This window comes from Phodopus roborovskii, unplaced genomic scaffold (assembly GCF_943737965.1).
Source record: "Phodopus roborovskii unplaced genomic scaffold, PHOROB, whole genome shotgun sequence".
Lineage (NCBI taxonomy): Eukaryota > Metazoa > Chordata > Mammalia > Rodentia > Cricetidae > Phodopus > Phodopus roborovskii.
The window spans coordinates 12822295-12875429 of NW_026126407.1; the positions used below are offsets into that span (position 1 = coordinate 12822295).

At 47.5% G+C, this 53135-nt stretch overlaps 2 protein-coding genes across 6 annotated transcripts; both read right to left on the reverse strand.

The window, feature by feature from the left end:
- Positions 1-3723: 3723 nt before the first annotated feature.
- On the reverse strand, positions 3724-5794 carry Mfsd6l (major facilitator superfamily domain containing 6 like). The gene has a single exon (XM_051180335.1). It carries the CDS (start codon positions 5690-5692, stop codon positions 3902-3904), a length of 1791 nt encoding a protein of 596 aa, XP_051036292.1. The 5' UTR covers positions 5693-5794; the 3' UTR covers positions 3724-3901.
- A 3453-nt stretch (positions 5795-9247) lies between these two features.
- Positions 9248-41578, reverse strand: Pik3r6 (phosphoinositide-3-kinase regulatory subunit 6). 5 transcript variants are annotated; one of them, XM_051180340.1, is made up of 19 exons: positions 41486-41578; positions 34590-34673; positions 33745-33836; positions 32721-32769; positions 31007-31142; positions 30771-30840; positions 29602-29785; positions 28032-28194; positions 25897-25983; positions 24497-24911; positions 24132-24210; positions 22803-22925; positions 19860-19970; positions 18853-18940; positions 18518-18588; positions 17858-17948; positions 15065-15177; positions 10539-10651; positions 9248-10026 (listed from the first exon to the last, which is right to left on the reverse strand). In XM_051180340.1, exons 2-19 carry the CDS (start codon positions 34671-34673, stop codon positions 9873-9875), a joined length of 2223 nt encoding a protein of 740 aa, XP_051036297.1. In that variant the 5' UTR covers positions 41486-41578; the 3' UTR covers positions 9248-9872. The 5 variants fall into 5 exon arrangements, with proteins under 5 accessions (XP_051036297.1, XP_051036296.1, XP_051036295.1 ...); XM_051180339.1 differs by having other exon boundaries at positions 31007-31139; positions 32705-32773; XM_051180338.1 differs by having other exon boundaries at positions 32705-32773.
- Positions 41579-53135: the final 11557 nt, after the last annotated feature.

Consider the following 53135-nt stretch of genomic DNA (forward strand, 5'->3'; position numbering starts at 1 on the left):
ACCATGTGTGTGCCTGGTATCTCAAGAAGCCAGAAGAGGGTGTCAGGGCCTCTATAACTGTCATGTGGGTGCAGGGGATCAAACCCAGTTCCTTTTAAGAGCAGCCAGTGCTCTTAATGGCTGCACCATCTCTCCAGCCCCCACCCTGAAGATTTAAAATCAATCCGTTCATTCAGTTGTTTCGGGGGTCAAATGGTTGACATCGTTTCTATGGGGAGGCTGGCTTGCTGAGCTGAACAGAGCAAAGACTTCAGAAAGGCAGGGATCTGAATGCCTGCAGAAGACAATCTGACTCGCTGGGACCATACCAGCCCCATCTTCTTCCTACCACTGTGCCAGGATGAAAGAACTCCAGCTCCAGGCCAGGGAGATGGCCACCAGAATCCACGGTGATTGAGAGAGCTGATGCTGGAAAGTTATCCCCTGACATCTATCCACGCCCCGTGGCACATGTGTGCCTGCATTCCATATATATCACACATGCTTAGTGATAAATAACAATTTCAAATACTCAGCTTCCCAGACTTCCTACAGTTGGGCTGGCCATATGCACAGTTTATACAAGAGTCAGTTAAGGGGTGCAGGGAAGGTTTTGAGGGGCCTGGCCAGGAGGCAGCTGTCTTCTCGTCATGGGTGGGAACAAGCTAAGTGTGGCGGGCCCCTAGGCTTTTTCTGCCATCACTAAGCAGCTGTCAGCTCTGGGTTGCTGTCTCCTGGATATTTGATGTGAGACAAATGAGTCTGCCTAAAGCAGGGGAGAGTTTGTGTCAGTTATCTGTACCACAGGCCTCACAGAAAGAACTGGAAAAAGACAAATCCTAGGAAATGGCCCCACAGTGGACATTCATGTGTTGCCTCCCTTTCTCCAACTGTGAATCACTCTACATTTGTACAGCCAGGCTCCTGAATCCAACTTCCTTCTTTAAAACAAAACAAAACAAAAACCAAAAACATAAAACAGAATTGAATTTAATGCACATGTCTGTGATTAATAAAAAATCAACAAAATACAATATATAATACACAATTAACACCAGCCAGGACAAGATTTAACAATTATACAAGCTACAAAACCCCAGTTCTGAACGGTACAATGTTAACCTCTTGAGGAAGCCTGCACACGAGGGCTTGGTAGAACTCTGTCCAATATGATCAACAAGAAAATCACCTGTTCCCAGTCACTAGGTTCCCAGGACCTAGAAATCTCAGCTCTTATTCACATGGTCTCCCATTGAAAGTGGAACATTAATAGCCAAATATTAGCAATGGCTGGGCAAGAGCCTTGAAAGCAGTCAATAACCACATGAAGGAGGTTAGAAGCTGGTGGATTAAGAAACATGAACCAAAACCAGGACTTCACTTGGGAATCCTCAGGACTAAACAGGTACTAGTTCCACAACCACTCCTGTAAGATAGAGAAATGTCCTGGGCCCCACCTTTTTACAATGCTACCTCTAATTTTTCCTTCTCGAGGACCAAATAGTCCCTAGAAATAATCTGAATGAGTAGCGCTGGACTCAGTAACAGTACACTTGGGAAACAATACATTGTCTAGGGAGATGTTGATTCTCTAGAGAACATAAACCAAGAAATGGTCAGGAAATTCAAGTGTGCTGTGAGCATCATCTCTGTGTAGGGCTGCAGCTGTGGCTGCAGCATGCACCTTTGGTGGTAGTTTGATCTACAGCTGAATCTATAAGGGGGAGAGGTCCTAGAGTTTTGGTTGGGACTGGATTTTATCACTGGAGCTGACTCTTATGTCTTGAAATGCTACTTGAAATAGGTCTATGGCTTTTCTTGATAGAAATGGGCCAGTGGTTCCTGAAGCCGGGTCTTGGCCAACCAGCCCCCATACCCTGAGTTTCCCCCCAAACATGACCAAGGTGAGAGAAAGTCTGAGTCAATATTAGAGGGGCTGGCTTCAGAAAGATAACTAACATCTGATAGGCCTGATCACTCATGACCACCAGTGTCAGGGTCATTGATAGAGACATGAACACCTGTTCTGATGCTCTGACAGCTGGTTTCTCCTCCTTGATTCCCTGGCATTTATAGATGTTCTTGTGGATGTTCCTAAACCACACTATGGGAATAGTTGACCCAGAAGCAGCTTGAGAGTTTCTCTGGCAGTCCTTCTTGAACATTCTGGGGATTCTTCAGTTTGTACTTAGCACATTGGCTGGTTCATTTTGTTTTGTTTTGTTTTTCGAGGCTGGGGTTCTCTGTGTTGCTTTTGGAACCTCTCTTGGAACTAGCTCTGTAGACCTGGCTGTCTTCAAACTCCCAGAGATCCGCCTGCCTCTGCCTCCCAAGTGCTGGGACTAAAGGCGTGCACCACCAATGCCCAGCTTAGCATGTTGGCTCTTAAACCAGATCTTGGAATCAGTAGGTTCCTGTGTCTTTGCACACTCTGTTTTGGCGTTTAGGATTCTGTCAGAGGACCTGGGCTTGAGTCACCTCTGGTTATTAGACCCTCCTTTCACACACACACTCCCTAGTTCCCCACCCTGCAGTCCTCACATCCTACATTTTAACTTCCAGAAAAATGTTGTGTTTGTTTTGTTTCTTGAGAGTCACATGCATGCAATCCCTACAGAGGCCGGAAGAGGACATCAGGCCCCTGTACTGGAGTTACAGATGGTTGTGATCCCACATGCTGATGCAGGGAATTGAACTCAGGTCACTGAGCCATCTCTCTGGTACCCATTTTCTTGATTATAAAGTGGAAGAATAAAGAACTTCAGTCTGGGGCCAGGCATGGTGGCTCACATCTTTAATCCCAGCGCTTGGGAGGCAGAGGCAGAGGCAGAGGCAGGCAGATTTCTGTGAATTTGAGGCCAGTCTGGTCTACATAGTGAACCCTGGGACAGCCTGGGACAGCCAAAGCTATCTGTCTCAGAAAAAAGAAAAACAAAAACTGGCCTCTGGGATAAAGGAGTCAGAACTAAGTTCAGTAATATTACATCCTAATCAAAGCAGATGTTAAAATCTCCATGTGCCTCTGTAGGGAGGAGCATGGATTCTCAGTGTCCTTTTCCTGGAGGCCCACACATTTGGGAGTGGGGCTCAGTGTTGGGTGCCATTCTTATCTGCCCTCAGCATGGATTTTATCAGATTAGGCTAGTGACTCCTGTACCTCCAGGAAGGCCCATGCTTCCCTCCCTAGACACTGTTTCCTACAGGTCCCGTTGTCTTCCTTGCACAGCCAGTTTAATGCATTACTTCTCATTACACCATTGCCGGGTCCAGTTGCATCAGAGTCCTACACTGAAAGCCCAGGGAAATCTCCCAGGTCAAAATTCGCAAGCACAATAGCAAATACTAAGGAACTTTTCTGCAAAGACAAATATGTTCTCCCATATTCTAAAAAGTTTATATAAATAGAGTAAAAATGAAATAAAATTTTGGGCTGGGGAGATTGTCTAGATGGTAAAGCAGTCTTTGCAAACCTAAGAAACTGAATTTGATCTCTAAGAACTATGCAAAAATGGAAGGCATGGTGGTATTGTGTGTAATCCCAGAGATGGGGGAGTGGATGCTGGAGGAGGATTCTGGGGTGTGCTGGCCAGCCAGTTCTCACCTAAATGGTAAACTTTAGATCACTGAGAGACTCTGTCTCAAAAGAGATGGGCGGCGTTCCTGAGGGCGACACCTGAGGTTGTCCTCAGGCCTGCGCGCGCGCGCGTGCGCGCACACATACACACACACACATACACAAACACATAAAAATAAAAAAGTAAAATCTCCTTTTACTACAAAGTGAAAAGTGAAATCACACAATGAGTAGACCCTGTCGTGCTTCTGGCATAGACACGGCTCTCTCCCTTAAGGCTTCCTGAGTCCAGAGCAGGAGTCTTCTCCCATCCATGAGTGCTTTTCTCCTTCAGTGTGCTGTGACCTCTCAGCCCTTCCAGTCCACATGGTCCTCCCTCATGGCCTTCACAAGCCAGTCCCGTTCTGACCCCTGCTCAGAGTCGCTGCTGTCACTCCCCTCCATAGCTAGCAGCTTTGAGTAGTTGATCCTCTGCTCTTGGGGCAACCTGGGCTGGGTGGCCAGGAACAAGGCCAGCCAAAGCAGTAGGACCACACAACAGGCTTGGTAGAGCACTGCTATGCCAAAGTGCATTACTACGAAGCCCCCCACAAAGCTGCCTAGGCTACAACCACTCTCATAGAAGTGACCTCGGAACATGGTACTGAGAGACCTCTCCACACCAGAGGTGGCCAGGTCCTGGATGGAGGTCCCCACAGCCCACCACAGAGCCCCACTGCTGATGACACTCAGAATCTGAACAGGGAGGACAGACCACCAGCTCCAGATGAAAGAGTAGTAAAGCAGCTGCAGGGCCAGGCAGCTCAGCCCCAGTCCCAGCATACCCACCCTAGACAGTTTCCTAAGCAACGAAGTTCTGAACGGATGAAAGAGAATTTCTCCTAGTAAGCCGAGAGCCACCGAGAAACCCATCACCAGCTCGCTGCTGCCATGGTCCTTCATGTGCCAGAACAGGAAGTTCTGCACCGTACTGCCAGTGGCTCCTATCCAAAAGACAGTGAAGGCGAGGAGGACGAGGCGGGAGTCACCCCGAATGAGGGACAGTGCTTTGATGGGTTTGTAGCTGGGTCCCTGCTGCTGGTCGATGGGGACAGGAAAAGCAGTGCTCACCGCTAAGGCCAGAGTACTGACCAGTGCGTAGCTGTAGAAATGGATCACGCCCCGAGGACCATTGGTCACGAGGAAGCATTCCAGATGCCCCACCAAGGCTGCGATGCCACATACACCTGCTGACATCCCCAACAATCTCCACATCCACAAGTTCCTGTTCCGGTCAGTGGCGTCTACAAAATCCAGGTATTCGTAAAGACTGTCATCTGCCACCTGCTCCAGAGGGGCTGTCAGCAGTTCCCAGAATGCCACGAACCCCAAGGAGAGAATGAAGGTCCACCGCGGCCCTTTGGAGGAGTGGCCAAGGGCCTGGTCCTCCCCCTGGGCCTTTGACAAGTTGCCTGGACTTCCAAGAGCTGCACTTCCAGGAAGTGTTCCCAGGGTAGTATTGTCCACCTCAAAAGTCCCTTCCTGGGAATTAGCTCTCAACCCAGAAATGACAGGATGGAGAGCTTGGGTAGTGGTCCTGGCTCCTTCAACAGAACCAGCTAAATAGGCCTGCAGACTGCGAAGTATTCGTTCTTGATTTTTACCAGATCCGTTTGGAAAGGCAGACGTATCCAGGGCTCTGGTGTGTCTGCTACCAGGAAGGCTGGGTGCTCCTGCCCAGTGGTTTGGGACTGACCCCTGGGCGGAGGCCATGGTCACAGTCCGTGTGACCGCCAGAGGTAGGACAGTGGTGGCCACTTTGTTGCTTCCATTACAAAAGTGGTTGCCCAGATTTCTGTCCACCGGTGGGACGAGGACCATCAGGAGGCTGGCTCCTGCAGAGCCCAGCAATGAGCCAGTCAGAAACATTCGCCTTCTCTGGTAGCGTTTGGCCAGGAAGGCACAGAAGGGAGTCCAGCAGGCTGCGACCAGATGCTTGGTTCCCATGAGGATGCCCACCCAGGGTGCGGCCACACCCAGATGCCTCAAGTAGAGGGTCAGGAATGGGGTCACACAGGCATCCCGGACCCCGCACACCAAGTGGAAGAGCTTGGCTACCCCCAGTGCCCTGGGGACGTCCCACTGCGGGTTGGGGCTCATGGCTGCGGGATTCCGTCAGACCCGGAAGGGCACAGGACCGAGCTGGACACAGGGCGCGCGAGACTCCATGTCCCGGGGAGGAAGGATCACGGGCTCAGGGTTCTGAGCAACACGGACGGCGTCTCCAGCCCTGGCGTCGCCTCCGGTCGCCTAGCCAACGGCTGCTTCCCCCCCCCCCACGTCCGGCCACTGGCCCGGAAGTGACCCCGCCCCAGGAGTGAGGCCCGGCGGGGCGGAGCCGGCGCACCTGTGGGCCTCAGTGCTGCATCTGCGCCCCACCTGTGAGTAGCGTCCTGTGATCCCCTGGCGCCTTTGGAGCTTGGCATGATAAAAGGTCAGGGCCAGGACAAGGAGAAGGCTGGGAGAAGGTTGGGAGAAGGCTGGGAGAAGGGTGGGGTGAACGACATCCACACACCTCTCGCCCTCAGGTCTGTATTCAGAGGCCCACTGGTCAACGGCCATCCACAGAGTTGGTCCTGTCCATTGTAAGTGAAATCGCAATCCCACCCGGCCATCACCGAGACTCACACCTCCCTTCTGCTTTGCTATTATCAAGTGCACTTTTGTCCATACTCCTTTTATTCACCTTATTGTTTTTCATCAGCACCAAAACTCCCAGGGAGGCAGGTATTTTGGCTCCCAGACCATAGAACTATTTCACCATAAGCAAACAGCTCCTAGAAGAGGTGTGACCTTGGATCATACTACATGTATGTTTGTTTACTCCCCCCCCCCCCCGAGGCATTTCCTATCTCACATGAACAAAGATTCTAGCAGTTCAAATCATTTGGGATTGTGTCATAGGCTTTCCTCCCAAATGAATGGCCAATCATCTAACTACTGATTTAATAATTTATTTTTTTTATTCTCACACCCAGGGCTTTCATGTATGCTCGGCAAGCACACTACCACTGACTTTTCCTTCAAAGCTTCCTCAATAAACCTAATTTGGCTGTGGATTGGAGAGTGCGGGTGTTTGCTGACTGGTATGTATGTATGTGTAGCTGAGTTTGACTCAATAATGGCTTTCACCGTAAGCAGTAGAGAGCTAAGATCCCCAGCACTTTCACTTAACCTTTCTGGCTGACAGACTTATAATGGTTACTTAAAAACTAAGGATTGAGCCGAGCGGTGGTGGCATAAGCCTTTATTCCCAGCACTCAGAAGGCAGAAGCAGACAGATCTTTATGAGTTCAAGGCCAGCCTGGGCTACAGAATGAGTGCCAGAATAGGCTCCAAAGCCACACAAGAGAAACCTTGTCTCAAAAAACCAAAAGATTGCTCGATGGGTATTAGGTGGGTATAGTGATGGTGATGCATGTGTGTGAGTCAACACTTGAGGGCTGGAGGCAGGAGAGCAGAGCTTACCATCAGCCTCAGCTATGTGAGACCTTATTTACAAAACTAAGCAAAAACAAAACAAAACCCCAAATGATCATGGTGTGTGGTTGCTTAGTCACATAATCCCATCATTTGGAGCTGTAAGCAGGAAAATAGGGGTTCAAAAATAGACTTAGTTACATGAGACTCTGTCTGCAAATATAAACCAATAATTAACCACACACACACACACACACACACACACACACACACACACACACCTAATTATTGTCAATGTTCAAACTGGTATGAGGCAGTTCACATCACCTCAGTGCAGAAAAGACAAACTCCCAGCTCAAACTCAAACTCAGTGAGATTGCAATCATTACCAGTTTCAAAACAGAGACTGCCCCCAGCCCCGTCTCCTTCAGCAGTCAGGCGTTACCCTCACTTGCCAGACTCCACACTCTTTCCCACAGCTGCATTCCTTTTTCTTGAGACCCCTTGGACTTGTCTGACTCTGCATACCTGAGAAAACATTCCCTGCTCCCTATGTCCATGGGGGAGCAGAGGCTTTCTGTAAGCCTAGACTGTCTTTGGGCCCGTGTATTAAGCTAATCCCAGAGCCCTACTTAATATCATTCTTGTTTTGCGAATGGGTCGTGGGACTTTGCCCTATTCCTGGGATAATGAGTTCAGAGGTAAAATGCCAGTGCCAACCCCCCCCACCCGTATTGATTTGAATGAGACTGTTCCTTGTACACTCAGATATTTGAACACTTGGTCCTCGGTTGGTGGCACTGTTTGGGGAGGGTTAGCAGGTTTTGCTGGAGGAAGTTTGTCACTGGGTCAAGCTTTGAGAGTTGTTTGTTTGTTTGTTTGAAGACAGGATCTTGTGGCCAGGCAGTGCTGGCCATGCCTTTAATCCCAGTGGTCAGGAGGCAGAGGTAGGGGTATCTCTGCGAGTTCAAGACAGAGATACTCTGTCTCCAAAAATAAATAGATAAATAAATAAATAAATAAGCAAGCAAGCAAGCAAGCAAGCCAGCCCTATTGGGCCCCTTAACTGCCACAGGCATGAGAAACTCTGTGTGTGTGTGTGGGGGGGGGGTGTGGACCAAAAAAACCAAGCTAACTCTGAAAGACCAAAACAAAGAAAGAAACAAACAAAAGACAGGATCTCATTACACACCCCTGGCAGGCCCTCAAACTCTCAATGTAGACCCAGCTGACCTACCGAGACCACCTGCCTCTGCCCCAAGTGCTGGGATTAAAGGCGTGCGCCACCACATATGACATGGAATTTGAGAATGTAAAGCTGTTTCCGGTTTTCTCCCTCTGCTTCATGCTTGTGTTTGAAGGTATGAGCTCTCTGCTTCCTGCTGCCATGGCCAGCTGCCTGTTGCCATTCCTTCTTAACATGATGGACTCATATTCCCCTGGAACCACAAGCAGTAAACTATTTCTTTCTCCGGTAGCTTTTAGGCCACGATGTTTTATCGTCACTCCCACCATCCTCTGGGGCTCAGGCTAGCTGACAGGAGGGAGGGGCTCAAGTCTAACTCCCTGGACTTAGTTGCTTTCTTTCTTGTCCACTCTGCCACTGGGGATGGGCCCAGGACACCACAGCTTTGTTTCTCCTTGATCTTTTGTACCTAAATTTTTTTTTTTCACTTGAAACAGCTTTTTTTTTTGTTTTTTTTTTTTTTTAATTCTTTAATCTCTGGTTTCTCTGAAGCTACCCTGCATTCCTGCCCCTTCAGGGGGAGTCCTGAAGTTCAGAAAGATGAGGTGAAGAAAGAGTAGGGGAACAGACCACGGCAGTGAATATGACACGAAACGACTAAGTGAACGCACTTGGTTACAATAAGCTCTGTCCTCTGACCTCTTTTGCAGTATAAACAGGGTCATGGGGATGCTTGCTGCCAAGCCTGACCACCTGAGTTCTGTTCTAGGACCCATACCATGGAAAGAAAAAACAAATGTCTACAAATTGTTCTCTTACCTACATACATGTACTGTGGCACACCACACTCACACACAGATACACACATACACACACACTCACACATAGACATACACACATTCACGCAGACATACATACACATACACACACATATACTCACACATGCACACACTTAAACATAGACACATACATTCACACACTTACACACAGATATACACACACATACACTCATACATGCACACATACACTTACACACACACACATACAGAAACACTTTAGTGTGCTTTTATTAATGCTGACATTCTCTTCTCTACTGAGACAGACCCACCTCAGCACCAGTGAACCATGTATGGCCTGAGAGCTGGAAAGGATGGTACAGACTCAGCTAAAGAAGGTACAGTTTCTTCTTGAGCAATAACACTGTATAAAAATGGTACCCATCAGCTCTGACCCCCTTTCTATGGTGCTGGAGTCAAACCCAAGGCCTTTCATAAACTAGGCATGTGCTCTACCACTGAACCACCCAGCTATACCAGCAGCCATTTGGACTCCATAGGGAGCTTGAATTGGTGATGAAGACAGTTTGAGAACTGGGAGATGAACATCAACACAAGAATGAAGTTTCTGGAAGAAGCTGGGTTGTGTGTGCTTGTGTTCATTCCACCCCAGCCTTGTCCAGCAATCCATCAGCCTTGGAATGAGTCCTTCTTCATCTCATGCCCCCTTCTTCATCACAATTTAGGCTCTCTCAACTCCCAGGCATTCTCTGGATCCTGGTCCAAGCAGAGCTACCCAGTGAGGCTGTCAGTGTGAGTGATATGGGTGGGTAGGTAGTGTTTCCTTCTTCTTGGGTCTGCTGCCCTTGGATCCTGATCTTCTACTGTCCTGGCAGGCTCACTGGATGATGCCAGAGAATGTGTTGATGGGCATCAGAAGGGGATTGAGCTTGGCCATATTCTTTTCTGCCTCCTGCCCGTGTGAATTGAGGCCCGACATCTTGGATTTCTGGGCCCGTGAACATGGCTCTGGGCAGGGGCTAACCTCAAATCTGCAGTGGGGAGAGACCAGCTTAGAAGACTAACCTCAGGGACCAGATTCTTCCAGCACATTTAAAAGGCAGACCAAATGTTGTAGGGTACAGAGGAGGGATTACAAAGAAGACAGAGGACAACTCAGAGAAGAAGGTCAGCGTACACCAATGTTCTCTGATAGTGGGGGAGATGTTTGGATCTAGGTCACTGTGTCTTTGTGTCTACCTCCCTGGGGAAAACTGCCAAAAGTCACAAAATGAGGGTACAGGTTCCCCAAAAGGGGATCCTTTAAGGAAGGGTCAGTGCCAACAGAAGGGCTGGAACAGGAGGGCTTGCAGGCTGTGTGTGTCCTTAGGAATCCTAGGAACATTTAGCACTAGCCTTAAGTCATAGGGCAGTGGTCTAAAACCTGCCTGGCTACAGATCTGACTCTGGTTAGTACCCTGGGCCAAAGAGAAGAGACTGGGAGTTTAGATTCCCCCCCCCACCCGTGGGGATTGGAATCCTAAGGGTAGAAAGGGTCACTTACCTGACCACATTCCTGAAAGTTCGCCGGCTGTCCTTGTCCAGCCACAGTGTCAGCAGCCTCTGGTCTTGGCTCTGGACTTGGATACTGGATGTCCGGAAGGTGTTTGCCACTGTCTGCATCCGAGAAACAGTTTATGCAAATGTCACCTTTGCTCAGCAGCTAGCTCTGCCAACACTTACTACCTTGGGATCTGGTGTGTTTCTTCCATCTATCCCAAGGGGTCCCTGCTCTTTTCCTGCTGGTGACTGAGCAGTGAGTGTATAAACTGCCTCCACGTTCCCTCGCTCTGGAATGCTCCTTTAGTTATATTCTTGACCTGTTATGCTTCATTATGAATACAAAATAGAACACTGTGGGCAGTGCATGCCCGATTATCAAGTTAGAGTGTCCACATGTATCTTGAGCATCTCCTATGGCAACCAAATTGGGAGGTGGCCCTAGTTCTCAGCATTAAATCATATGCACAGTTCTTTGCCTGGGCCAAACATAACCAGTGTGTCTAGGAAACAGTCAAATAAAACTCTAAGCCAGTGGGGAGCAAGCCCTAGGCATCCTTCTGATTCCAGACACAGGGGACTTCAGAGAGGCTTCCCCATGGAACAGAGAACTCTGGACCCTGGGGTGGCAGGAGGGCCTTGCAGAGTCCCCCACACATCGACAGGAGCTTTTCATTGTATGCAGTCAGCCCCAGTGTGTCAGAAAGCCTCAGCATGTATTTCTCCTAAGTGTTTTCAGCCTGGATGCTTACAAGAATCACAGGAGCGGCAGACAAGGGTGTAAACGCCAGGGGTCAGGGAGAATAGGAACGTGACAGGACAGGTGTTCTCACAGCAGCTGTGGCTGCCTGCACAAGAGCTGCATAAGAGCAAGCCATTCAGCATTCTAGCATGGAAGCAGAAGGGGTTCAGGAGCCCTGTGCTCCTTAAGGTTTGCAACTGGACACAAACTAGAATCCTAGGAAGAGGGAAATCAAGAAAGTGCTGCTGTCAGTTGGCCAATAGGCAACTGTGGGGCATTTTGTTGTTGTTGTTAATGATTGATGTGGGAGGGCCCAGTCCACTGTGGGCAGCTGGTCCTGGGTAGTATAAGAAAGCAGGCTGAGCTGGGGCTGGCCCCCCCACCCTGGTTCTTGCTCAGGTTAAGTCCTTGGCTTCCTGCAATGATGGATAAACTGAAATAAACCCTTTCCTCCCCAGGTTGTTTTTGGTCAGTATTTTATCACAGCAAAAGAAATGCAAATTAGGACATGTTCCCACTCCCAGGAGGAGCTGTGGACAGGTGTGACTTATGGGGGGGTGGAGAGTCAGTCTAATTGAAGGGTGTGACCCCTGGTAGGGGTAGGTCCACAAGTCTCCAGTGGGTGGCCCCACACCCAGGAGAACGGGAGGCAGGGGTGACCTGCTGAGTACAGGACTCAGCCAACTGATTCTGATTGCATGTTCTTTCCCCTGGCACACACAGAGGGCTTCAGGTGTGGCAGGACCCAGACTCACACTCCAGACCACCAGAGGCCATCTCCCAGCCTCCTCCCACACACCAGTTTGCTGCAGTTGCCTCTGGGGTCTACATGCCAAAGCACACCCCCATCTCCTGGGCTGTGGGTTATGAAGACAACATACATCTATCTATAATGCAGCCTTGGGGGGGGGGCAGCTACAGGCTTTGGAAAGGATGTCACGCTGCAAGATGAGAGAGCGGGCAAAACGCCCCTCTTCCCTGTTGGCATTGTCTTTATTTCACGCCCCAAGCATCCTTTCTTCTGTCCTTGTCTTGCAGGTGTCACTCTCAGCTGTCAAGCATCCAACCCAGCCCAAGGCAAGTCCACCAAGCAAGCCCAGGGGCTCTTGCTGTTCCCAGCTGGGAGCACCTCCCCTCCTGCTCACCAAGGACTTCCCCCCTGTGGCTTGGTGTTTACCATCTGATAAAACATGGGGTTTGGGGGAGGTTCCAGGAGAGGAAACACAGCTACTGGAATCTCACTCAGCAGGTCAGCAAGAGATAAAAAAGGGAACTTGCTGTTTTGATTGGCTTGGATAAGCAAAAGCCCCTGGCCAGGTTATTTAATGAGGTCAAATGAGCAGAGGCTGGTAGAAGGAACTGACTTCAAAAGAGAAGTAGCAGTCAAGGGTAACCAGGCCCACCTTAAACACCGAACTGTCCTACTCTAAGGCGGATTGGAGCAATCAGAGCTCTCCAGCTGCGGATAGCTTGCTGCAGAGAAGTGAGCCTTAGGTCAGGGTTGAGATGCTGGAGCTGTGTGCCAGATGCACTGAGTGCTGGAAACCCCAAGATAACCGGTCCCAGAGCCCCAGCCCCCTCTACCATGCCATTTACAGAGCTGCAGTGTTTCCATAGCTGTGTCCCCAGATTCTGGGAGAGCAGAAGGGTGGGGTACCCAGCTCACCAGGGAGTGGGGGTAGGGAAGATTTGAGGCAAAGGGAGGAGTATCAGGACAGTCCCCCCAGGTAGATAGCCCCCCACCCTGAGTCCTCTGTCAGGATGTAGAGGTGAAAAAGATGAGGGACAAGGACAATACACCAAGGCCAAAGGGTGACTTCTAGAGCTCCCAGACAGGAAATTGATATATAAGGTTAAAAAAAGGAAGGAAGGAAGGAAGGAACTGGGAAAATATTTCAAAAACATGAGACAAATAAAAGGATGTTGTCCTCATATAAAACAAGGATATCATGGTGACCGTATGAGTGGGAACATAAACAGGAAACAAAGAAATAAAGATTGTTGGTAAATATGAGAAGAGTCAGCTTCACTAATTTTGAGTGATAGAAATCCAGATTAAAACAATGGACATTTTTATGATCAGATTCCCAAAGATGTAAAAAAGTCAACTAGTGTACTGACAGCCTTCCCAAACTGGTGACTGCACTTGGTAGGAGTGGGACTTGGAGACCAGTGTGGTAAAATGTCCAGATGTGCTGATGGCAGCTCACTAGGGGAGGTTTTCAAAGGCATAGTCATGAGTTTTAGCATCTGTTTAAGCCTAAGTGTGTTCCCTCCAGTATGCTTATAATAGTGAAAGAAGATCATTTAATCTTACAAAAAACATTTCAGTAATCATATAGGTATGTGCAACCATTATGAAATACTATTTACTGACATAAACAAGGTCCCATCAGGACATTTGCACAAATTTTTCATGTATATTAAATATATATGTTATATTTTTTTTAATTTTGATTTCTTGAGACAGGGTTTCTCTATGTATCTTTGGCTGTCCTGGAACTCACTCTGTAGATCAAGCTGGCCTTGAACTCACAGATATCCACCTGCCTCTGCCTCCCGACTGCTGGGATTAAAGGCATATACCACCACACCCGGCTTATTTTATTTTTAAAACAGAGTCTTACTATATACCTTTAGTTGGCCTAAAACTCACTAAGTAGACCAGGCTGGCCTTGAACTCACAGAGATCCATCTGCCTCTGACTCCAGAGTGCTGGTTAAGGCATGCACCACCATTCCCAGACTACTTCCACATATTTTTGAGCAAAAGTATTGCTTTGGACCATTATCCACTGTGTTTATCAATTATATAAAAATATACATAATGAAAAATGAAACAAAGCATTAATACTAAAAAAAAAAAAAAAAAAAAAAGTCACCAGTCATTCTAACCATGCACTGACCTTTTTGACTCAAACAAACTTTTCATCTAGAGATGAAAACATTACCTTGCAATCAAGAAATGGAAGGACTGAAGGGGACCATCGGCTTTGCAACATGGAGGTGACTTTGCTGCAGTGGGGTAAGCCCACACAGCAATAGCCTGGAAGCAAGGGAGTCATGGATACAGGCCTCAGACTCCTACAAGTGTCTTTTTGAATGCTTGACTAGACAGGAGAAAGGAACTGCAGAAGCCAGGGAGAAAACATGGCCAGGGTAGAGTTCCTTGTCTTTTTCTAAGCTGGAGAGGAGACCTGAGCCTGTCTGGGGAGGGAGCTGCAGGGAAGAGGGAGAGGTCACAGGGAGAGAAAGAGAAAGAGACTCCAAGGATCATCAGGAGAGGGACTGAATGACATCAAGGCTCTGGCTGAGCAGGAGTTTGCTGGGGCCTGGTCGGTGTGGGTGCAGGATTTATTTCAGATGATATCGACACACAGCCTGTCTGGTGGGTGGTTCATGTCAGCAAGTGCACAGTTCAGGTGGGACCACGGGGCTCTGTGTGAGGTCAAGTTAAATGTAAGTGAAGTTGAGAGAAGCCATCAGAGGGAGAACACAGGAGAGTCTCATACCTTGATCACTACATATCAAAGCCAAGGGGAGGGGGAGTCTGGTTGCAGGGCAGTGGCTGGGATGACACAGGTGGGCACATGTGGTTGTCAGGGGATGCCTTAGTGCTCAGATGGGCTGTAGATGGAAGGCGGTCAGTGCCTCCTCCTTTCACACACTGACTGGAAGGCCCCACAGCAGGAGTGAAGGGGCACTGGTCAGCTCCCTTTTTCTGAACACCTTCCTCCCTGTGCTCCCTCATGAGCTACCTGTCCCCCTCCCTAGTCCACCCGAACTCACAGTGAACGACCTTCCTGCCAGGTTGGAGGACTTGACAACCTCAGTCACACTGACACGCAGGCACATGCAGCCTGTAGCAGAAGCAGCATTTGGGGAGGTGCAGTGGGAGAACCCTGGAACCAAAGAAATGGGGGAGGGGAATGAGTGAGTGGGGGCTGGAGATTCCGGGCTCCAAGGAGCCCGCCACAATCCCTGTCTTCCCCTTCTGCTTCCTTTGCCCCGCCCAGTGGCACCCCACTTCAGGGTTCCATGTTGGCCCTAACCACACTTCTTTCTTCCTCTCTCTGGAGAAACAACCAAGTTTCTGAACCTCCGGTGATCACCACACCAAACCCCGGGGCTACATATTGAAAAAACAGTCTCATTGTATAGCTTCTGGCTGGCCTGGAACTCAGAGGTCTGCCTGCCTCTGCTTCCCGAGTGCCAGGATCAAAGGTGTGCGCCACCACACTGAACTCTCCTTTCTTAGTAAGGTTTTTTTTTTTTTTTTTTTTTTTTGTTTTGTTTTTGTTTTTTTTTTTTTTTTAAATTCATTCAGTAGTGTTGGGAATTGAATCTGGGACCTCAAATGTACCAGACAAACATTTTATCAGCAAGCCCCATCCATCCCTAGTCCCCACTCTAATCCCACTTCTTTAAAAAAAAAAAAAAAAGTGTATATACATATACAGTGTTCTGTGTGCATATCTACCTGCACACCAGAAGAAGGCACCAGATCTCATGATAGATGGTTGTGAGGCACCATGTGGTTGCTGGGGATTGAACTCAGGACCTCTGGAAGAGCAGCCAGCACTCTTAACCTCTGAGCCATCTCTCCAGCCCCCAATCCACTTCTTTAAAAAAAATATTTATTTTTATGTACAAGTGTTCTGTCTGCACATATGCCTGCATTACAGAAGAGGGCATCAGATCCCATTACACTTGGTGCTAAGCCAAGTAGGCTGGGTTGCTAGGAATTGGACTCAGGACCTCTGGAAGAGCAGCTAGTGCTCTTAACCTCTGAGCCATCTCTCCAGCCCCCAATCCACTTCTTTAGAGAATACACTGTATCAAACAGTCACCATGTGTGACTATCCTTAGGCTGAAACTCCCCCTGCCAACTAAAGATGGTGCTTGGAGGAGTCTGTGCTTCTTGGGTGGCGCTGGTCTCACCTGCTGTGATTGGCTCAGGGTTGGGATATATGTGAGAGTCTTAAGAAGGAAAAAGAAGGGCTACAATACCTCACTGCCTTCTCTCTCTCTCCCCCTCCCACTTTTCTTCTCCGGCAGGGTCTCCTATAGTCCTATCTGGCCTCAACCTTTCTGTGTAACCAAGGATGACCTGACCCAATCCCCTTTCTCCCTCTCCACCCCCTCACCCCCACCATCCTGAGCTTGCTTGGGTTACAAGTGTGTACCACCAGGGCTCACCATGGGCAAAGCTAGCGCGTTTGTAGTTTACTATGTGCACATAAACTAGTGTCTATTACCTGAATTTTCTGTTTAAGAGTATAAAAGTGATACATCACTTGCCCAAAGCTACACAGATAGCAAGCAGCAAAAAAGGGGTTTGGGCTCTGCCTACCCAGCTCTGCCCTGCTCTCCGGGTCTTCACAGCCTCCTCTAGATCATGATCTACTGGCAGAACTACGAGTCTCCTTCATGTGCTAACATACTAGAAGGAAAGAACGTCTTTCTAGAATATGAATGAGTGTCACATGTCACCTAAAAGTTCAATTGCCTGGAAGTGGCCTTATCTGAAAGGGCTATTATTTCTGGAGTTTCTTCTTTTTGTGCCAGATGCCTCCATAAGAACACTGATGCAGGAGGCTAGGCAAGAGTATGCCAAGTTCGAGACCAGCCTGGCCTACATTGCAAGATACCATCTCATTTTAAGACAAATCTGTGGGTATAAAACACTATTTCATTTACTCAGCAAATGTTTATTGAATGCTTGTTTGTTTGTGACAAGGAATCTCGATGAAACCCAGGCTTTGGATTCATAATCTTTCTGCCTCAGTCTCCCAAACACTGGAATTATAGGCCTGGACCACTGTACTAGCTTCCCGAGCAGCTGCTGTATGCCTAGGTATGTTCTAGGTACTGTGGGGAGAGTGAACGGTTATACTTCTGCCTAGGTGAATTTCCTTGTATGCCCGGAAACGATCTCTCCCAGGTTTGTGTGGGCCACTGCCCTGAACTGTGGGATTTAGCAGTTCTCAGAGACACTGTGGGACTGCAGAGAGGAGTGTTCAGTGAGGGTGCCTGGCTCTAAACCACTGCAGAGGTGACCCCGAGGAAGCGATTTTCTTGCTTCTGTTTCCTCTGAGGAAGGAGTTAGGAATACTGATAATATCTATCTCAGAGAGTTCACATGTTCAGAAGTGAGGTCCTGCATCTAACAGGATGCTGTTAGGCTCCTTGGAGGTGTTGCCATCTTTTCATCCTTCCATGGAACCAGGAAGCTCTTGGTGAAAGCTCATGTGCTCTGTCTATATGAGCTGGTTTCTTTACTGGCATTCCATTTCATTCATTCATTTATTTTTATTTTGGAATAATATGCAAAATCCAATTATTTCCCAGCAGAAAGATGCCAGCTCTGTAGGCCTAATTCAGAGTAGAGAGACCTTCTGCTCCCATCCCTAGGTCCCTCTACCTTCCAACTATGGCTGAGATAGTCTGGGTTCTTGGACAGCAGGGAAGAGACCCCCCCCCCCCCCGTCCTCAGCTTCTATCAGCCATCCTGTTTCCTCTGGTCTCCCTGATTGCTCCTCATCCCTCACATCTCTTCACTCTGCATCCTCAGCTCCTCACCTTCAGTGTCACCAGCTGGAAGGGCCTTCAGGACCAGCCCGGTGGCCCTCAGAGAAACAGTGACTTCTCGGGGCCTGTGGCTAAGCAGGGCCTGGGGATTGGAATTGAGGAGTAAAGAGGGGGTCCTGAGGACATGCCCTCCCCCACATCATCAAGCTCACTTCTCTCTGCCCTGGGAGTCTCCCTGGGGTGTACAGCTACCAATACGGGGACCGTGGGCAGAGGCTTGGATGTTCCTAGCCCCTAAGGATCCTATACAACTCCTAGATGGGTAGCTCATAAGGAAGAAGTTTTTGAGCAAGAAACCAGCTTCCTTTCCTTTTTTTTTTTAAAGACAAGGTCTCACTGTGTAGTCCTAACTGGCCTCAAGCTCACAGATTTCCACCTGGCTGTGCTTCCCAAATGCTAGGCTTAACTACATGTATAGTGATGCCCACCCAACTGTTTAATTCCTTAGAGAACATTGCCTGTCTGTGTGTAAGGTCAACTTCACCCCTACTCTATCCTTGCAGAATGTTCTGGAGTCTGAAAGAGTCTGAGGCTATCTTGAAGAAAGGGGCGGGGCTTCTTTTGGCTCTGTCTACAACACCCATATCCCAGAGGCTGGCTTTCATTCGCTATGTGGCCTGGGTCCCAGTTGACTACGCCGATGACACTGACCTTCTGGTAGCACACAGACAGCTCAGCTCCTGTGCCCTCAGCTGCCCCTTTCCTTCGTGGAGAAGAGCCCTCTGAGGAGAGATAAGAGGAGGTCATAAGGGGAGATCCCCTCCCCTGTGTCACTGAGGCATAGCTGCTGGATGGAGAGGTAGCACCTTGGGAAGACTGCCTTTCAGCCTGGGAGTGCTCTGAGGTAGAGGTAAGTGTGGGCCTGGCATTCAGCAGAGAGGCCCATGATACATCAGGGCGACCTGACATCTGGTGAGGGGCAAGAGAGTGAGTATGGGGTAAGCTGAGCCAGGCTGAGCTCTGGGGAAGGGTGGACAGAAACTCACCTTTGGGGGACTTGGAGTCTTGGATCTTCACCTTCAGCTCAGTGAGGAAAATGTCCTCTGTAGGGTCATGACTCAGGTTGGTGAAGATCTAGAGACAAGAAGGGGCAAGGAGGGAGAGGGAGGGGGATTTAGAAAAAGGTTCTGAGCTACACAGAGCGACGGCCACATCAGTCCTGACCTTTCCAGCAATGTAAGCTGGAAATAGATGCCCCCAGTCCTAAGCCGATTTGAAAAGTTCTTGTCACTTGCATCTGAGTCCTCCCCGAAACCAAAGCACGGAGAGGAAGAATCAGGAGATACTGATTCTGGTCAGACCTTTTTTTTGTTTTGATAGGTAAAAACCTATCTTTTACCATATACTTGTAAAAGCTCCAGCTACACAGGAGGAGCAAGGTCAGCCGAGCAACTGTACAGTGTGGTGAGTGTAGTGCCTAACAACTCACACTCTAACTAAAAGCTATAAGGAGGTTGTGAGTGTTTGTTCCATGAACTGTAAGGGGGAAGTGATGTGCACTTGAACTAGCCCAATTAACATAGTTTCACAATGTGTACATATCATAAAAAGACAGGTTACAACCGCATGTGTAACCAGGGGATGGAAGACAGTCCACAGCAACCTGTGCCTGACTCCAAACCCAAGTGTAACCAGGGGATGGAAGACAGTCCACAGCAACCAAGCCCTGACTCCAAACCCAAGTGTAACCAGGGGATGGAAGACAGTCCACAGCAACCAAGCCCTGACTCCAAACCCAAGTGTAACCAGGGGATGGAAGACAGTCCAGAGCAACCTACCCCTGACTCCCAATCTTCTGCTTGAATTTGAGATCTTTGAAGTTAATAATGAATTTGTTGGTCCAGACAAAATGAAGACAAAGTTGTTAGAGCAGCCAGGAACTGAATTTCAGCCTAGTGACCGGTATCTCCCCAGAGCCAGAGGATTTACATGGTGGTGAACAGGGTCCTGCAGGCTGGCATGGCATCCTGGGAACCCCAGGGGAAAAACTTACCTTAACCTTGTAGAGCTGGAAATAGATGGGTTGGGTGCCCATGCGAACATAGTAAGTGATTACATCCAGGATAAAGGGGTCCACAGTCTGGGACATGTCAAAGCAGGGAGGCTGTGAGGAACAAGGGCAGTGTGTTCAGCAGCCACTCACCTCCAGGCTGCTAGAGGAGGCACCATTGTCTCCAAAACCGCCACACTCCCTGTGATGACCAAATCTGGCTAATCCTTCAACAAGCTCCTGGCCATCTGGTTTTTACTTCCAACCAAAATGTAAACCACTTTTTTTTTTTTTTTTTTCCAAGACAGGGTTTCTCTGTGTAGCCTTGACTGTCCTGACTCACTCTGTAGACCAGGCTGGCCTCTGCCTGCTGAGTCTTGGGATTAAAGGCGTGTGCCATCATCGCCAAGCTACAGATGAGACTCCATCTCCTCAGGCGAGCTGGTTAATTTCGTGTGGGTAGACTTAGTGAGCAGTGAGGCAGTGTGCTAGCCGCTTGAGGATGTAAGCGATGAAGAAACCAACCATACAGAAGTTTAGGCTTGGATTGGATACACACTATCTAGAAACCTGGGGCAAAACTTTTCAAGGCCTGAGTAATCTTGAAGGGAGAAATAAGAGGATAAACTACATGATGAGATGATGTCCCTTTTGACTCTGGCCACTCCTGAATCTGTTAGTAAACTCACTAATAAACCAAGTGTGATTGCATGTGCCTGTAATCCCTGCTCATTGAGTGGCTGAGGAAGAAGAATGTTGAGTTCAACTACACAGTGAGGCTCTGTCTCAAAATAAATACAGCAGTGGAAGTTCCTCGTTGCTGGGAATGTGGCTTGCTTAGCCCCATGACAGTAAAGAGAATGATCTTCAGGTGCACAGACTAGAATATCTATATAACATGGGACACAGGCTGAGTGCCCCGTACCAGAAATGCTTGGGGTCCAGGGGTCTTTCTAACTCCACGACTTTTACCCATCAGATTTTGAAATATTTATATGTAGATGATGAGATATCAAATTATTTAATCTCATATGCACCTCATCCTCTAAGCCTAAAGACAATTCCACACATTTTTGGTGTGCCTGTGTTTTGACCATGATCTACCACATGAGGACAAGTGTGGAATTTCCCCCTTGTAGCATCATGATTTTGCTCACAAATTCGTGTGTTAGAGCATTTCGAGCTTTGACTTTCCAGGTTAGGACTGCTCAAGCTGTGACATCAGAGTTGGCAAGAGGCTCAGATTTGTTTTAAGCATTGCGTGTCTGACCCCAAATCCCACTGACCCCAACGTATGGATCACTGAAATGTTCCTTCAAAAAGGTCATGCTTGGTCAGGCATGGTGGTACACACCTTTACTCCCAATGTTCAAGAGGCAGAGGTAGGTGAATTTCTATGAGTTCAAGGCCAGCCTCATCACTTTGTGAGTTCCAGGTCAGACAGGGCTACACAATGAAACCCTGTCTCAATGTCCCACCCCCAGATATTATGCTGATAATACATCATTGCCCACGGTGTCTCCTGGTCTTTCACATTGGAAAGGCCAAACAACTGATTAATTATAAGAGAGAGCAGAAGGAGAAATCAAGACGAGTAATTTGATAAATAAAATCTATAAATCAGTAGCTTCCTGCTATATTGGCAATATAGTCTTTCTAACTGGAATGAGAAAAAGATGCTCTCACCATGACAAGAAAAGCACTACAAGATGTGAGGAGTAAACTGAGCAAGAAATGGGTAAAAGCTGTACAAGAAAACTGCACAATCCCCATAGAATAATAGCAAACTCTTATGAAATTGTATTATGCCCCCAGAGAGGGACACATAATATTTGGAAGAGGCTGATTCTTTCTCTTTAATCAAAGCGCCAATAGATTTAAAAAAAAAACAAAATCAGATCCGGTGAGATGGCTCAGTGATTAAGTGCACTTGCTGTTTCTTTTGGAGACCAGAGATAGGTTCCCAGCATCTCTGTAGGAAGCTCACAACTGGCTGTAACTTGAACTCCAGAGAATCTGATGCCCTCTTCTGGCCTCCACAGGTACCTGCACACATGTGTGCATGCATATATACACAAAAAATTTTAAAAATATTTAATATAGATTAATTTAAAAAAATAACATGCAAATTCTAAAGTTTATCAGGAAAGATGAACTGGTATAGTCTAAAAAGTTCTGTAAAAGAAAAATAATGCTGTAGGCTTACTCTTCCAGATATCAAAATAGAATCATATTTATTTATACAGAACTGCATAAATCCATGAAAACACAGGTCTCCAGAAATATCATCACACAGATATAAGAGCTCAGTCAGGGCTATAAGCAGAACATTAAATGGATGAGGTGCGATGGTTTATACAACTAACCATCTGGGATGACCAGCTAAATCTTTGGAAAAAGCAGAATTACACGCACACTTCAGATAAAAGATGAAAGTTATTTTTGTGGGGACTTGTTATTTAAATATAAAAATCCAGACTGTAACAGTGTTTGAGTATTTCAATCCCAGGCCTTAAGAGGTTAAGACTCAGGCCTGATGAGATGGCCTAGGGGCAAAGTGAGTAGTACAAGCCTGGAGACCCAAGTTTGATTCCCAGAAGCCATGTAAAGTTACAAAGTTGTCCTCTGACCTCCACATGAGGTATGTATGACCCCATCCCCCAAACACACATACACAGACAAGAGGAGGAGGAGGGGGGGGAGGAAGAAGACACTTTCAAAGGCAGAAGTCACAAAGAATAAAAGTTCTAACAACAGAAAACATTAAACTGTAACTAAAACACCTGATGGGAAAATGACAAAGTGTGAAAACAAACCTAACTGGGGTCTCCTTCTGACTCTACCTTCTTCCTCATCGGAGCTTTTAGAACTTCTCCATCTCCATTCATCCGATCACACTCCTCCCACGCTCTCCCCGTCCCTCCCTGCCCTTCCCACTGTTCCTACCATCTCGGCCAGCTTGAGGATGGCAGGACACAGGGTGTTGACAGTGCTTTCATACCACGGGTCTGCTTGACCCAGGAAGGAAGCGAGCTCTCCCAGCTCAGGCTTTCCGGATACCTCTGGATCCTGGGGATTTGGGGAATAAGGGGTCAGACACACCTCTCAGGCCCTCCCCTCCAAGTCTGGGTGCCCCGATACCAAACAAAGCCCAGTGTTCTGTGGCCGTGATCAAGTCTCCTAACCTCTCGGGCTCGGTTTCTCTACTGTGGGAAACACACACCAGTGTTCTTTATCATAAACTCGAGTGGAAGAGTTTTTGCCGAGGGTCACTTGCCGTGACGCTGCAAAAACTCTGTTGACCTTTAAAGGTCAGGTTCTTGCTCTGGGTAAGGATGAGCATGGATTCATTCCCCTCCCCAACCCACCACCAACACCGACGAACTATGGTCATCTGCCCCAAACTGTCTCTCCTGTGGAGGGAGAACGAGAGGGAAGGGAAAGTCTCTCATAAGCTGAAAACAAAGAATTTCAGTACAGCTAACAAGAACTGTGAAGATAATAGATTATCTAAGGAGAAAATATTCCCTTTTCTAAAAAAGTACCTCAAGCAAAGATGTTAAAGTAACAAATGGGCATGCTTGCTTAGGGAGGAATGGGTGTGGCTTTGAGTTTTAGCTGCATCTGTGCCTGTGTTGAGTGCGTCTCTCAACTCTCAACTCTGCCTCTGAACTGAGCAGCTTGGAAAGCCAGCTTAGTGTCTCGCGTACTACAGGAAATTCTCTGAAGGATAAATAAAACCACTCGGAATTTTTTTCTTACTTTTTAAAACTTTGTGTAATTGTTTGCTTCATGTTTAAAACAACACCCTCTGAGCAAGAAAGCAACACCAATACTGACGTGGTTAGGGCGGGTGATGGTCTTGAGAAGCCTGAACCTAAGCCCCCGCGGTATGTGACAACCTTTAGTTCTCACTCTCTTAAAGCACGCACCTTCTCATCTCTACCTAATAAACTCACTATTCCTGTTTCACTCAGGCTCATCCTGTGGTGTCGACAGGGTCTGGCTCCACACAGTGGAGGTCCCCAAGGGGGAAGTGCCTCAGTTTACTGATCAGCACTGATAATCAGTTACAACGACAAGAGGGAGCCCAGCAGAGGGGAGGCTGCTGTGGCAAAACCTGTGTCTTAGCTTCTGATCTGGAAGACCCCTCCAAGCCTCTCTTAGCTCCACATTCCAAGGTTCTGGTCCCCTGAGCCAGGCTGCCAGTGGTCCCTACCCCTCCCTCTGTTCTCTGACGAGACCTCTGCTCCTGACCCTCCCCTGTCCGGTCACCTGAGGCGTCAGCACAGGGATGTAGTAGAGCTGCAGGCTGAGTCTAGGAGTGAGGCAGAACTTCTTGGTTTCCCGTTTCCTGGCAACAGGCAGTAAGGTAGAGTGACCTCAGGGTTGGGTGATGGCATCAAATAGTCTCATTTGCCGTTATCATGTATTGACTTTGGGAAACTTATACTATCTTTATGAGCCTCTGTTTACCCATTCATGAAATGGGAACAGTTGTCATTTCCTGTCAAGCTGAAGGATGGGCACTGGGCCCCGGCCTTTCCTCCTGTCCCTCTAATACCTGTTTGGATCTTTTACAAGCTCATTCCAGACCCACCCATATTCCTGACAACCCCAATCCCTCCTCAGGGCCCTACCTGAGTCTGTAGTAAGCCTGGGCCAAGCGTCCGAGCATCCTATCATCTCCCAGCACGAGCACGCGGGCTGTGTGCACCCTGGAGACGCCAGGCAGCAGCTCCCCGTCCCCGCTGGGCCTGCCAGTCCTCCGATGCAACCCTGGGGGCCCATCCCAGCTGCCAGGCATGGAGAAGGCAGGGGGCCCCACCCGCTTCTTGATGCCCCCCCTGCGCTGTAGTGCAGCCCGCTCCATCTCAGAGCTGCTGGGTTCCGGGAGCTCGTCACTTCCCAAAGGAAGGTCTCGCTCAATCCCACTGTCGGTGGACACTCGGGCCAAGTCCCAGTCTGTCCTAAATCCTTGTAGATCCAAGGCCTCCAAGTCAGTACTGAGGCGCAGCTGGGAGTGTGGACGAAGGAAGAGCACCAGTTCCTTCCCTGAGACATGAGAACAGGGGGGCGTCAGGACGGCAAGAACAACTGAAGTTGACAGGACCACTCCCCAGAAATCTGGGACCCCTGTTTCTCAAACACTGTCCCCTGAACAGAAGCCCCATGGGACACTCCACAAAGGGCAGCAGTCTTGTGGTCAACAACGGTCCAGGGTTCTAAGCACTCCTGCTTCCTTCCACTGAGGCTGACCAGTAAACACATTCCTTTTTCTCTCTCTGTCTCTCTGAAACAGGTTCTCTCTGTGCAGCCCTCGCATTCCTAGAACTCACCATGTAGACCAAGATGGCCTGAACTCAGGAGATCTGCCTGCCATTGCCTCCTGAGTAGAGGGATTAAAGGCTTGCACCACCACACCCAGCCAATCAGTGAATGGATTAAAAGCTCAGAGAACCCCAGCATTAAAGAAACCAGTTTAGCCCAGAACCTCCCACATTTAGCAGACCCTCCTGGAACCCTCCCAACTTCCTACTTCCTGTAGCTTCCACTGGAACACAGATTCAAGACCACCAGCCCCAGAGAAGAGTTGTATGTCTTTCTAGCCCATTTCTAGGTCCAGAACGTATCTAACATGACCCAGCATTCAAAAGGAAGTGTCAAGACCCAGTCACCCAGCCTAGTACTTCCTACCATCATTGGTGTCCTTGTCCTCACTCTCTAGAAGAGCCAGGAAGATTAGAATAGGACACAAGAGTAGAGGGAAATGTCTGCTCTGTAAGGATCCTCCAGGTCTGGGTACCATAAGGGGTTCTGCTTGCCTCCCTTGCGGGGACATCGATGGCATTAACATGAGCATGACCAATGGCTAATGCACTGGGCTATTCCGAACTGGAGAAGTGAAGCTCTTTGTCCAGACACGTCAAACGACTCAGAGAACAAAACTTGGACAGACAGGAGCCCAGACAGTGGACACACAGACACACACCACTGCTCTCAGCCATTTCTATGGGAGCTCAGAGGCTCAGGCACATACAGAGCTGCTCCTGGTCCGTCCACAGGTGGAAGGTGATGTAGGGGCTGGGCAGGGGGATGCTTGCTGGTCCATCTTGGAGAAGGTCACCTGGAGAAAGGAGCAGACTGTGGGGACTGTGGTGAGGAGGGCTGTAGGAAAAATTTTAAAAAGCCTAGGGAGACTGAGGGGAGGGATGTCAACACAGGGCTACCCTGCCCACTTTCTCCAGCTTTAGTGTACCAAAACTTTAGCTACCAAGTTCAAGCTTTCCTGTGCTCTGCTATGGTTTCTAGCCAGTTTCCCTTGCACTTTGTAACTGTTATGGCAAAAGAAGCTACATTTTTTTAAAATTCTAATTTAAAAATTCATTTTATGTAGCAATCACAGTACCCCCTCCTTCCCTTCCTCCTTCTCCCCCTCCCACCTACCCCCACCCCACCATCTGCTCCTCAGAAAGGGTAGGGCCTCCCTACCTGGCACTTTCAGTTGAGGCTGGACCAAGCCCCCCTCCCCCATCAAGGTTGAGCAAGGCATCCCACCATAGGGAACGGGCTCCAAAAAGCCAGCTCATGCACAAGGTATAGATCCTGGTTTCACTGCCAGGGCCCCCACAATCAGACCAAGCCATACAACTGTTGCCCACATGCAGAGGGCCTAGTCCAGTCCCGTGCAGGTTCCCAGCTGTTGGTCTAGAGTCCATGAGCTCCCATGAGCTTGGGTCAGCTGTCTCTTTGGATTTCCCCCATCATGATCTTGACTCCCTTCCACCTCCCTTGCTCAAATTATCACCCCTCTCTCTTTTCTACCCGACTCCTGGAGTGTGGCCTGGTGCTTGGCTGTGGATCTCTGCATCTGAAAAAAACCTCCATTTTATGCTAGGCATCCATCTTGGTACCCATCAGCTATTGTCTCTGACTCTAGTCCCAGTAACCCGGACTCAGTGGCCCCTACCCAAAAATGTACAGCTGTGACTATCTACTTGTTATGGCGTGACTGGCTGCTTTTGTTGGTGTTCTGCTTCAGTAATTTGCAGATACCCAAAGATTGTTTTGAGTTATGTTAATCATTTAACTTGGCAGAACAGAACAGTTTTTACTTGCCTGCATGGATATGGAAGGTCTTCCTGTGGTTTTCCCCTTTAAAAGTCCTTCCCCACACCCCTCCTTCACGGCAATGTCAAGTTTGTCTCAGAGACTGTTGGTCCTGATAGCAGGTAATCAATCAGCCTTTTAACTATAATTGGATTGAGTCTATGGTCTTTCCCCAGGGGTCACAAACTCCATAACAGTAACTACTATGGCGCACTCAGTAACCACATGCTCTGACACACGAAGGCTGACACCTTCCACGGAAGCTCTGAGTGACTGGACACACACCAGAATCGTCCCACCACAATCAGGACCCACACGTGCTAGGTTGTTGAAGCCCACTTAGGGAACATGCTCCTGCAGGGTTTGGCTTTGCTTTATCAACGTTCAAATAGAAAGGAGGTGTGCAGAGTACAAATGGACCCAAGGGATAAGTAATTCAGACATCTAGTACTTCCCATTCTGTGGAGGTGTTCTGGGGATCAAATCTGTTGATCTGTTGGTAATACTATGCCAGAACAAGACTCAAATCCCAGCTCTGACACTCACTAGCTGAGTGACAGTCTGCAGATAGATAGATATTTTCATCTTTTTTTTTTTTTTTCTTCTTCTTCTTTTTCTTTCTTTCAGACAGGGTTTCTCTGTATTGCTTTGGAGCCTGTCATAGAACTAAATCTGTAGACAAGGCTGGTCTCTAACTCTCAGAGATCCACCTGCCTCTGCCTCTGCCTCTGCCTCCCGAGTGCTGGGATCAAAGGCGTGCGCCACCAACGCCAGGCTTTAATCTCTTTCTAAATCATGTCATAGATTTAAATACATGTTAAATGTTTAGAGCAGCTAATGTGATAAAGCAGGACACTTTGCAGGTGTGGGTTATCATGATCCTATTACCAATTGCTTAGTCGTCCCCCATCCCCCACCCCCCAACACGCTAAGCTCTTCTCAGTACCCAGGATATTGGGATCTCTGGTGTCTGCTCCTTCTGAAATCTCATTCTGTCTAACCTAGCTCTTTGGCGCCCTCTGTGGTCAGCAGTCCCTTGGCCAGTCCCCACTGGTCCCTGCTTACCCACGAAGCGCCTTCTTGTGGCTGCTGGGCCTAGCAGCGAGCAGTAAATCTCCTCTAGTCTCTCCAGGTGTCCCAGCCGGCTGGGACTGTCCTCACTAGCCACTTGCTCTATGGCAGCCACTACGGCGTGGAAATAGTATTCCAGGACCCGACGGGAGCTGGCCTGCGAGGAAGTACATCAGAGCCTGAGTTCTATTAACCATCCTATCCATCAACCCACCTATCCCACACCTATGTCAAATCAGGCAGGACCACCAACAGCCTAACATGGCACTACTACCCTTAGGCTCCTAGGGGCTGGGCAGGAGCTGCCTGGTGAAAGATTTGGGATTCCACATCCAGAGCCTGGGTTTCTGCCGAGCTATGGCTGTGGACCTTTGCTGCCTGTGGGTAGGTAGTAGGGATCCTCTCTGGCTTTCATACCCTATGATGGGGAGAGTGTTATGAAGAATCCACCAAAATAAAGGATTCAAGTTGTGGGGTTGAGACTGGACAATTCCAGATGGAAAACAAGAACAGATGATCAATGCTCTGATGCACTTTGATGGGCAGAGCCAGGTCTGAATAATGGGACTGAGGGAAGAAAACAAAAATCGCTGACATCCTCCCCACTTCCTGAACCTGGGTTAGGAGGAGACAACTGAAGCCTCCCTCTGGGCTCCTGGTTCCTCCTGCTGCAGCAGTCCTAGGCTTCTCCTCAAGCCTCTGCATCTTGAGCCTGCATCCAATCCAGTCTTGCCCAGCTTTCCCTGCTACCCACAGAAGGTCACTCGTAATGGCACAGGTCCTCCCATTGCCACATCTGCAGGAAGTTCAGCCCCTGGTGCCTGCTCTCAGCCAGAAGGATGTACTGGGCTGAGGCTGAATCATTGGATGGTGGTGGAGTAAGTGTTGGGAACAGCCCACATGCCCCACTACAGGAGTCAGGCATCGGCTGATGTAACAGCAACTGCATACCATGTATCGTTAGAAGGACATGTCTCCCAAGGAATATGTTTGCAGAGGCCATGCTTCTAATGTCATGGGAAGAATGTACATTATATGAAGCAGTTGTAGAGTTCAGTAGCTCCATGTGTGTTGAAAAGGAATGGGGGGGGGGAGGCAGTGGACAAGGGTTCAGACTTTAACTCAGCTTCCTTGTTTCTGTGTGAGCATGAGTAGATGACCGTTTTCTCTGTGCCTTAGTTTCCCATCTATAAAGTTAGATGGTAACAGCATTTCACAGTGCTGTAGGAGAACTTCAAACTGTGATCAAGTTTAGCAGTGTCTGGACCAACAATCAGCTGATGAACTTGCTATTAAATCATCAGTGTCATCATTTCCTTAATAGGAATATTCAATTCAACCAAATATTCATTTCTGTTATTTCAAAGTGGAGAGGTTTCGAGCGATTTTTATTTTTAACCTTCAAGGGGTTTGTCTGTATTTTTCATATTTCCTTTAATAAACATGTATGAATTGTTGAATCGTCGGGGGAAAGGGTGGCAGGGACCAGAAGCAGGAAGAGTCCGGGGAGTGACTATGGCGAAGGCAGGGCCGGAGAGGTGGGGGTATGGGGGTGTTTGATTACCTGCAGCTTCCTGTTCAGAGCCCCTGTGTGGCAGGCATCCCCCAGAGCTGCCTGCAGGGCGTGGGAGACCACATGGCGCATGCAGGCCTCAGGTGTCTGCTGCTCCTGGGCTGCCTCAATCTCCAGCAGCAAGGCGCTGCACACGGACGGAGAAACCAGCTCAGGGTCCACAAACAGGAACACTCTGGGGGCAAAGATTGGAATGGAGGTCCCCCAAAAGCTTGGATGGACACCCCCATTATATAAGACCTTCGGTAACAAAAGCAGTTTCTAGTAGTTACTTCCCCTAAAAAAGGGAAGCTTCCCGTTCAGAAGCCTCTAAGTGGGGCAACAGCCAGGAGAAGGCAGGCAGGCAGGAGTCTCATAGCCCTTTCAGAGGGGCAGCTGCAGCTCCCGCACCCAAAGGGTCCCATGTGGAGGAACAGGTTAAGTCCTTCATCCAGGGACACTCCAGCCCGAGTTCTGTTTTGTGGTCCTCAGTGTCCTGGTCCAGTGCTCATCACCCTCTGGGGAGACCTTAAACCTCTCCTAGTACTGGAGCAAGGACCCACATAAAATTAATCTTTGCTCATCACCCCATCACCCCAGGAAACGGACTCACCCACACTTTCCTTCCTCAGGAAGCTGTGCCATGCTCTGCCCTCCAGCACTAATTCCCCTGCTGCCCTTTCCCTCAGCACCCTTCCTGAGCATCTCAAACCTACATGGTGCCACGCAGCTAAATCCACAGACTTGCCTGCAGCACAGAGAGGCACTTACTCTCCCCGCACCCTCCTTACCATTTTTCTTCACTCTTCCATCTTATCTAAGGGCTGAGAATTTACTGAGGAAAGCCCCCAGGTCCAGGCCTTGCAACTACCTCTGGCTTGATTGGATCTTGGTGGCAAGAAACAGGATGTGGGGAGGCACAAGAATGGAACAGCGGCACTGCCCTGGGCCATGTGGTTCTTCTGCACAGGGTCACTCTGTACCCAGGCAAAGAAGAAAGGCCCAGGGAACGTATAGCAACCACCCTTGAACTGGAAGTGCATGCCACTGTTGGGCCGATGCAGCTCTGTTAAGTTATTCTTCATCTCTCCTCCTCTTTTGTTTTCCTGTCAGTGAACAGTTTGCAAGGTACCCAACACTTTGAGGGAGCTGAAGGTAGCAGCCACTCCAGGGCCTCTTACCTCTCCTGGTAAGGGTATAGTTCACTCATCAGGTTCTGCTCTGCAATGACAGTCCTTTGGTACAGTGTACCTGCAAACCAGACCACATCAGTGAGCCAGCCTCTGAGGGCCTCTGGCTCCAATTCTCCTGGAAGGAGCCGAGAGTTTTGAGCACTTTGGCATCCTGAAGAAAGCAGCCTGATGTTGGGTGGTGCTGCGTTGCAGCATGGGAGGCCAGGATGCCCTGCAGCTCTCACCTGGGACGGCTGCCTCTGTTTTCAGTCTTATGGCACAGTCCAAGGCGACCGTAGAGTAAGGGGCAGGCAGGGTCAGCAGCCTTGTGCAGAAGGTGTACGCTCTACGGTAGAGCTCTTCTGTGATGCCCGTGGCCTGCTGAGAGGGAGGGGTGGACACTCTAGGTCTTGAGGGTCTGAGATGGAGGGTTGTGACTGACAGCCAGACTGGCTCCATGCTCTTCACATCCTCAGGTTGAAATCTCTCCTCCCTATAATACCTTAGCAAGACAGAAATTTATTCCTGCATGCTCAGAAGGGCAGTTCTCCCCCAGCCTTAATGCTGGAGCATCTCCAGGTTTGGAAACTTGGAGCTACATCTTAAGCCTCTGCACTTCTTTGAATCTCACAGGCATCAGGTATCTCACAATGCCCAGGGGCTTCTTTTCTTCCACTCCTGATTGATTCCTTTGCCAGAGCCCAGCCATCCTCATTCCAGATGCTGCAGTCACACTCCCCACACCCCACCACCAATTCCTTTAGCCAAGAGTGTAAGCCATTGTTTTCTTACATGAAAACCAGCAATTATAAGAAATCAATAGTTTGCTGGTCAGTGATGGGGCATACCTTTAATCCCAGCACTTGGGAGACAGAGGCAGATGAATCTCTGTGAGTTCAAGGCCAACCTGGTCTACAGAATGAATTCCAGGACAGCCAAGGCTCTACAGAGAAACCCTGTCTTGAAAAACAAAAGCAAAACAACAACAAAAGAAATCAATAGTTCTGGCCATTTTAGGATGACGTGCATTTAGAGTTCATCCAAGAGTCATAGACAGGCAGCAGGCACTAGGCCTCTCCCTCTTTCCTAACTTTTTTCAGAACTCAGCTTCAAGCCCTAAGATATCCATTAGATAAGGCTTTGCATCCTGGACCAACAGGATGGGGAGTTGGGAAGGGGACTATGCTAGAGGAGCATGAGGATGGTAGCTGTATAGGGGAAGAGAATAGGGATTTTTTGAAACCAGGGACCTTTACAACCTCTGTCATGCACCAAAATGCTACACCAGCCATTTTTGTCTTTTCTCGATGTTGGAATTTTATTCTGCAGAACTGAGTATTAAAAAACAGTTTTGTGCCAGGCAGTGGTGGCACACGTCTTTAATGCCAGCACTTGGGAGGCAGAAGCAGGCAGATCTCTGTGAGTTTGAGACCAGCCTGGTTTCCAGGACAGCTAGGACTGTTTACACAAAGAAACCCTCTCTCAAAACAAATAAACACAAATCAGTTTTGTTTTCTCTAGTCTCTTGAATTTGTTGTTACAGAGAGAGGGTGGTGTTACTCAAAAAATGAACAACCCAAGGACCCACCCACCATCAAAGACTATTTGTTCTCCATACTATCTCGACTACCCTATTGCTTGTTCAATTTTACCTCTGGGTAGAGAGGAAAGCAGAATGTATGGGAAGGCAAGATCAGGCTTGCCCTGGCATAGATTAGGTGTTAACTAGGACCTGTGGACTTGAAGTTGTATCATGTGGGTGCTGGGAATTGAACTTTCGTCCTCTGGAAGATTAGCAAGTGCTCTTAACCACTGAGTCATCTCTCCAAACTCAGCCACTCATATTTGATCCCAGAGTAAATTCTCTTAATCCCTTTGAGAATTGTGATTCCCTCCACCACCCCCAGCCTCGTGTGTGTCACCTTGATCCCGACCCATCTCACCTTAGTGAGCACGTACATTAGAGTGAGCAGCAAGGGAATGATGACACGCCGTACATCCTCCCTTTCTGCCTGGAAAACAGGAGATCCTAGCATAATGCTGGGCGGGTTGCTCCAGGGACCACCACATCCTAGCTCCAGAGGGCAGGTTAGGCTGGGGGTAATGGGGAATTAGGTGGAAGGCAGTAATTTATTATGTCAGGGGAGTGGCCTGCTATGGAGAGGGGAAGAAGGGAAAAGGGTAGAGAGTAGCAAGGGCAGATGGAGGAATCCTTGTGCAAGGCAGGGCAGATAGAGGAATTCTTGTGCAAGGGCAGATGGAGGAATCCTTGTGCAAGGCAGGGCAGATGGAGGAATCCTTGTGCAAGGCAGATGGAGGAATCCTTGTGCAAGGCAGATGGAGGAATTCTTGTATAAGGCAGTTAGGATGAGGAAGCAGACAAGGCCACAACCTGGAGTGGCATCTTCCAAGCAGCAACATGCAGGACATGAATATTTTTTGAAGATGTATTTATTTATTATGTATATAGTGTTCTGCCTGCATGTATTCCTGAGCACCAGAAGAGTGCACCAGAACCAGATCTCATTACAGATGGTTGTGAGCCACCATGTGGTAGCTGGGAATTGAACTCAGGGCTGGAAGAACAGCTAGTGTTCTTAACCTCTGAGCCATCTCTCCAGCCCCCGAGATGGATAATTTTAAATAGTATAAGGATAAGCCTTAACGGTTGCACACATGTGTGCAGAATATACACATCTTTTATTTCTGCCCAGCAATGTGGGTTTTCCATTTATGGTCATGCTAATGGGGTTTCTTTTTTAAATATGCTAATTCAAGTAACAATGGGATTGGATAGATAGAAAATAGTATTGAGCTAGAAGTCAATGAAGAAGATGCGCCCGGGAAAAATCAAGCATATGGCTCACAAATGACCCAAGTTTGGGAGCACAGAGCTGCACAGAGCTGCACAGGTGGGCTCCCAACCTGATGGGCTCCTCTCTTCACTCCACCCCTGCTGTACCCCTCAAGCTCGGGCACCAACCTTCTCCAGCTCTCTGAGCAGAATTCGTACCAACACAGAGCTCCTTCCTGGATTTCTCTCCACCTTCTTATGCAGAGACCATCTCCACATGCCTGGGTCAGGAGAAAGGGGGACCCACCATGGCTGAGTAGGCCCAAGGCTCTTAGAGGCTGTTCTTCTGAGCCCAGGCCCTAGAGTGTGATTGTCCAGCCTCATCTGACCTGTAGTCAGCGCTGACTCAGGTGCGTGTGGCGAGCTCCTCCATCCTCCCATGCTCTTTCTGGACAATGAGCTCCCATAAAACAAGGGGAGGAGCCCAGGAGGGGAGAGAGGGAGGTGTGTGTGTGTGTGTGTGTGTGTGTGTGTGTGTGTGTGACACGTGTGCGCACACGCAGCGACGATCGATCGCGCGCGCATGCGCGCGCACGTGCACACGCACACGCAGCGACGATATGTGCAAGCTGAGAGCCCCAGCCACCTTCTGAATGTTTCCAGGTCCTAGAGGAGAGTTTTGTTTGGAAGTGGGAGTGGAAAAGGTGACCAGGAAAGAGGGTGGCAGGGCCCCATTACTGCCTGCAGTATGGCAGCCCAGTCCCTCTTACCCGAGACCTCACTTTTTTATTGTTTCAATTACCCACCACCATCGTAGTATGATCTCAACATATTAACTCTGGGAGGAGTTGATCAGGAAGCCGAGAAGCCTTGGATAGATTTTCAATAAGAAGATGGCTAGGCTGGAAACCCCTCACCTTCCAGGAATGCCTGGAGCAGTGCTGGCAGGATGGGACCAGGGGTGGGGGCAGGGGTGGGGTTAGAGGTGGGGGGATGGAGTGGGGAGGTAGGGGGTGTCAGGAGTGGTTGCCTACCCCGGTTACTCTGGAGGGCCGGGGCTGGGGTGTTGAGCTCTCTGAGCACAGCCTGTACACTTCTCTGGAAGTCCAGCTCCACATCTGAAAAAAAGTGGGGGAACCTTGAGGTCAGGCGCTGTGGTGCTCACTCCATCTGTCCTCACTGCTGGCCCCACCCCTATCCTCGGGAGAAGATTCTTAGCCCTTCTATAAACCTTAAGAAGTTCCAATGGTAAGCCATCAAGAAGTTAGCAGCCAACATACTCTGAGCTGGAAGACAGGATTTCTATCAGTATTTCTGTGTTCTTTGTAAAACCAGCATTTCGAAAAGGCAATTCAGTCCTTGCTTACTTTCGTCTTTTTTTTTTTTTTTTTTTTTTTTTTTTTTTTTTTTGTGGTTTCAATTACCCACCATCAACTATGGTCTTAACATATTAAATTGAAAGTTCAGATATAAATAATTTATGAGTTTTAAATGGTTTGTTGCTCAGAGGAACATGGTAAAATCCCTCAATTTCCTCCTCCATTTGTCATTACTAGTCATATCAATTACCAACTAAACTATCTTAATATAGCAGTGCTTGTGTTCTGATAACTTAAAAAAAAAATCGGTGTGTGAGCTGGGTGGTGGTGGTGCACATCTTTAATCCCAGCACTTGGGAGGCAGAGGCAGGGGGATCCCTGTGAGTTCAAGGCCAGCCTGACCTACAGAGTGAGTTCCAGGACAGCAAAGGCTACACAGAGAAACCTTGTCTTGAAACCCAGTCCCCATAAAAAGTTTTTTTGGTGTGTGCATGTGGGCATATGGCATTTGCATGTGTATGTATGTGTATGGAGGCCTGAGGAGGCCTGACTTACCCAGGATTTCCCTGAGGTGTTGTTGGAGATGGAGTTAAAAAAGAAAATGACGATATTCAAAATCTTGAATCCCTTCAAGTGATGACCTACCAGTTTCCAAGCCAGATTCTCTCATCTGCCTCTTACATTAGCCAGATAAGACAGGTTAAGACTTAAAATTAAAACAATTGCCTCATTTTCTAATTTTACTTTATTACTGTGTGTATGTGTATATATGTTGTATATATAACTAGGCTGCATGTGTTTAACTATGTAAAGATGTGTTGCATTGTTTCACCTTGCCTGCCTACAGCACCTAGTAAAGAGCTAAACGGCCAATAGCTGGGTATAGAAAGGGTAAGAGGGGCTGCCAGGCAGAAGGAATAAATAGGAGGAGACATCTAGGCTTGGGAGAAAGGAGAAATGAGAGAAGGGCCAGAGAGACGCCCAGGACAAGAAGCCAGCTAGACATAAAGACATAAAGAAAGTAAGAAAAGCTAAAAAGCTCTGAGGCAAAGCATAGATGGGAACAGACAGGTTAAGTTATAAGAGCTAGCAAGAAAAGAGCTAAGCTACGGCTGAGCATTCAAAACTAATAAGTCTGTGTCATGATTTGGGAGCTGGTCGGTGCCCCCCCAAAAAGCCTGGTACAATGGTGGGCATGTGGAGGTCAGAGGGCAATCCTAGACGATGGTGGGCATCAGAGGTCAGAGGGTAACTTCCAAGAGCCTATTCTGACCTTCTATCAGGGGTTTTGGAGATGAGGCTAAGGTGGTTAGGCTTTCAGGCTCTTTTGTTTACCATGGCATCTTGCCAGCCTAGGACGAGAGACTTTGCTTGTTTAGTTTCTTAGTCTTAGAGACAGGGTTTCTCTGTAGCCCTGACTGTCTTGCCTTGGAACTTCTTTGTAGACCAAGCTGGCCTTGAACTCACAGAGATCCACCTGCCTTTGTCTTCCAAGTGCTGGGATTAAAGGGTTGCACCATCATGCCTGGCTCAGGTGGAAACTTTTGATTCCTACATCCTTGTTCATCATGGAATAGGTCATAGAAGACAGGTTTTGGGGGACATCTACAATCCTTAAGTCACCTTACATTTGAGAGAGAAAAAATGGAATCAGGATAGAGGGAGAGAAAATGATGGGAAAGTGAGAGGGGAAAGAAGCCCTCACCCTGAAGTGTACTTGGAGCCGAGAAGCAAGAATTCTATCAAGAGTATGTGCCGAAAGGCTGTCTGCACAGACCGCTCTTCCTCTTTATACAGACGCTTCCTGTGACACCAGCGACGATCCAGGTTAGGACCTGAATGTATTTGGTCTTGGGTGAGCCTTACTCCCTTCCCCAATCAGAGTCTGAGAAGCTCAAACAAGACTATTAACCTTGTTGACAACTGAAGATTCCAGACTGTGATCACATGGATTGTAACCCTTCAGGAGCTCCTCAGGACACCCCCACGCCCACCCCATGAGCACATTTAGATTCCTTAGTCACCATTTAAGGGTAATAGCTTCAAAGCCACCAAAGTCCTGTATGTGACAATTGTAAAGACGGTGGAGTGGGGCTGTTTTGGAGACTCTCACGCCCGTGCTCTTGGGGATGTCTTGTCTTTCTGGGCATCTCTTTCCTGTAAACCTCTATAAAATATCTTTATTTTTTTTTAAAAAAGTCATATAAATATGGTCCCTGGTCGTGATAGCAACATTGCTTGATTTGCACTGTCCCTTGATTGTCGCTGCTAGTGACACTGTTCCACGCTTCGCAAAGCCTTTCTTTTCTGGGCCTCACTCTTGGCCTCTGTCCTGTTCATCCCACTTTCGTCAAGAAACCCCACAAGTCAACTCAGAGAGAATCCCTGGCCTACATACTCCTAGTCACCTTTGATGTATATAGACCTGACCTGCCTTTGGCAAGGACCCTGCTAAGTCTTAGGAAATTCCACCGAGTCCTCACGCTGCTCCAAGGCTGGGAACCCCCAGATGCCTTTCTGTATTCTGTATTCTCTCTATCTGTCAGTCTTGAACAGTCTTTCTTGCCATTTTGACAAGTGTCAGAGTGAAATTTTTTTCCTTAATAAGGATATATTGACACAGCAGACAGATGAAGATGGAAAATATGCAAATGATTCAGCAAAGTGAGGAAGCCTTGAGGACATGCGCCACTGGCCCTCACTGCTGGGACTTTAAATGATGCTGTCCAGGTGGCTGCGCCTCGAAACCTGCCAAGCTTCGTGCTTGCTGGCCAGTACAGAGCTCAGCAGGGTTTTCACAGTTGCTCCTGAGAGACATTCTTTGATGGCTAATTTTGGCTCCAGGCTCCAGGCGATCCAACACTGTGGACCTGTTCTCCTGATCCCCGCCCCCCTCTCTGTCTCTCTCTCTTTCATGCATGCATGCACGCGCATGCTTACACACACACACACACACACACACATACACACAGGCACGCACAGGCACGCACGCACGCACGCACGCCAGCCCCACACTCAGGCACTTCTTCCTCCTGCTCTCCACCACTTTGTGTCTCACAGGTGTTTCCTTGAGCAAACCCTTTCCCATCTTGGTGTCTGCTTCTTGGAGGATCCAGACAAGGATAGGAAGGATGGGAAACACCCCCCACAAGCACAGATTTCCCTTGCAGTAACTTCCGACCAAGAGTGTTTTTATACACAAGTAATTTGTCTTCTCTAGTCAACAGGCAACACAAACCACATACCTCAGGGCTTCCCTTTTTGGTTTGGCTGCCAAGAAACTCACAGCCCAATTAGAGTCCAGTTCCAAACATCAGCTCATGTCAAAGGGCTGGGCCTCTCTTCTTGCTTCCTCTTTGCTGCCTCAGCTTTGTGTTGGTTTGTTTTATACTTTAATTGTCTTGGGTTACTTTAGAAGGATAGATAGGAGCTACATATGTAAACATCAAGAGATGGTAGCTCAAGTTGAACCACTGAGGCCAAGCTATCCTCTGCCCTGGTGGCCATCAGGCAGGACACAGGTAAAGCCTCTAGAGGATAATCACCATCTCTGAAGCCCCCACCCCCACTTTCCTCCCAGCTGTCCCTGTGAGACACTTGTGACCATCAAGGCCTAATTCCCAGCTTTCCTCAGTCTGAAGGTATTCAAAAGACAACAGACATGTAAGCCCACCTGGACACCCTGCTGAGCAGGACTACATCTCTGCAAATTTACCAGGAAGTCACTTAGCCTGGCCTGAAGAGTGGTCCAACCTGACCTCCCAACTAACCATCTTTTCCTTGCATGAAGACGTAATGAACTATTGCAAGATGAGTTATTAGTAAATTAATTGGTATTTTGTCTTTCTTCTTTCCTTCCTCTCCCTCCTTTATGCCTCTTCATCGTTGTTTCTCTTCCTTTTCTTTCTTCCTTCCCTTCCCTCCTTCCTCTATTCGTTCTTTCCATGGCTCCTTCCTAATGTCCCTCCCTTGAGCTCTTCCTTCTTTCTTTTATCCCCCATTCTCTTTCTCTCCCTCCTATCTTCCCTTCTTTCCTTTCCCCCATTGTCGTCTTGATGTGGACTACATGAAAGATTTCAACCAGTGACAGTTCTGATCTTTCTCTTTGTCTGTTTCCCATGTTTCAGAGCAAAACTGGGAAGCTGACCTTGGAGACAATCCCCAGCAAAGGCTGTTCTTTTTTGCTTGTTTGTTTTTTGTTTGTTTGTTTTTCAAGACAGGGTTTCTCTGTGTAGCCCCGGTTATCCTGGAAGTCAATGTGTAGACCAGGCTGGCCTCAAACTCACAGAGATCCACCTGCCTCTGCCTCCTGAGAACTGGATTAAAGGCATGTGTCACCACCACTCCAAATGCTGTTTTTAAAAGCTTAAACAGACTCAGACTTTGGCCCACAGCTGGCTTACTCACAGTCTGTTCAGGCTTGTGCAGTATTTCCTGAAAATGGAATTAATTGCTGATGTTCAAGTACCAGGAAGTTTGTATAAAAGTTTGTGTGCCTGCTTGGCATTTCTTGCAAGTCAGAAAATCTGTTGACCCTGGAAGTGTCTTTCCAATATGGAATGATTGACAGGGGCTTGCAAACAGTTGGCCCAGGATGTGGTGCAGCTTCTTTGCTTTTCCCCCAACTCATATCTTTGTCTTCACTGGTTTCCATTCTCTGCCTGACCCCCAAGACCCCAGTTATCTAACTGAGCTGACCTGGGTTGCCCTAAAAGAGACAGAGTGAAGGGTAATGTTCTCAGTTCAAAGAGGCTAGACTCCTCAAGATCAGGAGAGAAAAAGAGTTATGGGGCCATAGGGAACAGGTGCACCTGAGCACCAAGTGCTGTATCTTTGGATGCCATACATAAACCTCCTGAATCAACTTTGGCAAGAGCACAAGAATGGATCCCAAAGTAGCCTCCATCTCCCTCTAGGCCACACAAGCCTGGACAGCTGATTCTGGAGGCCCCAGCCAAATGGACAGAAGAGCACAGCTTCTTCTCAGGCCTTGTAAACCCAGCTCCAAGGAGGGAGAACACACCCTAAGAGATGACACTAGAATTCACACTGATCTTGATATTAGTGGATATTACCATTAGGCATTATTAACAATTCAGGACAATGCTAAATGTTCATCAAATCAAGATAGACAGGAGGATTACATTTCCCAGATACCCTTGCTGAGAGCTATGCAACAAATTCTGACCAATGGAATGTGCTAGAAGTGAAGCCTGTCATTTTTAGGGCTGGTGATAGAATTTCCTACATTATACCCATACTGTTCCCATTCAGCAGTGGCCTTAAAGGACACATGTTAGAGATGATGGTGCCACAAGATTGAATTCTCAGACCTCAGAAGATTGCTTAGAGCCCAGATTGGACTATGATTAAGTGTAAAATGAGTATTATTGTGTTATTCTGGTAATTAAAGTAATTTGTTACAATAGCTAGCATTCTTTGACTGATGCACAGATATAAAAAGTATTTCCCAATGTACAATTAATGTGATTCTGAGCAAGAGTCCTGTGATGTTGGTAGGTAAAATGTTATTTTGTTTAATAGATTCCAGGTCTTGTCCAATTTTGCCTCTTTAACTGCCAAATGTCATATCTCCAGGGACCCTAAGAAAGATGGAGAGGTAGCTAAGTGATTAGGAATGCTGGCTCTTCTTTCAGAGTACACAGGTTCAATCCCAGTACCCAAATAGTGGCTCACAACTATCTGTAACTCCAGTTCCTGTGGATCCAATATCCTCTGCTAGTCTCTGTGGACACCACACACTTGAGTGGCATGCAAATATACATTTAGGAAAAACATCCACTCGCATAAAGTAAACACTTCTAAAAATTAAAAAAAGAAAGCAATCCCCTAACTTATAGACAGGACCCTAGAGCCCCCCTTCCCACTTTATGGGTTGGGCAATTAGGCTTATAGGGGGAAGGTTATTTATTCAAGGCCACAGAGCTGTTAGACATAGAACTTGCTTGGCCAAATGTTCTCTTTGAAAGTGGAAATCTTCAAATTAAGTCAGACTTAGGGAGACAAACATTGCATGTTTTCTCCCATAGGCAGAATCTGGATCTAAATAGGCATGTGAGAGAGATGGGGGGGAATAAAAAGGAAATTATGAAAGGGAAGGAAGAGTTCTAACTGGAGTGGGGGGGCAAGAGTAGATAATGGAACATATATAAACACGTATGATAGGAGCAGTAGGAGAAACTTAAAGAACTTGGTAATAAACCTTAGCAGTTATTTTTATTTTTTTCTGTTTGTGTTTTTCACACCGTGGCTGACCTGCACTTCACTCTGTAGGCTAGGCTGGCCTCGAACTCACAGAGATCTGCCTGCCTCTGCCTCCTGAGTTCTGGGATGAAAGGTGTGCACCACCACCGCCTGGCTGCAGTTCTTATTATTCACTGTCCAGCTCAACAACATGCAAGCAGTTGAGGATGCACATAAGTGTGTGTTTGTTCCCTTCTCAAGAAGTTCTCACACTCAGGGTATCACATCCCCTGGTGGGGCAGATGGTTTGGTCTAGGCCTGGAAAAATGCTCATCCCACAACATTGGCTTCCCTCACTGAGCAGCCAGGCCTTCTGGACATACCCTCCCCCAACCCCACACACTGACCTGAGCTCTCCATGGGGCTTGTCTGGGGTGGGAAGGGTGTGGTTGTGTCCAGCAGCAGAGTGGAAAGTAGAATGGTGGTTTCTCGGCAGAGACTGTTCTGCAAAATAAGAGGCAGCTTGTAAATGTGAGTGGTGGGAAAGTGCAGGATGGATATTCAGGACACAGGCTTGCCAGCTGCAGTTTAAAACTCAGGTAGTAAACATGGGGCAGCTACACCAGCGTTGCAAACAGCAAACCAGAGCAGGAAGAGTGTAGAAGGAGCCAGAACTCTAGCAACAAAGTTTCTGTTAACCCCAGCCAGCCCCAGCCAGCCCCAGCCAGCCCCAGCCAGCCCCAGCCAGCCCCAGCCAGCCCCAGCCAGCCCCAGCCAGCCCCAGCCAGCCCCAGCCAGCCCCAGCCAGCCCCAGCCATTAGGAGGACAGTACATTGAAGGCTCTTAGAAAGAGTTTGGGGTGGGGACACCTGAGAGATGACTCAGGAGTTAAACACATGCACTGCTCTTTTGCGGGACCAGAGTTTAGTTCCTAGCATCCTTATTGGACTGCTCACAACCACCTTAAACAAGTCAGGCTCAGGGGATCTAATATGCTCTTCTGGCCTCCATGGACAGCTGCCTTCCCAGGCATGCCCACAATCACACACATACACACCACTGAAAATAAAACCTTTCAAAAAGAAAAAGAGCATTCTGTTGCTTGTCTGAGCTGCAGAAAGGAGCTCTTTAAGTTGGAGAGATGGGGAGTGTAAGGGAAAAGGGCCAGCTGAAGTAACAAACCCTGAGTAGAGCCAAAGAAACACACTTTGGCCCTGCAACTAGAACCAAAGAAATGCATCCTGACCCCGAAACCAGTGCCAAAGAAACACACATTGCCCCTGGAATCAGAGCCATCAGAGCCAAAAGGCTAAAAAGGACCAGTGAAAGAAACACACTTTGGCCCTGAAACCAGAGCTAAATCTGACCCTAAACCTGTGCAGAAAACCAACCAATCCCTGAGCATGGGATCTAGCCAGTCTGAGCTCAGGGATTGAAATCTGACCAATCCCCACCCTGGAAATCTCCCTGTTCTGTTTGTGGCTATTCGGGGCCGCACTGCTGTCCTCTGCCACTTTGGCTGAGGACAGCCACTCTCCTGGATTCTTCCCTCCCAATAAATCTCTTGAATGAGGTTTTGGTGAGACCTTTTGCTGGAGCAGAGACACAGAGATGACCCAGAGCTAGAAGAGCAGGTCTGTAACACTTTTCACCAGGGAAATCTTCCCTTGGCAAAGAGAAGTTGTTACATTCCACTCTCTGGGGGACTGGAGCCAAACTGTAACATCTTTGCTGGGGAAAACCTCTCCTGCCAGAGCAGAGCTGATACACTGGGGAAGCCTTTCTCTGGAGCAGGGCTGTAAGCTGCTATGCTTACTGTGACTCGTGGTTTCCTTGCCTGAGTGCCAGAATACCTTTCCATTCCAGCTGTAACACTCAGTATTTTGGCTCCCTAGTGCCAGAGTTCCTGTCCCATCTCATCAGAGCCATCAAAATGCTTATATTGAACTCCCTTTCTCTCTTCCATTTTCTACTGTAGCCCCAAGCACCAGTGTAGAGCAATGGTGATGGAGGTGGTGGCTGTGCATGTGCAAAACTCAGAGGAATGGTAGTGCTTCTCTCTAACTAGAGGGTTTTTGGTCCTGAGGACTGGAGAGGAATCCCTGTTACCTCTTCTTTCTGTCAGATGAGCAACAACAAATAATGAACAAGACAGATAATAATAAAATGGCACACCTCCAGACGCAACAGTAACTACATTAAATGTAAATGGTCTAAACTCACCAAGAGAAGATTGTCAGATGGATAGCATGAAGGAAGGGTTAGTGGTTACTTGTTTGTTTTGAAATAGGATTTCACTATTAGCTCTGGCTGACTCCAAACTAGTTATGAATTTCAGGCTGATTTCAAACTTGCAGCAATCATCCTGCCTCTGCCTCCCAAATGCAGAAATTGGAAGAGTTCACCACCATGCCCAGATTGGATGATATAAAGGTAAGTGGAGCTAAGTGTATGTAGTCTACAATAAATTTGCTTCAGATACATTGGTTTATTTATAAGCTAGAAGCAAACAAACAAACAAAAAAGTGATATCATGAGAACACTGAGAAAAAGTCAAGGAATCTAGATGACTATGAATACAAGATAAAGTACATATCAGGGCAATAAATTTACTAGGAATAAAGAGGGACATTATAAAATTACAAAGGCTCAATCATGAGGAAGATGCATTGAATCCTGTCTCTGTATAAGTGTGTCCACCCATTCACCACTGTAACTTCAGAATCCATGAAAGAATACCTAATAAAATTAAAGCATAAGTTGGAAAATCTACAATTATAATTGGAAATTTCAGCGTGTTTCAGTAACTGACAGGTCAAGGAGAAAAAAAATCAACAAGAATATAAAGAAATTGGGGTGGAGACATGGCTCAGTGGTTAAGAACACTGGCTGCATTTGTGAAGGACCAAGGTTCAATTCCCTGCACCAAATATCAACTCAATGTCTGTAACTCTAGTTCCAGTGGATCTGATACCCTCTTCTAACCTCTATGGGCACAAGGCACACATGTGGTGCACATGTATACATGCAGGTAAAACACATATGCACAAAACAAAATGAAAAAAAAAATCTTAAAAATAAGATAAAATTAAAATGTATCTTTTCAAAAATAATATAGGGACATAAAATAACATTAAATAACACTACCAATCAACTGAATTTAATTATGCTTATAGAATCCTATATGTAATAATCACTGTATAAGAATTATTTTCAAGTGTACATAATGCATTCATCAGGATAGGTCATAAGCAGGTTGTACAACAAATCGTAATAAACTTAAAATGATTGAAACCATACAAAGTAAGCTCACAGACCCTAATAAAAGTAAACCATAAATATAACTCTTGAAAAGTCTTTAAATAGCTGAGTGTTGGTGGTGTATTAATTTCCAACACTCAGGAGGTAGAGGCAGGAGGATCTCTAAGTTCAAGGCCAGCCTGGTCTACAAAGCAAGTTCCAGGGGGGAAAAAGTCTTCAAATATATAAAGCTGATGGGAGATGTCATTCTGTAAATATGTTTCTCTTATTGAGTAATGAATAAGGCCCTGTTGGCTAATAGGGAAGCAAGATAGGCGGGACAGGGAGGATTCAGGGGAAGTAATGAGAGACTCAACATGTAGGACCGAAAGAGCAGAACTCCATACCCTCTCTGGGGTAAGATGAGACCACGTGGAAATACTTAGATGAATAGAAATGGGCTAATATTTAAGACAGAGCTAACCGATAAGTAATGCCAGTAACAAGCCAACAGCTTTATATCTAATACAGCGTCTCTGTGTGTTATTTGGGGCTGGCACGGCGGTGGGACCAGGCTGGTGGGAAAACATGCTCATAACACAAAGCAAAAAAAATTTTGAAGTGTTTTTACAATATTTAATTTTAGTGTATATGTGGAGGGAGGGGCAGAGGCTGTGCATGCGATTGCAATGCTCATGGGATCCAGAAGAGAGTATCAGACCCCTGGGAGCTGGAGTTACAGGTAGTTGTGAACCTTGCAGTGTGGATGCTGAGAATCAAGCCCGGGTTCTCTGCAAGAACAGTAATTAGCTGCTGAGACATCTCCTCAAGCCCATCATCCTGTTTCTAAGTCATCCGGGAGCTCAGAAAACACAACATAGCTAACACTGCATACTGAACCTGCAAGATAAGAATTGTAAAATGTTCAGGGTGGTGGTGGTGCATACCTTTAATACCAGCACTCTCGACACAGGGATCTCTGTGAGTTCAAGGACAGCCTGGTCCACAGAGAAAGTTCCAGGACAGCCAAGGACACATAGAGAAACTCTGCTCAAAACAAACAAAAACCATTGTAATGCTAGTAAGAAGACCTATGTCAATAGAGAGGTGAATCAGGCTTACAGTTTGGAGATCTGTTAAGATGCAAGTCTCCTAGGCTGAGTAATAGGGAAGTGAATCCTAACAAAAATGTCAGCAGGACTTTATGTAGCTATCTATAAGTAGAAGCTAAGATTTATAGGGACCGACAAAGAAATTGGAGTAGCCAAAGAATATGGGGGGGGGATGGTGTTGGAGAGATCTCTTTAAAAAATGATTACAACGCTTTTAGTGAAAGGCCAGACATGTAGATCACAGTATTTCAGATTTCCCCGGTTTTTCTTATATTTATGTACTTTCTTCTTTCACATCACTATTACTATTATTATTTTACTTTTTGAGCATGTGGAGGGTGTGTATGTGTGCGCGAGCACACGGGCTCATGTTTGCTATAGTGTGAATGTGAGAGGTCAGGAGACAACTTGCCATGGTGGATTCTCTCCTTCCACCTGTGGGTCCCAGGGATCGAACCCATTCTGTTGCTCCTGGTTACCAACCTCAGTCTGACTTCAGGGTCTTTGCACAATTCTGCCTGGAGCAATTATCCTCCAGTTTCCCCCACAGCTGGCTCCTCCTCAACATTTGGGTCTCATTTTAAAAGGTTTTTAGCTGGGCATTGGTGGCACAGACCTTTAATCCCAGCACTCGGAAGGCAGAAGCAGGCTTCTGTGAGTTTGAAGCCAGCTTGGTCTACAGAGCTAGTTCCAGGACAGGCTCCAAAGCAATACAGAGAAACCCTGTCTCAGAAAAAGAAAGAAAAAGAAAAAAAAAAAAAAAAAAAGGTTTTTAAGTCTTATGTGAATGTGTGGGTGCCTGCACGAAGTTATGTGCACCACATGTGTACAGGTCAGATTCCCGGGGGCTGGAGCTACAGGCAGTTGTGAGCCACTAGGTGTAGGTCTTGGGAACCAAACATGGGTCCTCTACAGGAACAGCGAATGTTTGTAATCTCCAAGCCATCTCTCTATTCCTCAGAACTCATTTTAAAGGTCACTTCCTCCTGATATCCTGATATCTCATGCAAGACTATCTTGCACAAACTTTGATTTCAGTCACAGCATCATCGGGAGTTTCCCCATATCTGAATATCTGATCATATTCTTCTTCTGATCATCATCTTCTCCTCCTCCTTCTGATTAGCATTTGAACTAAGCAGTACCTGGCCAGTGGACAATGAGCATACATTATACTTATGTGATGAGTAGATGAAGGTGGGAAATCTTGCTACAGGTCCTAAGTCAATGAATGGGATGAACTAAGATTTCAGGCCCTTTTCACCCCTCCCTGACCCCTGCAAACCTCACAGACCCACTTTGACCCTAAGTAAAATGAATGTGCAGGTAAGTCCAGCTTATAATGAACATAAGATAATTTCAAAGGAAAAGAAATCTAGATCAGTTTTCAACAGAAAATAACCTTCAGCTGGATGTGGTGGCATACACCTGTAATCCCAGCACTCACAAGGATGAGGTAAGTAGATCTCTGTGAGTTCCTGATCTCACAAGTACCAGGACAGCCAAAGTTACATAGTGAGACCTTGTCTCAAAAAGTAAGTAAGTAAGTAAGTAAATAAATAAATAAATAAATAAATAAATCAGCAACAATAAAACCATTTAATGTTTAATGTTCAGAGAGGCATTAGTCATCCCTGGCCAAACCTCCTCATTTGTGTATTTAATCTCTCAGAAGCGGGCACATCATCATTTATCCAGTGTTTGTACATCTTTGTGTGGGTGCCAGAGATACTCCATGCTGCCCCCTTGGTCCTTCTGCCAAGAAACTCTAATCTACTTCCTGGCTTCTGTGGCAGCTGAGGTCAGTCCTCAGGGAAGCTGCTTGCACGGAACAAGAAGTAGAAGCAAACAGAATTCAATTCATTCTCAGAAGATTCCAATATCTTGTTTGTCTTCATAGGAACTAAAACTTACCCTATGAACACTAAAGGGTACCTCCAAATGTTTTCTCACGAGTTTTGATGGCAGCTGACTAGTCTATGCTGTGTGTCATAAAACAGTGAAGAGTGTTTGAGCCGTTGCAGGAGAGGCCACTTCCTCCCTCTCCTGAATGATTCCTACATGTTCTGCCTGCGAGTGTGTCACTCCTCTGCTCAGAGGTGAGGATTGAGCCTGGCCAAAGGGAGCAAATGGGCACTTGTCCAGTTCAGGGCACCACTGGTCTTTCTGTAATTTAGCCAGAGGGAAAGTGAGGTTTTGTACTTCACTCTTCCAAAGAAGTCCTTGCAATAATTGTCTGCTCAGAGGAATGTCCTTTCTTACCTAAACAAGTGCCTTCTGTGCTGGCTACAGCCCTGCATCAGTCAGCTGCCTCCTTCCACTCAAGGGCCAGTCTTCAGAAGACATCAGATGAACGCACAGTTATCTTGAATGTAAACCAGGGACCGAAACAAGAGATAACTGTGTATGAAAAGGGCATGGAACATCTCTCCACCCCCATGGACTTAGAAAATACTCTCATGCGACTCAAGGGCTCCTCTGGCTCTTTACTCAGTTCCTGAACATCTATAGAATACTATACATATTGCAATGCCCAAGAGTTAGAGATAGATGGATGAAATACAACCTTGTCTCTAGGGACTACTGGTCTACCACTTGCAACTTTTCTTTCCTATTATTGTGGGGTGTGTGTGTGTGTGTGTGTGTGTGTGTGTGTGTGTGTGTGTGTGTGTGTTTGAGAGAGAGAGAGACAGTGCATGTGGAGATCAGATGATGACTTTGTGGAGTCAGGTTTCTCCTTCCACCTTTTCCTGGGCCCCAGGAATTAGTCAGGCTTGAGTGGCAAGTGTGTCTTACCCACTGAGACATCTTGCAGGCCCAGTCTATAACTTTTTAACTACCATAGTTTTTCTCTGTTTGCCAGAGACTCTCCAAACAGGTTCACACACTCCTAGCCCACCATTTAGCCACTAAGGGTAATTTACAGACCTGAAAACCACAGCTCACTTGTTTTGGTTAACTTTTGTTAATCTGATTAGGCTAAGTGATGCCCAGCTAGCTGATAAGACTGTTTCTGGGCATGTCTGTGAGGGTGGGTATTAGTCAGCCTTCCATTACTTTAAGAAAGTGCCTGAGGAAATTAACTAATGAATAGGAAAGGTTCATTTAATCTAAGGATTTGGAAGTTTCCGCCCATGATCATTGCCGTGCTGCTTTGGATGAGGTACCAGCACAAGATGGCTGAAGCAAAACCACTGACTTCACAATCCAGGCAGCAAGAGATGCAGAGGAAGTGCCAGAGGTGTGGTGGTACACACCTGTAATCCCAACACTCAGGATTCTGAGGCAGGAGGACCTGGAAAGACCTGGGAGAGGGAGGAGAGAAAATAGCCAGGATGCCACCATTCCTTTCCCAGCATGCCCTAATGAACTAAATCTCTCAGTAGGCCCCACCTCTTACAGATTCTACATTCTCCCAATAGCAAGGACCCTAAGGACCAAGCCTTTAACACATGACCCTTTCGAGACACTCAAGATCTAAACCACAGCAATTAATTCAATGGACTCAGTAAAGAAGATCCACCCTCACTCACAAGGCTAGGCAGCATCCAGTACCTTGATTGCTTAAACAGAACCCAGTGGCAGAGGCAGGGTAAATAAATGTGTTCTCTCTACCTGAGCTGGGAGTCCAACTTCTCTGCCCTTGACATCAATACTCTTGGTTTTCAAACCTGATTCCAATAAAAAACTTTGCTTCTTTGTTCCCCAGGTCTTTGGACTCTGACTACAGCATCAGTTTCCTTGGGGTTTTGGCTTGCTGAGGGCACACTCTGGGACTCCTTCACTTCCATAGCCACGAGCCAATCAGTCCTCAAAAGTGCTACTTCCTGCACATCTGTTCAGATCCTACTGGCTGTTTTTTTTCCCTGGCACCCAGACTCCAGTGGTGCTTATCCAGCTCCCTCGATTCATAGAGTCACGTGGTGGTAGCAGGGAGTCTGGATACAATGCTTTCCCTAGTTAATGGTTAAAATTCACATTTTACATAAAAATCACTGTATGTGTTCAAAATCTGAAGGCACAGGTGGCTCTAAAGCAAAAGCAAGCATCTTTCTCAGTTATCCTCTGGTCCATTCATTTTCTTTCTGAGAAACATCCCACAGCTTTTGAAAAACTGCATCTGTGGCCAGATTCAATATAGACGCATCAAAATTTGAACTTTTATTTGAAATGAGGGACCGGAAGAGCTGACAACATTGGGCTCATAGTTCCACACACCAACAATTGGGTGGTGTTGAAGGAAAGCCATGTGCTCCCTGGGGTCTTAGTGACCCTTGTCTGCCACATGCACAATGCAGAGGCCTAACTACCATACAAGACCTGTTGGTTCATTAATGCTATCGCTATCCGCTTGGGTCTTGACACGGACTCATGGCCAGGTAAGAGCTGTGTCAGTGATTTAAGTCTAAGTACTTAAACAGTAAACAGAGCAGGTGATGCACACCTTTAATCTCAGTATTAAGGGAAGGCAGAGGCAGGTGAATCTCTGTGAGTATGGGGTCAGCCTGATCTACATAGCGAGATCCTGCCTCTCAAAAAAATAAATGAGAAGGAAGAGAGAGGATGGGAAGGAGGAGGAGGAAGAGGAGGAGAGGGGGGGGGGGAGAGCGCCAAGGTAATTACAGGCTGTCAGATATGAGCTGGGCATAAGGATGGTCCCTCGGTGCCTATGTACATATCAACCAGCACTGATGGTCATCCCAGCATTTCTACATCCCAGCTGATTTATTACATTCTGTTTGTTAACTGTCTGGTCACCTCCACCACAGTACAGCTCTTCCAAAGCAGGAACTCTGTTTTGCTTGGTACTATGTCTCTAACATTACCTCACATTGCTCATGGCACATAGGAGGTCCCTTTACCAAAACTGAAAGCCCGGTGCTTTAGGAAAACATGACAGTGTCACCATCCCCAAATAGCTCCAAGGTTAGGAGACAAGCCTGCTGGCACAGCTGGCACAGCAAATGGCATAAGAAATCGATTGTGGTGATGCTGAGAACGGTAACAAGGAGGCTGCAGCTCTGCAGGGTGGGGAGACAGACACCATATGGGGAAAGGATGTGTGCCTTGCCACACTCGCATGGTGTCTGTCACCTCTGATGGTCGATCTGACTCCGCCTCCATCTTTGACAACTCAGGCTGCAATGCCTGGCTGCTGTCATGAGGTAGGAAGGTCCAAAGTTCAAGAGCTGCTGGGGCTACAGGATGAGTTCCGGCCATCCTGGAGAGCCTGGAGAGACCTTGATCTCAGGTGAAAAAGTAAAGAGGGCTGGGGATGTAGGGAAGTAGTAGCTTGTTTGCGGCCCTAGGTTCAACCCAAAGACTATGGGAGTGGGGTGGATGTTCCATCGAAATGGAATAGGTAGATGGACTCATCCATTCGCTCAGCTGTTCACTGAGCATTGTCTGTACTGCACTAGATTCTGGGCATATGGAAATAAAATAAAACTTATAGTGGGGACAGAAGGCATGGACAACAAACTAAATAATTAAATTGTGCATTATGTGTCATTTGCAATAAAAGCGAAGTTTACAAAGGAGAAATGAGAGGTCCCAGAGCTAAGGGGGGGGCGCTTAAGGGTTGATTTTATGTTGAAATGTTTTTCATTTTTATTTTTCATCACAAATGGACAGTTTGCAGTAAAGTGCACTTACCAGTCACAAAGGGATGCTAGATACATGTGCAGTGTGGAGTGATGACCCCACCATTCTATCTTTAACATTGTTTGTGCTGAAAATATTTGGGGTTATTTCTCTTAGTGAATTAATCCTTCTTTCCTCCCTTCTTTCCTTCCTTCCTTCCTTTCCCTCTTTCTGGTTTTCTTGTTGTTGTTTGTTTGTTTGTTTTTCCAAGGCAGGGTTTCTCTGTGTAGCCCTGACAGTCCTGGAACTCACTGTGTAGACCAGGTTGTCCTGGAACTCACAGAGATTCACCTGCCTCTGCCTCTTGAGTGCTGGGATTAATGGTGAGTGCCGCCACCACCCAGCTCAACGATTTTCAAATACAGATGGTCCTCAGCCTCTGATGAAATCGTACCCTGGTAGACACATGTGCTAGCCTTAATTTACCCAGATGACGGCTCAGCCTCTGTGTCTTACTTGTGCTTGGAACTTACACCAGCCTATATATACAGTCGGGCAAAAACATGAAGCCAGCTTCATAATGAAGTGCTAAACAGCTCATGAGATACATTCAGCACTGAAAACAGGGTGGCTGTGCAGGTGTGCTCCCATGTTCCCATAAAGTCAGAACTCCTGAGCCAGGGACAACCTGTGCACAAGACATGATTTGTTAACTGCGGTCACCATGCTGTGGGAACGTCGCCAATTATATCTTGCTCCCAACTGAAGCTTTCTACTCTTCAATCAACGTCTCTTCATTCTCCACCCCTCAAGCCTATGTGCTGCTCTTATTAAGAGGGTAATTGGTAATTAGGGATCTCCTGGGAGGGTCACATATGGAGAGAACCCTTAAGGAGTCAGGGGAAAGCCATCTGCAGCAGAGACATGTAAGCAAAGAGAACAACCCAGGTCAAGTCCTGAGGGAGGAGGGAGGCTGGGGTCTAAGAGGGAGTGCAGCCATGAGCAGTAAGCATGGGAACAGTAGGAGATCGAGAGTCAGTTCCCTGCGGGTTTGTGTTTGTGTGCGGCTTGGGAGCTTTCAAGAGAGTGCTTTAAAATATATAGGAAACACAGCTGGCCTGGTGGATGATGTCTGTCATGCCAGCACTATTTTACTATGCACATAATGTCTCCTTTCAGGGTAAAGGCTGGCTAGGTGACTTATGGTTACCCAGAGTCCAGGGTTCCCAAGCCCAGGGTGGCCCAGTTGTAGTTCAGTAACCCCTTTGGGTCACCTCCACATTGCCTACATGACCTTGGGCAGCCAGGGGAACGGATGAGCAAGACAACCACTGCTCATTTTTAGGAATATGTGAGGAATAAAGTCCTTTGTCTCTGGCTGTGAAGTCTCATGCCTTATACCGCGCCCCCCCCCCCAAGCAGCAACTTGGACCAATAAGATGGCTCCTTCACCATGCTTGGACCAATGAGATGGCTCAGTGGGCAAGGGTGCTTGCAGCCAAGCCTGACAGCCCCCCGAGTTTGATCCTTAGAACCCAGAAGGTGGTTGGGAGAAGCAACTCCCCACACCTCTGACCTCGGGTGCTTGCTACATACACACACACACACACACACACACAGAGAGAGAGAGAGAGAGAGAGAGAGAGAGAGAGAGAGAGAGAGAGAGAGAGAGAGAGAGAGGTAATTAAAGCACAAAAAAGATCCCTCACCATTCTTGACAGAGGGATGAAATCAGAGACCAAAAAAAAAAAAAAGGGAAGGAAGGAAGGAAGGAAAGAGGGAGGGACTTGGGGCCCAGCAAGATCTCCCCTAAGTTGAGAATATTAGCAAGGAACATCCCACATCCCTTGGGGCAGGTGCATCCTCAGCAGGCCACAGCCTTGGAGGTGAAACAGGTAAGAAAAGGAAAAGTGAATGGGAGCCCTGGGCCCTGTAGCTGCAGCTCTGAAGGCGCCCCAGCCTCGCAGGCCTGTCTTTTGCTCCACTCCAGCTGCAATCCTGTCTCCTAAGGTGGGCTGCTAGCTGTCCAGACAGAAGAATGGTTTATTCATGTCCCACCTGCAAAGAAAAGGGAGCCAAGGCAGGGAACTTGCAGACAGCTTGTCTGTTTTCCTATGGCCTG

Excerpts from the sequence above, each read along its gene's own strand:
- Pik3r6 (XM_051180338.1), bottom strand. Across the intron at positions 31,143-32,704 it reads TAATGTACGTGCTCACTAAG|CAGGCCACGGGCATCACAGA; the intron begins GTGAGATGGGTC and ends CCTCCCTCTCAG. Across the intron at positions 15,178-17,857 it reads TCCAGCTGGTGACACTGAAG|GGTTCTCCCACTGCACCTCC; the intron begins GTGAGGAGCTGA and ends CTTTGGTTCCAG.
- Mfsd6l (XM_051180335.1), bottom strand. The coding sequence starts at position 5,692 with ATGAGCCCCAACCCGCAGTGGGACGTCCCCAGGGCACTGGGGGTAGCC.